Source organism: Sabethes cyaneus, chromosome 3 (assembly GCF_943734655.1).
Source record: "Sabethes cyaneus chromosome 3, idSabCyanKW18_F2, whole genome shotgun sequence".
NCBI classification, from domain to species: Eukaryota; Metazoa; Arthropoda; class Insecta; order Diptera; family Culicidae; genus Sabethes; species Sabethes cyaneus.
Genome location: NC_071355.1, coordinates 119,339,812 through 119,411,900, shown reverse-complemented (window position 1 = coordinate 119,411,900; position 72,089 = coordinate 119,339,812).

Here is a 72,089-nt window from a genome sequence, read left to right as displayed (position 1 = left end):
TCATTTGTCGTGGATTTTGCGGTTCAGCCTTTCAGCTTTTCGAAATTATCGTAAGCAGCGAAATTCTCAATCGTACGAAGAACTATATATCCTTCTACCGTGGACCCCCGTTCGTTTGACCGTTTTTAATCTGAACACTTTTTAATTTGAACCCCGTTGGTTTGCACGACGTGCAAATTAAAAATGGTTCAAACGTCATACTCAATATGACATCATTTGCTTATGCAGACAATGCTCATAAACACGACTTGTTTGTGCTGATCTAGCGTGTTTAATCTGTTTCACATTGCGTTTTCCCAACGATAATGGTAGAAAGCCGATCGGAGAATGAATATTCGTTGCTTGCAACTGCCTACTGTATCAAACCACCAAAACAATAACAAAGAGCAGGGCAGCCAGTTCACACAAGGTCCAGCATATTTAGGGTTACCAGTTGTTCAAATTAAAAACTAACCCCGTTAGTTTGCATGAGGAATCGTTCAAACGAACGGGGGTCCACTGTACCAGCACGGGTTTATGCCTGCGCGATCGGTCTCAACTAACCTACTCGATTTTGCTTCCACGTGCATTGTGCTACTCGAGGAAAAAGCACAAGTGGACGAAGTATACACTGACCTGAAAGCTGCATTTGATCGTATCGACCACCATATCATTCTACGAAAACTTCAGCGACTGGGGGCCTCACATCGGCTATTGTCGTGGATTAGTTCATATTTGAGCAACAGAGTTTTGCAAGTTAAACTAGAATCTGTCGTTTCGTGTGTGTTCATCAATAAATCTGGTGTCCCCCAAGGAAGCAACATGGGACCTTTGCTCTTCATTCTATTTTTCAACGACGTGACTACACTGCTTGAAGCCGGAGGCGCACTTATTTACGCTGACGACCTTAAATTGTTTCTTCCCGTGCGTTCCATCGACGATTGTCTCAAGCTGCAAGAATTACTAGACGTCTTCGTGAACTGGTGCAAGTTGAACTACTTGATTGTAAGCACAGGAAAATGTGAGCATTTCACCGCATCCAGAGTCCAATTATCTTCGACTATAACATAGACGGGAGTACTCTCCGGTGTGTGGATCACGTTAGCGACCTCGGCATTGTACTCGACTCCAAACTTACGTTTACCCTTCACTATTCTGCTATTATTTCGAAAGCATCTCGACAGCTTGGGTTTATTGCCAAAATTGGGAGAGATTTCAAGGATCCTCACTGCCTAAAATCGTTGTACTGTGCGTTCGTCCGTCCTGCGCTTGAAAATGCAAGTATGATCTGGAAGCCCTATCAGCTCACCTGGATTTTAAGAATCGAGCGCATTCAAAGAAGATTCATCCGTATGACCCTAAGGGATTTGCCTTGGAGAGATCCTGATAATCTTCCGCCGTATCAAGAACGATGTCGCCTGCTAGACTTAGACACTTTGGAACGGCGTCGCAAAGTTCAACAGGCAACGCTAGTGGCAAAAATACTTAACCATGACATTGATTCACCGACCTTACTGACTAAACTAAACTTTCGTGCATCGCAAAGACATTTACGCACTACGGCGCTATTGCATACCGAGTTTCATCGAACCACGTTTGGGTACCATGAACCAATGGCTGCATGTATCCGGACATTCACGCAGGCTGAAGGACTGTTCGAGTTTGGTGAATCTACCGGAAAATTTGTGCAAAAATTGAAGAGAACAGACTGGATATAATATTAATTTGTTGATTTGTGCTATATGTTTCATTAAGACTTAGTCAGATGAATATAATTTATAATAAATAAATAAATAATAAATTTGATTTGCGCTAACGTCGATCAACCGGTGCTGGAGATGTTAAGCGAACATAAGCGGAATATATTCTGGATGTGTAATACCTGTGCCGATTTGTTTTCCAACAAGCATTTCAGGACCATTACATTCCGTGAGGGTTCTGAACAGGGGGAATTACCAAGTGCAATGTTGTCAATGCAGGCTGATATAGCTAAATTAAGTTCTACAATTGATACTCTTGCAGCAAAAGTAGAAAACAACTTTCAAGCAGCTCGACCCCTTGCGGTTCCTCCTACACCTTGGCAGAATATAGAACACACTCCCGTTAACACGCCCAAACGCAGACGTATGGATGACTCAAACCCGATCGGCATTATGAGTAGTCGTCAAAACAGCCACTGGATCGATTCAGACGGTTTCCATGCGGGATGATCTTATTTGGATTTATCTCTCCGCTTTCCACCCAAGCACTTCAGAAGATGACGTTAGAGCCTTGGTGTGTGAGTGCTTAGGCCTAAGCGCAGATGTGAATCCGAGGATTGTAAAACTCGTTCCAAAAGGAAAAGATCCATCGTTACTACGTTTTGTTTCATTCAAAATTGGAGTCGCATCTGAACACAAAGACTGCGCACTTTCAAGCGACACTTGGCCTGAAAATATATACTTTCGGGAATTCAAAGACTACCGTTCAAAAAACGTGACGCAGATTGTTGGGATACATATGAGCACAAATGCAGGGATCCAGACCTCAACCTAGGATGGTAAACGGTTGAATAATGCGCTCCAGAACTATCACGAAGTTCCACAGCCTCTTATTTAGCAACTCTACCTCCTCGTGGTACCATCCGGGATACGCTCCTTAGTGGAAATCGGACAACCGGTGGAAACTAGGGTCGTATGCGGACAGAGAAGGGGGCACTCATGCGAAAGCTGAGTGTAAACTCTCCGCCTGCAAATGACGGATCTCGGTAGAAGCATGTTCGATGACCCTGAAAATACCGAGAACCTGAGCAGAGGGTCCAAAGCCCCCAAAGGAGGATAGTTTTAATAGCTATTATCCATGGCTAATAGTAAAAACATGAATGGATAAACCCCTAATCCAAGGTGTCATGCGACCCGTGCCGAGGGATGAATGGTGGGGGGGGGGGGGTTCTATAAATACTCAGCCTCAAACGGAGCCTGTGGAGTACCAGAGCGCCCTCCACAGTTATCAGCCCTTACCGCATCATGAGGGGCTCTGATGTGGCGGACTTTTCTTTCCCCTCAACTCGTGGGATTCTTATGGAAGACAAAATCAAAAATACAACAAGTGTGGATACGGTGGAAAACCCGTTCGCTAGAGGAGGCATCCAGCGTTCTCCACCAAGGGTGGAGAAGAATGCAACTAGGAGCGCTAGTGTGGGTGGCAAAGGCAGCGGTATGCCTACCACGCCGGACACAGCGATGAACGGCCCAGGGCGATGGAGAAAAATAGAGACGCTGTACCTAAAGTGGTAGCAGCGTCACAGCAGCTCGATGTAATAATCGAGTTTACGTCAGGTCGCGGCAATTTCTCCAAGGACCTGAAGCAGAGCTTGCTCATGCTTCGGAGAACCTTGAATGCAGCGACCAAAACGCACAACGACCTCGTGGCGCGTGCAGGAGAGGCTAAGAAGGTGACCGTGAAGGCGTCGAAGGCAGTACAAACGGACGCTTGCCCGTTGACGGAGTGTCGTAACGCGGCCCAGGAGGCTACGGAAAGCGCTACCAGCAGTGGTAAGGCATCCGCCAAGCGCCCGAGACAGTCCCCGGGGGATAGCACCCCTGGCGGACCGAAAAAACGCCTGATCGGTAAAAGCCCTCAGGCTTGCGGGTTGGCAGAGCTAACCGATGAACCAGCGGGAAGCTCCAAGACAGGTGGCCCGTGGACCGAGGTTAGGACCAAGAGAAAGGGCGGAGGAGGCTCCAGTAAAAAAACTGCTCCACCTAAACCGGCAAGAAAGCGAGCGAAGAAGGGCGACGCTCTTATCCTGAAAACCGACGGGTCGAAATACTCGGAGGTTCTGAAGGCCATGAGAGGAGACGCCCTACTCAAGGATCTGGGCGCGGACGTACGGAGCATCCGCCGCTCACGCACGGGCGATATGATCCTCGAGTTAAAGAAAGACGCCACAAAGTTCCGCATACAAGCCCATAGCGGAAGGAGTGCTCGGGGACGGAGTGCAGGTACGTGCTCTCACACCAGAAGTGACTCTCCAGCTTAAGAACCTGGACGAGATCACCGAAGTGCGTGAGGTCGTACAAGCTCTCAAAGAGCAAAGTGGAGTGGTGGTGGCAACCGAGGCGGTTCGCCTACGCAAGGGTCCGGCCGGGACCCAGGTAGCCACCATACGACTTCCGCTGACTGACGGAAACAAAGCCCTGAAAGCTGCTAGGCTAAAAGTGGGGTGGTCGGTATGCCCACTGAGCGTGTCCAAGCAGTCGGAAGCTTGCTTCCGGTGTTTCGAGCACGGACATAAAGCCTGGAACTGCAAGGGGCCAGATAGGAGCCAGTTGTGCAGGAGATGTGGCAGTGCTGGCCATAAAGCAAAGGACTGCGCGGAGCCTCCTAAGTGCCTGATCTGTACCGGTAAACGGGACGCAAAGCACGTAACGGGAGGTCCAAGGTGCCCGGCCGGTGTGCCGGCGACTAAGCCACGTTCATAGTGCAAGTGACACAACTCAACCTGAACCACTACAGCACGGCTCAGCAGCTGTTACACCAAGCAGTTTCTGAGTCAGCAATGGACATTGCCATAGTCTCGGATCCATATCGCGTCCCTGCCGGAAACGGCAACTGGGTCTCGGATAGGTCTGCGACGGCGGCTATATAGACAACAAGCAGGTTCCCGGTTCAGGAGGTTGTGTCAACTGCAGACGAGGGATTTGCGGTTGCCAAAGCGGGTGGAGTGTTCTACTGCAGTTGTTATGCTCCGCCGAGTTGGTCTATCGAGCAGTTTACGCGGATGGTAGACCGAGTATCAGTTGTGCTGACTGGTTTAAGGCCGGTGGTTGTGGCGGGCGACTTTAACGCTTGGGCGGTAGAGTGGGGAAGTCGTCGCACGAACCATAGGGGTCGGATTCTGCTTGAAGCTCTGGCAAAGCTTAACGTAGATCTGGCCAACGTCGGCAACACAAGTACCTTCAGTAGGAACGGTGCGGAGTCTATCATCGACGTGACTTTCGGCAGTCCTGGTCTGATAGGAGACTGGAGGGTAGATAATGGCTACACTCATAGTGACCATCAGGCGGTCCGCTATGGTGTCGGTCAAATAACGAGGCGGCAGGCGGCGAGTAGGGCCAACACTCCAACCACCCGTGGATGGAAGACATCATACTTCGTTCCCGAAGTATTTGTGGAAGCGATCCGGAGAGAGTGCGGTGATCGCGGTATGCCCTATCCGAACGCTGATCATTTGGTTGAGGTACTGTCGCAAGCATGTGACGCTACCATGCCTAGGAAAGGTCGTCCTAGGTATGGCAGGTCACCGGCTTACTGGTGGACAGATGAAATTGCGGAACTCCGCGGAGCGTGCTTTCGTGCGAGGAGAATTATGCAAAGAGCTCGTTCGGATGAAAGCAGGGCTGAATGTCGAGTAGCACTTGTTGCTGCACGCGCAGCGCTTAAGAGCGGGATAAAAGCTAGTAAACGAGACTGCTTTGAAAGGTTATGTGCTAGTGCCAATGCGAACCCGTGGGGTGATGCCTACAGAGTCGTAATGGCAAAGACCAAGGGTGTGATGGCGCCCGCTGGGCAATCGCCAGAGATGCTGGAGCGGATCATAGAGGGCCTCTTTCCGCGCCACGAGCTAAGGCCCTGGCCCCAGGCCGCTGAGTCGTCCCACGGCCGACGTTCCAGTATCTCAGACCATAGCGTAGGATGGTCGGCCTCCCAGCCGAACATCCAAAGTAACGTGGGCGACGGCGGTTTGGAGGTCGTGGAGGAAGTGACGGTTACGAACGAGGAACTCATTGATATCGCTAAATCCCTAAAGGTGAGCAAGGCACCGGGGCCAGACGGTATCCCGAATATGGCCATTAAAGCGGCTATTTTAGAGGCTCCCGAATTATTCGGGGCAGTAATGAATAGATGCCTGGGAGCTGGCCACTTCCCGGACAGATGGAAGCGACAGAACCTGGTCCTATTGCCGAAGCCGGGAAAACCTCCGGGTGTCCCCTCGTCATATAGGCCGATCTGTCTACTCGATACTGCCGGCAAGGTGCTGGAGAAGGTTATCCTTAACAGACTCGTACAGTACACGGAGGGTACAAACGGTCTGTCAAGGAACCAATTCGGCTTCCGAAAAGGCAAATCTACGGTGAATGGCATCTTGCCTGTCACTAAGACAGCCGAGGTGGCAAGCCAGCCCAAGAGGACAGGTATTCGTTATTGCGCAGTTGTCACGCTCGACGTGAGAAATGCGTTTAATAGCGCTAGCTGGGACTCCATAGCCAGCTCGCTTCGGAACGTCCAAGTGCCGGTGTCGCCGTACAGAATTCTAGAAAATTATTTCCAGAATCGTGTGCTATGCTACAACACGGAGGAGGGTCAGAAATGCGTTCCAATCACCTCAGGGGTTCCGCAAGGTTCCATACTGGGCCCGGTGTTGTGGAACGTCATGTATGACGAGGTGTTGAAGCTAAAGTTTCCGGTAGGGGTGGCGATTGTCGGCTTTGCGGACGATATCACCTACTAAGTCTACGGTGAATCTATCAGAGAGGTTGAGTTGACGGCTGCCCACTCTATAAGCATTGTTGAATATTGGATGCGATCCAGGAAACTGGACCTAGCGCATCATAAAACGGAGGTTATCGTGAACAACCGCAAGTCGGTGCAGCAAGCAAATATCAGTGTCGGGGACTGCACTATTTCGTCAACTCGGTAAACTCCTTGGAGTCATGGTCGACGACAAGCTCAAGTTCGGGAGCCACGTCGACTATGCCTGCAAGAAGGCTTCCACAGCTATTTCGGCATTGTCTCGTATGATGTCTAATAGCTCTGCGGTATATGGCAGCAAGCGAAGGCTTTTAGCCAACGTGGTCCAGTCCATACTCAGGTATGGCGGGCCGGTGTGGTCATCGGCGTTAGGTACCAAAAGCTATCTAGCCAAGCTGGAAAGCACCTATCGTCTCATGTGCTTAAGAGTGGCGAGTGCGTACCGCACAGTTTCACATGACGCAATCTGCGTCTTAGCAGGTATGATGCCTATTGGTATCATCATCAGCGAGGACGTAGAGTGCTTCAACCAACGTGGAACTAGAGGCATACGGAGTACCACAAGGTCGGCCTCGATGATCACATGGCAGCGGGCATGGTCTGATTCCACAAAAGGCCGGTGGACACATAGACTTATCCCGGAACTATCCGGATGGGTCAACAGGCGCCATGGCGAAGTCAACTTCCACCTGACACAGATTCTGTCAGGGCATGGTTGTTTTAGACAGTATCTGCACAAATTTGGGCATGCGGAGTCCCCCGAGTGTCCCGAATGCGCGGACGTTGAGGAAACTGCAGAACATGCTTTCTTCATATGCCCTCGTTTCGCGGGCGTGAGAAGCAATATGATGGCAGTTAGCGGACAGGACACTACTCCGGATAACTTAGTCCAAAGGATGTGTTCTAGCTCGGACGTCTGGGGTGCGGTCAATGCGGCTGCTACCCAGATCGTACTTGAGCTACAAAGCCGCTGGAGAGCCGATCAACGGCGAATAAACAGCCTAACTACCATAGTCCAGTAGTTATCTAAGAGCGTGCGTTAAGCACAATAGCCCCTCCCTGAAGTAATACCGATAAGGTGGTTCCAGGGGGGATTGAGGCTGGAGACTCGAGTAGGGTTTTAGTGGGTCTGGATCCTCACGCCACAGTAGGGGGGTCGGGATACCAAACCCCACTCCCTGAGTTGTCTTCTCAGGTGTCTGATAGCAGATTTCCCTACTCGTTAAAAAAAAAAGACCTCAACCTAAATCCGAATTGGTATCCTGACACTGCGGTACCGCTAAGATACAGCCGTCTCAACCCCGATTGTTCAGTTAATGCAATTGTCCAGCCAAATCGTTGTTCTATAAGTCCAGGAAGCATCATTGGGCGTACACCGGGATGCACTGCAGTAGACACTCTGGAAACCCTGGAGCCCCCCACCACAGTCGCGCAGCTGCAGCCAGCGTTCAACAGTCGTCCCGGTCCTGTGTGTGGGAGTGGTAAAGGGGTTCTCCAAGATGCCATGAGTGGCAAGTATGATTATTCGTCAAACCATCAAAGCGTTGATCCTCTCTCCGCTTCTAACCTTCTCTCTGGTCTAGTCAGTGATCTGGATTCCGGCCTATTTAGACCCTCTCAAAGAATCTGTCAGCCAACAGCTCAAGATGACTGTACAGTTGAAGCAACTATGCTGTCATTCCTTCTACCCCAGCCGAGTCGCAGTTATTTAAATCCAGGACGCATCATTGAGGGTACACCGGGACGCACTGCAGTTGGCACTATGGAAACCCCGGAGCCCCCCACCACAGTCGCGCAACTGCAGCCAGCGTTCATCAGTCGTCCCGGCCATGAAATAGAAATTGGTCGAAAAACGCGAAATAGAACCAAGGCCCGGAGGGCCAAGTGTCATATACCAATCGATAGGGTTCGACGAATTGAGCAATGTCTGTATGTGTGTGTGTGTATGTATGTGTGTGCAGCTCATTTTCTATCGCCTGTTTCTCGGAGATGGCTGAACCGATTCATCCGCTATTACTTTTGTTTGAAAGGTATTTATGCCTAGTATATCACCATTTAGTTGTTTCGTGGTACGACGTTTCGTTTAAAAGTTATAGGCAAAAACGTGAAAACTACGTGACACGGTTTTTTCCAGAACTACACAACCAATTTTAATGATCTTAGTACCAAATGAAAGCTCTTGCTATCGCTAAACTTTCTACTAAGTTTCATCGAAAACAAATATGCAGTTTAAAAGTTACGCTTAAAAAACCAGTTTTGACAAGGTCCAAATGATCGCCTGTTTCTCAGAGATGGCTAAACCGATTTATGCGCTATTAGTTTCATTTGAAAGGTAATATAGCCGGATAGATCACTATTGAATTGTTTTCTGATTGGACATTTAGTTTGAAAGTTATGAGCAACCGTATACACCACACCAAAATTAACTATAATTTATAATGATTTTAACCAAGTTAATTTGCCTAATTTCAATTATTTTAATGTCAAACCAGAGGTTTTGACACTACGAATATATATGCAATATTTCACAAGAATTGGTTTTTCCGCTCAAAAGATATTAACCCTCGAACACTCGCGCTAACTTTTGTAACACAGTTATTCGCGCGCACAATAGCCCAAAACCAAAGAAAACGTGCGCGCTAGATTTTTGACTAGGAAAACTTGCTTATAAGTTTATCAAACCTTTGGAAGAGTTTTTTGACATTGAATGCTCTATCGTCTGGTAGCATTTAAATTTTGACTAATCCCCCTAAAAGTAAAATTAAAAAAAAAATTTTCTTCAATTTCAATATAGCACATTGATATGTTCTGCAAAGTTTTAGAGCATATTATTACAAGAAATTTTAATGAAGACAGTAACCTTCTATCTCTTCATCGGAGATAGAGAAATCTTATTTATTGTAAATGCACTTGTGAAATCGGTTTTTCTATTTCGGCTCTTTTTGTAATTGTTGTATGACTTTTTCATGTATTACAAAGTTGTACAAATAGTAAAAATACACAACTTTACTGAATGTAGTATACCTCTATGTCTGCTTGTTTAGGATCTGTAGAACTTTGATTATAAAAAACACCCTAATTTTGACTCCGAATTATTCGACTACCAACAGACGGCTACATTTTAAACATTTTACATTTGCTGATAGTTTTGCTGCATACAGACATCATTTTGTATATGAAGAAACGAGATAAAATGCCAGTTGGGGTCAATTGCGGTACACCTCACATGCTGCTTGCTTCGGTTCTGTGATTTTCTGTCGGTTTATGCTGATCTGTTTTCCTAACAATTTAAAGTATTAATGCATCAAATAATTCTGATATTTTGCTTAACAAGTTTATTGAAGAATATACGTTAGTTAAACTTCAAGAAAACTTTATTGATGTGAACCAAATAGAATGGAATTACAGGAAATTATGCATAGTTCAAAAGCCTATAAACTAGACCTTTACTACGCAATGTATATGTTAAAGAATAATATTTCTTTTTACAACCTTATTTTACTTGCACTTACCTACATTAGTAACAACTTACTCAGCAATTTCATGAGAAAAGGAACTATCAAAATTTATAAGTGCTGCCAAAAGATGAATTATTTTCCGAAGACGTGTCGATTTCTATCTCAAATAGCAAGTAAGACCGTATAACAAAGGTTCCTTGCACCACTAGGTGGATTAAATCAGGTTTTCCTCAAATCATCAAAGCGTTGATCCCTGCTTCGCTTCTAGCCGTCCGCCTGACCTACCCGCTGATCCAGGTTCCGGCCCATCGGGATCTCAATCACTCCCTCGTCAGGTTCCTCAAGCTGCTCTTTCGTTAACAATATACTACCAGAATGTTCGTGGATTAAGAACGAAGACCAAGGACCTTCGCTTGGCTCTCTCCTCCAGCGACTATGACGTCATTGCGCTGACTGAAACCTGGCTTAGCAGCGACGTGTTAAACTCTGAACTTTCGTCTGACTACGAGATCTACCGTCTGGACCGTAATCCTGCTACGTCTCAGCTCCTGCGGGGCGGTGGCGTGCTGATAGGCGTTAAGAAGCACCTGCGATGTAAGTTGGTTCCCTTGGTTAACGCAAACAGTTTGGAGCAAGTCGCAGTGTGCGTATCATTGCCAATGCAGTCTGTATATATATGCTGTGTCTACATTAGACCAAACTCAGACCCACTTGCGTACTCTGACCATGCATCCTGTGTGCAACAACTATGCGATATCGCTAAATCGACTGATGCAGTCATTGCATTGGGTGACTACAACTTGCCTATGCTCTCGTGGGAATTTGACGCCGACATGCATTGTTATATTCCAATTAACGCCTCGTCTGAACAAGAAATAGTCCTGACTCAATCCATTCTAGCATGTGGGTTACAACAGATTCAGGATATTCGTAATGTGAATGACAGACTACTTGACCTGGCTTTCGTTAGCGACACTGACAAAATTGAACTCTTCGAACCGTCCAGTGGAATTTTAAAACTTGACGCTCATCACCTTTTATTGTTAAAATTGACTACATTCGGGCTACTGAAGACTTCGCTACAGTTCGCTATTACTATGACTATGACGCCTGCGATGAAGCTGCAGTTCATACACGGCTTCAATCCTTAGACTGGGCAACAGTTTTAGCAGATTGTGATGTTGACCACGCTGTTCTCCGGTTTTATGATGTGATCTTCGATATCATCCACTATTAGACAAAGACTGCCGCGGGTGCGATTCAGCCAACCTTGGTGGACCCCTGAGTTGCGAAATCTTAGAAACAGATTACGAAAAGTCAGAAAACGGTTTATTAAACTACGATCAGAGGAAAACAAGCGTCTACTTCGCGACATGGAAGAGTTCTACTCCAGCCGGTTAAACACAGTGTTCCATGAGTACGTGTTGCGCAATGAGGCGAACGCAAAACGGGATCCATCGACTTTTTGGACTTTTGTGAAGAAGCTTAGACGTAATGGCGGTATTCCGCACGACGTTTTCTTGAAAGAAGCTCGCACGGACTCCGCGGTAGCTGCTACTTTTGCTAAGTTCTTCAAGAGTGTGTTCTCGAACATTCATCTTTCTCATACGCCGGATGAACATCGGGATTGGCTGACCGGCATAGCGCATTACAACATCTACCTGCCACACTTGATCGTATCCATCGAGGATGTGAACAAGCACTTTCGTCCGTAGATTCCTCAAAAAGTCCTGGTCCAGACAGTCTGCCACCATCGTTCATTAAACAATTTGCCACATCCCTCGCTACACCCGTGTCAATCATCTTCAATCGTTCACTAGATTGTGGTATTTTTCCAACGATGTGGAAAGTCGCGTCCATCACTCCTATACACAAGACTGGAAATGTCCACGACATTGAGAACTATCGCGGAATTTCAATTCTGAGCTGTCTCCCCAAGGTTCTTGAAAAGATGGTCTACGATGTTGTGTATCATGCAGTACACCCAATAATTTCGGAACACCAACACGGTTTTATGAGAAAACGGTCTACAGCCACGAATTTTATGGTATTCGTCAACTCACTGATCACGAGCATTGAAAAAAGAAGACAGGTCGATGCGATATAAATCGACTTCAGCAAGGCATTCGACAAAGTTCCACACGCACTGGCAGTAGAAAAAATGCGGTGTATGGGGTTACCAACCTGGGTAACACAGTGGATCCAATCATACCTTACCAAACGCTCTGCTTTTGTCAGCATCAATGGTACTAATTCGGCTTGTTTCGAGGTGCCATCCGGTGTGCCTCAAGGCAGTCATCTAGGACCCTTGATATTTTTACTTTTTGTTAACGAGCTGTGCAGTCGTTTGAGCTGTTCTAAACTTATGTTCGCAGACGACTTAAAGATATTCCGTGAAATTAAGTCCGCACTTGATGGGTGCGCTCTTCAAGGCGATATTAATTCTCTCTCACGATGGTGCACTCTGAACGGCATGGAAGTTAACGTCACGAAATGTTGCGTCATATCTTTTAGCCGTCTACGCGACCCCCTGCAAAACGATTACACTATCGGGCAAAACCATTTACGTCGAGTACAGGCTATTAAGGATTTGGGCGTTACTATTGATTGTAAAGCCAGGTTCAATGATCACATCTCTACAATAACAGCTAAGGCTTTCGCAATTCTAGGTTTCGTGAAAAGAAACACTAAAGCATTCCAGGATATATACGCACTTAAATCGTTGTACTGTGCACTTGTCCGCAGCATTCTGGAATACGCTGTCGTTGTATGGGCTCCATACCATGCTGTGCATATCAATAGATTAGAGGCTATCCAAAAAAAATTCCTGAGATACGCTCTGCGTTTTCTGCCCTGGGATGATCCTATAAATCTACCAGCCTATTGGGAACGCTGTAAACTGATCAACCTGCATTCGTTAGCTGGGAGACGGAAATTATTGCAAAGACTTTTTGTTTTCGGACTACTAAACGGAGATGTTGATTGCAGCTCTCTTTTAAACCAAGTGAACATTCGTGTCCCCCGAAGGCAACTCCGGAATCATTCCCTTCTGTGGCAGCCTTCTCATCGTACAAACTACGGGTACAACGAACCTTGGGCCATGTGCTGCCGTGTCTTCAATGATACTAGTGAAGTGTACGATTTCAACATTAGCAAAACTATTTATAAGCGTAGGATACAACTATTAGACTAAAACAAATTGTCTGTACAACTCTAAGTTGAAGATAATAATATAAATAAAAAATAAAAAAAGAGGGGAATCCGCGAACTTTAATCTAGAGAAATCAAACACGCACGATCTAGCTCTAGATAACGACTCCCTTTATTGAAACTAAATTTACAAACAGGAAACTTAAGACCAGGTAATAAAAACTGCTGTCGGTAGGCATCGTTGGTAATTCCATGGTTGTGAGTATCGGTCCGCCTATTTTGATGCTTCGTCCAGACGGTGTGAAAACAGGCAAACGTCCTGCCTATGGAATGTTGATATGATGATGATGGGCAAAGCGAGATGGGCGGCTAGTTTTGGCAGACAATAACATATCCCTTTAGTTTATTTGGCGCATAGGTAGCAAGCGCCGTTAAACAAAACAAAACCAAATTAAACCATATGTTGTGAATGGGGGTCTTCCTCGCCAGAAGGCCGATCCTTCAATCAGCTTATTGTAATGCATCTGGGCAATTCATATCACACCGCATATACTTTAAAATAGAGGTAGGCAAATTAAGGAAGAGTGGCGCTGCATCTCTCCCCTCTTATTGAGCTGCAAGACACACGTCTTGCAGTGGTTAGTTGTTTGGTGATATCCATTAATGCCTTCCTGGTGTAGACAAGTCTACATAACTGAATGGAGTATGCTGATATCATATAGCTTGACCAGCGATGTTCGTATATATTGTCGTTTTTCTTATTCGCTTCAGGTTTGTTTTTATTTCGTTAATTTTTTAAACCTTTGATGATGTTCTTTTGATATTGACCTTTTTGTCTGCAGAACCTTCTGCGTTGGATTTTTGATTTCGCCTTTTGAAGCAATATTGTCGCCGCTTATGACATAGTTGATAAAACGTTCTTCTCGGTAAATGGTGTTGGTATCAACTTGATAATTATATTATGTATCTTTTCTTTTGACATTCCTTTTCGCTCGCTATTTTTATTGTCATAGTACTTTGCCATTCGCTACTTCTCCCATTTCCGTTGCCTTTCGCTGCTTCCGGCTGATCTAGCATTCAGCTCGTCGGTGCCTGGGTACGGCACAACATCCTTCCTTTGCGGACTGCAGAGTCGTTTTCTTTATCGCAACGCTTCATTTTATAATTGTACTTATTTTTCTATCACAATATATTAATATTTTTTTGAAACGATGATTCTACAATTGATGAACACTCAAAAAAATATAAATGCTATTGGGATACACTAATAAAATGGTGCAATAGATTATACCCGTTACAATTTATTATATGCTACAGATACAAAGTATTATTTTCTATGCATCAAATTGACAAGACGTTTAACCATGATCCTTATGTGTGCCACACATAACGCAAATATGCTTTACTTTCATTTCGGATTACTTAACATCTCCGTGCATATAAATACAAACAGAATTTAATATTATAAATTATGAATTGCAACGTAATATTCAATGATTAAAATGATAAAATGTAAGTTGATAATTCATTTGCTGTATGTAATATTACATTGGATGTGATATTAAATTATATTAAAAAATAAGAATATAATTTAATAAAATATAATTATTAAATATTATTTTTTTCTTTATTTTTGAGATATTATCAATAAATTAATATATAATTTTATAAAATATAATTATAAACATAATTTATAACAAGGCCACTCCAAAGGTACATATTGGTGGGCTGCAAGCTGGCCACTTTAGCTTTGATGTCCTGTTATCTATTTATTTATTTTTTTTATTTTATTTATTTATTTATTTATTTATTTCGTCAACCGATGTAGACTAGTATAATGCATATACAGTTTCTTATATAGAAGTCTTATAATTAGATGGTGATTAAAAAGTGTTCTTATTCCTTTGTTTCGTTATCTACGCGTTATGATTACGTATTGAATTAAAGTGATGTTTAAGTCTATGCCGAGACATTGTAAAGTCAATGGTTTCGCAGTATTGATTGTACGCTGCCATCATACGATTTAGTGGACCGAATTTTTAGTACGATAATGGCTTATGGCAAATAAATTTCGATTACGAAGTTGCCGGGTAGGTGTATAAAAGTTCAGTTTTGATAAAAGTGTTGCTGAGTCAATACGGTGCGAAACGATATCGTTTACAAATGAGACCATTGCATAAATACGACGCTCTTTTAATGATTGTATATTTATAAGCATGCAGCGTGCTTCGTATGATGGAAGAGGAAATGCTGTCCAACCTAATTTACGAAGAGCATATAAGAGAAATTGTTTTTGTACTGATTCTATTCTTTCTTCGTGCGTGATTGAAAAAGGAGACCATGCAATGCTGCAGTATTCCAGTATTGACCTCACATAAGCAATATATAGTGTTTTGATGGTGTATGGATCTGAAAAATTATAGCTAAAGCGTTTAATAAAACCTAGCATGTTGTTTGCTCTGTGTATTATTGTGTTATAATGGTCTATGAAAGTTAGTTTGGAGTTTAAGATAATTCCTAAATCCCTAACTTTTTCACATTTTTCTACTATTTGATTTCCTAATATGATTGATATTTCCGGTGTAATTCTTTTTCTGCTAAATGATATAAGGTTGCACTTTTTTACATTAAGTTCTAATAAGCTTTTTTTACACCATATGTAGAATATGTGTATTTCGTTCTGGAATACATTGATGTCTTCTTCATTTCTTATTTCCAAAAAGAGCTTCATATCGTCGGCATATATTAGCACTTTAAGTTCCTTGAGAATGAAGGAAATGTCGTTTACATACAAGATAAAAAGAAGAGGTCCCAAATGAGAGCCTTGAGGAACACCAGAAGTGACTTGAATTGGATTCGAGGTCTTTCCGTTAAATTTAATTATTTGTTGGCGATTAGTTAAATACGATTCAAGCCATTTCAGGAGCCCTGGCTCAATTCCAATTTTTTGCAATTTGAAAAGCAGCATTGGTATGTCAATGCGATCAAATGCCTTGCTAAAGTCCGTATAGAGTGCTTCTACATGGTTTCCATTATCCATTGCATTCAATGAGTGGTCTATGAATTCCAGTAAATTTGTCGTAGTCGAACGTCCTTTGAAGAAACCGTGTTGCATTTCTGTAATTCTGTTTTTAATTTGAAGGAATAGTTTTTCATTGATAATAGCTTCAAAAGGTTTTGGGATGCAAGAGATAATGGCAATACCACGATAATTACGTACGTCAGATTTCCGGCCCGATTTAAAGATAGGCACCAGAAATGAGCTTTTCCATATTTTTGGAAAGATTCCGGATTTTAGTGATAAGTTAAAAAGCCAAAACAGAGGAGCAGTGAACTCTATTGCAAGATTTTTTATGAATACTGGAGGGATTCCGTCAGGCCCAGGACCTTTTGAGGCATCCACATTTTTCAAAGCCTGCAAAATATCCTGAGCCTGAAGTTGGTTAACGCCAATATCCATTGAAGAATCCGGAAAAAATGCAAAATAGTCGCGATCGCGATCTTCTTCAGAAAATGTTGTATAGATTTCTTGAAAAAATTTTGCAAAAAGCTTACAAATATTTTCCGAGCTATCCCCAACATTTTCATCAAGATGCATTATGGATGGAAAATTGTCAGATTTTAGTTTAGTTTTCACGTAATTAAAGAAGTTTTTAGGACTGGACTTTATTTCAAGTTCAATTTTTGAATTGTACTCTTCAAACGCATTGCTGATTGCAAAATTTAGCTGATTGCATACGTCCAAATATCTTGCTAAATTTTCAGTACTGGCATGTTTTTTATAATTTTTATGGGCCTTTTGTTTGCGATTTTTCAAGTTCTTAATCTTACTGTTATACCAGACTGGACTTTTTGTATTTTTGTGACGTCTTCTATTCTTTAACGGTATGTTCTGTATCATTACTTCTAATAAAATTTTATAGAATGTGTCTACAGCAACTTCGACATTTTCTTCATTCTTGAGAATAAGTTGCCAATTAACACAGTTTAATCTACGTCTAATGTTTTCATAGTTTGCCTTTTCGTATTCAAAAACTTCTTCGAACTCGCAATCGTTGGGTCTATGGTATTTGTGTATAAATAAAGAATATTCAATTGCTGTGTGAAACGCCTCATTTTTCCATAGTGGATTTAATGATTCAGTCACACAGAAGTCTTCATAAATGTTCGTAAGCAAAAAATCTAGATAGCAATTTTGTTGGTTTTTAATATGGTTAATTTGGTTCAGCCCCAAATTGGCAGTTTTGTCGAAAATAAACTGCAGTGTTTCATTCTCCCCAACGATTGGGAGTAAGATGCATTCATTTTCAGAGTCTGGAATGAAGTCAGCATGGCGTTGATTGAAGTCTCCATAAATGTGAACTTTAACCTCGGGAGGCAGTTGTGATAGAATGTGTTCGGCAATTTGGAAAAATGCTTCATAAGTTGTTTTATGAGCTTGGTCTGGAGGAAAATACACCGAGGCGAATACATGTGTTTCTCCTGCTAAATGTGATTTTACCCAGACATGCTCGAATTCTTTAAATTTTGTTGTCGTTATAATTTCGGAATTGAAATTAGACGACAAGGCTATGAGGACTCCGCCACCCGACTTCTTTTGAGACTCAAGAAAATTTCTGTCGTCTCTGAATACGTTAAAGGCACTTCCAAAAATTTCTTCACTTTTTACGCTTTCATTCCAGCTTGTCTCAGTTGCCAGAATAACAGAAAAGGATGAGCTATGTAAATTTTTATAAATTTCCTTCATTTTGGCTGGACTTTTCATGCGATTGAAATTTTGACAATAAATCAAAATTTCAGTCACATTCTGTTTTAGTGAAGAAGTTGACGGAAGAGGGTCGGTTGAAGAAATACTTAAATTAGTTACCTCTTTCTCATCGAAAGGAGTCGTTACTTCCGAAAATTCTGGTTGGTGCTTCGGACCGGATGGCTAAATTTATCGGCGCTTTCCCTCGCACGTTGCAGGTACTGGATTCTCTGATTGTTGAGATGCCGTCGATAACCTTCCAAGTCGTCAGATGCTGCCTGTTTCGGTACACCAAATTCCTCATGTACCTCGAAAAAGATTTTCTGCAGGTCCTGCGCAGAGACCGGTAGTCCTTCTGAAGCCAAATTCATTTTTATGCTGGTGTTCGTCATACCTTCGTAGCAGAAAGTCGGTTCCTTGTCGTGCATGTATGCCAGGTAAAGACGAATGAGATACATAATTTTCGGATCTCGCAGTCGCGCTTTTAGGAAACGTCCGTCTCCGCCAGCTGATTGTTGCGTTAAGCTGACGATAGGTGGACGCATCGGGTCGGGTGTCCAGGTAGATGTTGAGTGCGATGATGACGTTGACGGTGTTGACGCAGTGCTATTTCCCGCTGGTGGTGATTCAATTCTATTGTGTTTTGTCTGGTGGCCCGTGTGGTAGGGGTTTAGAATTTCACCCTTTTGAAAGTCAATAAACTTTGGCACTGAAAGTCCTGCAATTGGGTGGTCCGTAGTTGATGGTGGACCAGCAAATTGTACTTTCGCTGTGGCCAGTAGCTGTTTGTCCGAAGCATTCGTACGGGTTTGTTTACCGATTCTATGATTGCTATTTATATTGTTCTTAGTTTTGATGCGCTGTTGTTTACTGCGTTTTCTGCTACGTCTGGCTTTTTCCGCAGCTCTTTCCTGAAGCCTACGAGTCCGTTGTTTGGCGTCATACATCGACCAGTTCTGCATCCAGCGCCATTTATTGCCCAAAAATCGCCATCCTGGAGATGAATGGTCAGTCTTAGGTTGTAGATTTTCATTTTTTGCTGATGAAGCTTCTGCTAATTCTTCCTGTAATGTCTTCTGTGGCGGCGAAACAGCTGTTGCATTCGTTTCAACAGCAGACACAGCTGTTGAGACCAATTTTACCTCGTCCAGAATTTCGCGAAGGGTTGACTCGCAATTATATTGAGGTAATGATGTGTCGGCTCTTTCCATCGATAGAGCCATGTCGGTTGTCAGGCTTGATAGCCGTTCGTCCAAATATTTTTTTATTTTTTGTGACATCATTGAGTTTGCTTCGTTGATGCCAGTTATGGTCGTGTGCGCTTGTGAGTCACACGACTGAATGTGCTGACTGACCGCGTTGCACATTTTGTTGTTATTTGTGTTTATTGCTGCCAATGTTACTTTAACGTCGCTGAGCAGGTGTTCGATGCTATCGAAAAGTTCCGATACCAGGCAGAATTTCTTTAAGTCAGCAGCAACACGATGGTTAGCGTCGGTCTGTGAGGTAATGGCCTCTATGAGCTGCTCCTGTTGATGAAGCAGCTTCCTCACGTCGGCCTCCTTCCGTAGTATTTCCTGGCAATCGGCGCACATAGGCACCATGAAAGCCGTGATAAAATATTCACGCTGCCGCTGCACTCCGATGCATGCTGCATGATATTGTTTGTTACAATATTCGCACTTCCATAGGAAGCGGTCGTCACTGATACCACACGATTTAACTCCGCACGGCATGATTGATGATAAAAACGCGCGATTAAAACACAAAATTATTCACTATGTTATTGTTAAAAACGCTTACGCGACGGTTTAAGCGGTAAAATAAAAATTTAAAATTATGAAGAGCGCGCGCAGCAGCGATTCGAAAACGCGTGCGTCCGGTGTGACTGCCACTTGGCGAAAAAAAAGGATCCCAGGGACCTGCTGAAGATTGTGCGGAGAACGTAGTGGGCAACTTTATACGAGATGTGCAGCACGTCTTTGGCGGAAATGATACCATTGCCTTCGATTTTCCCGAAGTATCACCACATAGTTGTGGAGATGTAGCATACATTCCACCATTAAAGTTGTATTATAAGACTGTGTGAGAAAAAAGAGATCAAAATCATATATTTTCCTTCAAGAGATAAAATTACTTACACCGTCCGCCCTGCGAATGGCTGGACTTGGTGCCCAAGCCGCCTGATGATGAAACTTGTGATAGAATTTGCTGCTAAAGTCATTAAACGACGGTTGATTCTTAATTTGTGATGCTACCGTGTTAGATTGGTATACATTCTCCCATTTTCATCATGTACGTGTACTTTTTGGTCCTCTATAGGATGTTTTTTTGTACGTTCGTCAACGTGAAGTGCATTTTTAGTGCGCACACAATCAATTTTGCTGACAAATGTTAAATTTGTTTGGTTAGCACCTGTTAGCACAACGAATTTGTAATTCTATTATCTGCGGTAACGTTCCGGGAGTCCTTCAAATGTCCATGCCTGGATTACATTACTTATCCAGAGCACTAGCACTGAAGAATTGCCTCCAAGAAACATCACTTGAATCCAGAAAATGACAAAAGAATCAACAGCCATTATGCTGAAAGCGGCAAGAACAAACCGGAAAGTCGCAGAGCACCACGAACAAAAAATGAATTTTGATTAGTTATTTTTAAATAATAATTACCTAAATCAACCTACCAGCCCGAATGAGGTTGCTGATTGATACAAGAGATGTTTTACGGACAATCCGAAACCGAAATATTGGCGAGGATGTATTTTATTTACAACGCGGGGAAAAACGGAAAAGCACTGACTGCACTCGCGCTGCGCGGTCTGACTTGACAATAACGTTTTCGGTAACCCTTTGAAAAATGTGGCGACCAAATTCAGTAGAAATGGTACCAAATGAATTGGATTAGTGGCGATAATACATTCCATAGATGCCACACATAAGATCAATGTGTTTTAAACTATTGCACAGATTTGTAATGATTTGCTAATAATAGTTATAAGTTTAGTCAATTAAACTTTATGCCTTCATGTAAAATGCTTTTTAATACCATAGGCATTTAACTAATATGTTTTATGACAATTGATTATTATTTGAACAAAAGAAATAACGGTAATTTGTTTACCAAATGCATTCTATAAAATGAACTATTAACATGTGTTTTATAGTGAAAATAAGTGAATAAGTGAATAAGTGAATAAGTGAATAATAAGAACCGCGCTGAGAAACGCGGACTAACACGCTTTCAGACGAACAGCGTCACACGCAGTACCTTGCAAGTCGTAAGGGCCTGCATAGTGTCGTCGTCCTGAAAGTAAAAAGACGTTAGATTAGAACTTCTCGGTCGGTGGTTTCTACAATAGGTGGAGGAAGAGGCACAATTTGTGTGTCTAAAAATAGACCAACCCATGTCGCGCTATGGTTAATAAGGGGGGTTGTGCAGACTTCTTTTGTCCAGCGCCTCTGTGGTTCAAAGGTACACGGGTACCAGTGAGCGACACGCCCTGGCAGGTGTTGTGGGTTCAAATCCGGTTATAATCTCTGATTACAGCTTGGTTCGACCCATGCACCTTCCAGCATTGGACAAAAGATAGGAGTCACAACGACAACTTGTTAAGCATAGCTACCTATTACCTCCGCCCCCTTCCTTTCCACCCTTCCCCTTCATTCTCGAAAAAATTCTTCTTCATTACTTTCCCTTACCGTCCCTTCATCAATTGTAGAATCATCGTTTCAAAAAAAAAATATTAATATATGCCTGACCACATTTCAAGGTCATGACTAAAGTCACGAGTTTGGTCAATTATCACAATATAGCACTTGTTCTTGAGAATATACATTTTTTGTTTGTTTGAATTTCTAAAAAGTGTCTAAAAGTGGCTGCACGCTTTGCCAAAATATTAATCACTACTGCGAATGGGGAATTTACATTGTCATTAAATCTCTTCTAAATTCATTCCAAAAATATTTTTAATCACTTAACTGTACCTACTCGTTATATTATTTAACGTGAAAGTTAAGCCTATCAACTACTAACGATTTCTTTTTTTATTAAATATAACATGACGTATAAAATGCCATTGAAGTTGTAGTATTGCTACGTAATGTTGCATGTTTCCTAGACAAAGGTTTGCAATATATTATTTAGTATAAACCATAGTAATTTAGTGTTAGCTGTGACAACGTTATAAAGAATTTCATATTATAATATTTTCTTCGCTTTTCCATAATTAATCATCAACAATCATCTCATTTTTTTAATATCTACAATTCAATTTTGCTCTCTCTATGTTCGATAGTCACTGTTATTATTTTACTTTATTTATTATCTTTTCCTATTATAAATACTACTGGTCTTTTGATTTTTTTTTATCAAATTACAAAAATATAGAAGAAAGGGCAAGTTAATTTTGTATACTTTCTAGCTATGCAGTTTTAATGAATAAAAATAGGCAAATGTATTTTAATAACTTGATTGAACATAGGTTCATGAGGAAGTGCCCACCGGCGAAATATTTCTCAAATTTTCCCATATTGTTTATGTATTTAGTCATTTTTGGTTTTTATATATATAGATTATTTTTCATTATAACGTTTTTATAAGAGTATGCATTGAACTTTTGTTTTTACTTTTATTAGTTTAATCATTTGTTCTGTTCAAGTCGTACTAAATTTTTTTAGATTTGTTTCAGATTTTAAGCGGTCTCTGTTACCCGTTAATTTTCTTGTTTCCTTTATCTTCGGTCATTTGCCTTATTTTTTTTTTAGATCTCGTCATTATCCCTCTTCGTCATTATCTTCTCTTCGCGGAATTCATGTATATTATTTATATAGTCGTCAATAACTGTCAATTCTGCTTGCTGCTGAATTCGCTCTTTACGTAATTTATTAAGTCGCTCTTTTCATTTTTTATTATTTGTCCTCGTGTTCCTTCTTTATCCACTTTACATATGCAGGAAATTGCATATCTCCTCCCCTCTCCCTCTGTAGGTGCGTCCACCTATTTTAAGGATTCTGGCAACAGGCTTGGGTAGAACAGTCATACATGCTTACATTCATTCCGGGTGCCGAAACCCGTCCATTTACTCATCACATTCACACACACTCGCTTACTCCAGTTATTCGGCTAACTGGTGTTTGTTTTGCAACAGTCTTCCTAGCCATCTTGCACTAGAAATTCCCTTCAGGAGATTTAACCAACAATCCAATTACTGTCCTTACATCCACCCCCCTTCTTTTACTTATTACTTATAACTCTCTTGTACTCATAAATGCCTCTCTAGGACTTTTGTATCACATATCTTCTTCTATCTGAAAGGAAATAAATTTTATATATAAAAAAACAAATTCCAGATAGCCATCTGTCTGTAAATATGGTTTGCTCCTTTCCCTCCTTTGTTAAATTCACCTGAAAAATAGATGCTTAGTTAATTTTTTTAAACATATGTTATTAATTATTAAATTTTCTTTTCTTTTCTGAAATTCCTTGTTACGAAAGTTCTAACTATCAGTCTTCCCAATATTCTAGCATACAATATAAAAGCAGGACAAATCTCCATCCCTTTCTAGTTGCAATACGCCATATTCTTTATATACCAACTTTCATGCAGTGTCTTTCTTGAATTGTTTTTTATGTCCTTTTATATTTTGAAATATTCCATTATATTCGCGTATGATTTATGTATGTTTTTTGCCTTTCTACTATATAAATATATAGTATAAAGGTATAGAAATCACTTGGAAAACCGGAAATGGAAAGAAGGTCCTGCGGGTCGAATGTTCTATACCATTCGACTCAGTTTCGAAAACTGAGCATTTTCTGTGTGTGTGTGTGTATGTGTGTGTGTGTGTGTGTGTGTGTGTGTGTGTGTGTGTGTGTGTGTGTGTGTGTGTGTGTGTGTGTGTGTGTGTGTGTGTGTGTGTGTGTGTGTGTGTGTGTGTGTGTGTGTGTGTGTGTGTGTGTGTGTGTGTGTGTGTGTGTGTGTGTGTGTGTGTGTGTGTGTGTGTGTGTGTGTGTGTGTGTGTGTGTGTGTGTGTGTGTGTGTGTGTGTGTGTGTGTGTGTGTGTGTGTGTGTGTGTGTGTGTGTGTGTGTGTGTGTGTGTGTGTGTGTGTGTGTGTGTGTGTGTGTGTGTGTGTGTGTGTGTGTGTGTGTGTGTGTGTGTGTGTGTGTGTGTGTGTGTGTGTGTGTGTGTGTGTGTGTGTGTGTGTGTGTGTGTGTGTGTGTGTGTGTGTGTGTGTGTGTGTGTGTGTGTGTGTGTGTGTGTGTGTGTGTGTGTGTGTGTGTGTGTGTGTGTGTGTGTGTGTGTGTGTGTGTGTGTGTGTGTGTGTGTGTGTGTGTGTGTGTGTGTGTGTGTGTGTGTGTGTGTGTGTGTGTGTGTGTGTGTGTGTGTGTGTGTGTGTGTGTGTGTGTATGTAACGCTTTTAATCTCACTCACTTTTCTCGGAGATGGCTGGACCGATTTTAATGTTCTTAGTGTCAAATGAAAGGTCTAGGTGTCCCATTGGTCGCTATTAAATTTCATTTTGATCGGACTTTTAGTTCAAAAGTTATGTATAAAAATACGAAAAATATGGGACTTCATTATCTCATAGATCCCTTAACCGATTTGAACAAAATTGATTGCATATGAAAGAGGAGCCTTACAAACCCTTAACTTCCAAATTTCATGATGATTGGACTTGTAGTTTGAAAGTTACATAAAGAAATGTGAAAAAATAGTGTTTAAAACATATTTTTATAACATTTAAGAATTAATTCAATGAAAAACATCACACATTTTAATATTATTTGAAAATTACTGCTGAGATCTATCAAACGAAACCGAGTTATTTAAAATCGGACGGTTCATTCAAAAGTTATTCAAACTTTAACACTTAAGCACCGTATATTAAACCGTTAAAACGTGTTAAATCAAAACGTATCAATCAAATGTTGGTTGTATTCAATGTGTGCGATGTATGTATGTATGTATGTATGTATGTATGTATGTATGCATGTATGTATGTATGTATGTATGTATGTATGTATGTATGTATGTATGTATGTATGTATGTATGTATGTATGCATGTATGTATGTATGTATGTATGTATGTATGTATGTATGTTTTTTTTTTTTTTTTTTTTTTTTTTTTTTTTTTTTTTAACGAGTAGGGAAATCTGCTATCAGACACCTGAGAAGACAGCTCAGGGTGTGGGGTTTGGTATCTCGTGAAGATCGTGAAGATCCAGACCCACTAAAACCCTACTCGAGTCTCCAGCCTCAATCCCCCCTGGAACCACCTTATCGGTATTACTTCAGGGAGGGGCTATTGTGCTTAACGCACCCTCTTAGATAACTACTGGACTATGGTAGTTAGGCTGTTTATTCGCCGTTGATCGGCTTTCCAGCGGTTTTGTAGCTCAAGTACGATCTGAGTAGCAGCCGCATTGACCGCACCCCAGACGTCCGAGCTAGAACACATCCTTTGGACTAAGTTATCCGGAGTAGTGTCCTGTCCGCTAACTGCCATCATGTTGCTTCTCACGCCCGCGAAACGAGGGCACATGAAGAAAGCATGTTCTGCAGTTTCCTCGACGTCCGCGCATTCCGGACACTCGGGGGACTCCGCATGCCCAAACTTGTGCAGATACTGTCTAAAACAACCATGCCCTGACAGAATCTGTGTCAGGTGGAAGTTGACTTCGCCATGGCGCCTGTTGACCCATCCGGATAGTTCCGGGATAAGTCGATGTGTCCACCGGCCTTTTGTGGAATCAGACCATGCCCGCTGCCATGTGATCATCGAGGCCGATCTCGTGGTACTCCGTATGCCTCTAGTTCCACGTTGGTTGAAGCACTCTACGTCCTCGCTGATGATGATACCAATAGGCATCATACCCGCTAAGACGCAGATTGCGTCATGTGAAACTGTGCGATACGCACTCGCCACTCTTAAGCACATGAGACGATAGGTGCTTTCCAGCTTGGCTAGATAGCTTTTGGTACCTAACGCCGATGACCACACCGGCCCGCCATACCTGAGTATGGACTGGACCACGTTGGCTAAAAGCCTTCGCTTGCTGCCATATACCGCAGAGCTATTAGACATCATACGAGACAATGCCGAAATAGCTGTGGAAGCCTTCTTGCAGGCATAGTCGACGTGGCTCCCGAACTTGAGCTTGTCGTCGACCATGACTCCAAGGAGTTTTAAGGACCGCGTTGACGAAATAGTGCAGTCCCCGACGCTGATATTTGCTTGCTGCACCGACTTGCGGTTGTTCACCACAATAACCTCCATTTTATGATGCGCTAGGTCCAGTTTCCTGGATCGCATCCAATCTTCAACAATGCTTATAGAGTGGGCAGCCGTCAACTCAACCTCTCTGATAGATTCGCCGTAGACTTCCAAGGTGATATCGTCCGCAAAGCCGACAATCACCACCCCTACCGGGAGCTTTAGCCTCAACACCTCGTCATACATGACGTTCCACAACACCGGGCCCAGTATGGAACCTTGCGGAACCCCTGAGGTGATTGGAACGCATTTCTGACCCTCCTCCGTGTTGTAGCATAGCACACGATTCTGGAAATAATTTTCCAGAATTCTGTACAGCGACACCGGCACTTGGACGCTCCGAAGCGAGCTGGCTATGGAGTCCCAGCTAGCGCTATTAAACGCATTTCTCACGTCGAGCGTGACAACTGCGCAATAACGAATACCTGTCCTCTTGGGCTGGATTGCCACCTCAGCTGTCTTAGTGACAGACAAGATGGCATCCACCGTAGATTTGCCTTTTCGGAAGCCGAATTGGTTCCTTGACAGCCCGTTTGTACCCTCCGTGTACTGTACGAGTCTGTTAAGGATAACCCTCTCCAGCACCTTGCCGGCAGTATCGAGTAGACAGATCGGCCTATATGACGAGGGGACACCCGGAGGTTTTCCCGGCTTCGGCAATAGGACCAGGTTCTGTCGCTTCCATCTGTCCGGGAAGTGGCCAGCTTCCAGGCATCTATTCATTACTGCCCCGAATAATTCGGGAGCCTCCAGAATAGCCGCTTTAATGGCCATATTCGGGATACCGTCTGGCCCCGGTGCCTTGCTCACCTTTAGGGATTTAGCGATATCGATGAGTTCCTCGTTCGTAACCGTCACTTCCTCCCCGACTTCCAAACCGCCGTCGCCCACGTTACTTTGGATGTTCGGCTGGGAGGCCGACCATCCTACGCTATGGTCTGAGATACTGGAACGTCGGCCGTGGGACGACTCAGCGGCCTGGGGCCAGGGCCTTGGCTCGTGGCGCGGAAAGAGGCCCTCGATGATTCGCTCCAGCATCTCTGGTGATTGCTCAGCGGGCGCCATCACGCCCTTGGTCTTTGCCATTACGACCCTGTAGGCATCACCCCACGGGTTCGCATTGGCACTAGCACATAACCTTTCAAAGCAGTCTCGTTTACTAGCTTTTATCCCACTCTTAAGCGCTGCGCGTGCAGCAACAAGTGCTACTCGACATTCAACCCTGCCTTCGTCCGAACGAGCTCTTTGCATAATTCTCCTCGCACGAAAGCAGGCTCCGCGGAGTTCCGCAATTTCATCTGTCCACCAGTAAGCCGGTGACCTGCCATACCTAGGTCGACCTTTCCTAGGCATGGTAGCGTCACACGATCGCGACAGTACCTCAACCAAATGATCAGCGTTCGGATCGGGCATACCGCGATCACCGCACTCTCTCCGGATCGCTTCCACAAATACTTCGGGATCGAAGTATGATGTCTTCCATCCACGGGTGGTTGGAGTGTTGGCTCTACTCGCCACCTGCCGCCTCGTTATCTGACCGACACCATAGCGGACCGCCTGATGGTCACTGTGAGTGTAGCCATTATCTACCCTCCAGTCTCCTATCAGACCAGGACTGCCAAATGTCACGTCGATGATAGACTCCGCACCGTTCCTACTGAAGGTACTTGTGGTGCCGACGTTGGCCAAATCTACGTTGAGCTTTGCCAGAGCCTCAAGCAGAATCCGACCCCTATGGTTCGTGCGACGACTTCCCCACTCTACCGCCCAAGCGTTAAAGTCTCCCGCCACAACCACCGGCCTTAGACCAGTCAGCACAACTGATACTCGGTCTACCATCCGCGTAAACTGCTCGATAGACCATCTATGTATGTATGTATGTATGTATGTATGTATGTATGTATGTATGTATGTATGTATGTATGTATGTATGTATGTATGTATGTATGTATGTATGTATGTATGTATGTATGTATGTATGTATGTATGTATGTATGTATGTATGTATGTATGTATGTATGTATGTATGTATGTATGTATGTATGTATGCATGTATGTATGCATGTATGTATGTATGTATGTATGTATGTATGTATGTATGTATGTATGTATGTATGTATGTATGTATGTATGTATGTATGTATGTATGTATGTATGTATGTATGTATGTATGTATGTATGTATGTATGTATGTATGTATGTATGTATGTGTATGTGATGACAATTTGCAATGAAATTCAAGAAAAGTGAGAAACATGTCAAAAGTCAGAAGTTTTTGAAGCCTCTTAGGGGAATACGAACTCTGAAATAAAAGAAAAGAAAAAACTTTTACCGACTAAATTCCACTATTTAATATTTATTCGCGACAGATACGTATACGCTTTGAAAAAAGACACTGATGAAGCCTGCATGTTGTAGGCGAACTACGTATCTGTCGCAAATAAATATTAAATAGCGGGATTCAATTGCAAAGTCTTTTCTTTTCTTTGATTTTAGATTTCAATTGTCATTTTCTTCACTTGCTGTTACTCACAATTGCACGCAAAGCAAAAAGCGGAGAAAAGTATTTGATTCAAGCATAGAGGTATGGTGGTGTGTAGGATTGAAAATACTAATGAGTTGATTTTCCCAAATAAATTTATACCAATTTCAAACAAATTTCGCGCATCAATAGATGCTTTTCCAGTCAATAGGTGCTAGAGCTTAGAAATTTTATATGAAAAAAAAAAAAAGGAACAAAAGGTTACTAATAATTCTGTAAGATTTGTTTTCGCTAGTGACACTTTAAAAGATAATAGTCATGTATCATGTATCATGTTTTAATAAATAAATGAACATGAGTCCACTCATAACAGCAAAAATAACAAGCGCCGGAAATAATATTGATCATATTCCCCATCCTCAAGCATGTTTATGGCGCCGCTTTTGTTTCTTTGATCTCATCGTTTCCTAAAACATCTAACGCATAAACGATACGATCAAGCTAATGACTATATTTTCATTAAAGTTTATTCAAAAGAAGCTCAAGTTTTGATTTGCATACAAAAATAATTATTTGAAGGAGCGCCAGCTAAGAAAAAGTTCAATTTCTCTTTTTCATGCTCTGTTCAGTTATTTTTTCTAATTCAAATATATTGCAAAATTGAAGCCAAGCAAACTAATAGTAAAATTTTAAGATTAATCATTTTGTTGTAGATATCCTTTTTCTTCAAAAACGAAGTATAATAATAATTTTTCTGAACTCTTGTTTTTCAAAGATGCTAACTTTTGAACGCATGGTATTAATATCAAAATATCAAAAAAAAATCTACCCTTTGGGCTAAAACCACTATCAAAAAATATGCTATGAACGCATATTTCATATTGTCAGTTCAAAACAAGTTTCGTATGTGGCTCTGAAACCCAAAAGTTAAGGCCGACCGATTATAAAACTAAATAAGGTGTTCATCAAATAACATAAATGACGCTTACAAGTATTTACGCACCCAAGGAAAGAAAATATAATTATTCTACGCAATACGTTGTGAATTTTACTGGCAAATAAGGATTTTGAGGAATACGGAACGGATATTTACAAATATAGTCAAGATAATTATAGATGTTCCTGAGAAATTAAATAATGATTATTGTGGCAGTAGAAAGGCTAGGTCACGCCGCTAGGTGGATTAATTCGGGTTTTTCTGTATAAATGTGCGTCATGTAGTCAAATAATTATTCATAATCGCTATATTTCCAACTAACTATGTTAAACCGTTAATCCTTTTTTCCTAAAGATCGACATATGACAAAAAAAAGTATAGACACAGTTTTAAAAAATATATGTTTTTTTAATCATAATACCGTTTCAGACGGTTATTATGTACTTTTTCTAACTTGTTTCCGTTTTTAATGACCGTGGTCATTTCACTTGGTAATTCGACCACTTCATATGGTCCCCGCCAGTTATTTTGCAATTTCTGACCCGCACCCGTATGGACGGCCTTTACTAAAACTAAATCTCCCCACATGGGTTGCCAATTATTAGTATTCTTATCGTAAAGCTCTTTTCGTTTCTCTTTGGATAATAATAGATTCCTTCATGCTTTTGCGCGTGTTTCAAAAAATAAACTTTTCAGTTCCTTTGTGTAATCACCGTAACTTAAATCGTCAAAGTTTTGTCGTTTATATATCGATGCCGGGATATTAGCTCTCCGGCCGTACATTAATTCGAACGGCGTGTACCCCGTCGATGAGTTCATTGTTGTGTTGTATTCGAAAGTGAAAAAGGGCAGATGTTGATCCCATGTATGAGGCTTACCGCCAACATACTGCCTTAAATACATTTTTAATTCACGATTCGACTTTTCTACCAAGTTCGCCTGTGGGTGGTATGCACTTGTGGTTATTTTTTTAATTTTCAAAATTTTGCACACATCTTTCATCAATGTGCTAACGAAATTTGTTCCATTGTCGGTGACTAATTTCAGAGGAGCACCATATTTGCAAATTAAATTTTCTACGAAAGTTTGGGCAACCGTCTGGCTCTCCTGATTGACCATCGGCGCAATTGTTAAAAATCTAGTTAAGTCGTCTTACATGACTAAGCCATATTTATTCCCCCAATCGGACTCGGGCAATACGACGCTGTCCATAAATAATTTTTCAAATGGCTCTGATGCGGTTGTCGTTATCCGCATTGGTATTTTATTCATTTTGCAAATTTTATTTTTGTGGCAGGAATCACACTGCCTTACGTAATTTTCAATATCCCGGCGCATATTTGTCCAGGTATACAAAGTTCCAATTTTCTGACGCATTCGCTTAGCGCCTACATGCCCTCCAAGTGGGCTGTCATGAAATTCGTGCAATACCGTTTCAATTTGGTCTGCCGATAAACTAGTTCGCTCTTGATCAGCATTAAACAATATAAATTTTTTTCCGAAAAATCCCGCGAAAAACGTTATTATGTATACAACGTTCTGCTGTTTAATTTTTCTAAATAAGGTGATATTGTCCATCTCCTCTGATTCATACAATCTTTCCCCTATTTGGAAACTTCGCGCAAATTTTTCGAAAAAAATTTCGCACTCTATCATGGAGTTGTTTTTTCCGTTTAAAATCATTCCCCATATTTTCTTATCTGGGATAAATACTACGTCGTCTTTTAAGCAGTCTTACATGCCGTTTGGTAGATCGCATAGCTTTGACAGCTCACTATGGGCTGTACGGCTGTTTAAAATTACGAAATTGGGAGTGTTTGCGTCTTTCCCTACAATTGTACGTGAAAATATTATTTTATCTTCGCAAAGTGGCCTTTGCGTCAAGATTTCTTTATATTCATCAAATGTAATACCTATGTCGTTGGACGCGGTATCCATGTTCTGGCTATCTGAAACATCGATATTTGACAAGTCTTGTGCACCATCGGTATTGTCGTTGCCGCTATCATGCGCATTTTGCGCGGCCTGCTGCCGTCACTGTAGCCTGGTTACGGCTGCAATTTGATTCGGTTTATTTTTCTCGATTGTCTCGAGCTTGTTCAACGGTATACGGGATAAGAAATCTGCGACAACGTTCTCACGCCCGTGTTTATATCTGATGTCACACTCGAGTCCTTGAAGTTTTAAGCGTAGTCTCGTAAGTGTGGGCGAGGTTTCCTTTAACCTCCAAATGGATACTAGTGGTCTATGGTCGGTGTATACGATATATCTCTGTCCAAAAATGTAATGTTTGAAATAATCTACTGCCCATACAATGGCAAGTAGCCCCTTCTCGATTATATGATATCGAGTTTCGGCACCTATAAGTGCACGACTCGCAAAAGCAATTGGTCGATTTGTCGACTTTTCGTTTGATAGGACGGCTCCAATAGTATGTTTGCTAGCGTCCGTAGTGAGCACAAAAGTATCTCCATAATTTGGCCTTATTTACCGTTATGTGTGCAACAGGGTACCCGGGTACCTTTTCAGTTTTAAAATAGTTATAACTCATTCAATTTAAAACATACGTTTTTGAAATTTTGCGACATCGTGAAACTCGTTGATCTTAAGTAATTGAGGTTTTTTTGGTGCATATCCATAAAGGGGATTAGCAATGGGAGGCCCTTGAATTTTTTTATTGCGTAGGAGGGCGACAAGGGTACCCGGGTACCCATGATTTGCTATGTTCATAACTTTGGCTGTTTTGATCCGATTTGGATGAAGCCAGTGGCATTTGATTCGTACATTTATTTAGTTTTGATTAGATAAAGCATTTGGCCATCAAATGACATGTAGTTCCCGGGAATCGGTAATTCCGGAGCAACGTCCGGGAAAACGAGGGAAGCCGCTTGTTTTGAAAGAATATCAGCTTTCAGCAAAGCTATTAGCTTTGAACTTGACATTGTGGACCCTTTTTTCATCTTATTATATAAATTGGTGACTTTAGATCGCATTGGCAATTCCAGAATTGGGTTCCTGTAGGGTTACAGATGGCCAGTTGGGTGCCTAATCCAATATTAGAATTGGTTTGGCGGATCTTTTAGATGTTTTGAAATGATATGGCCAGTTTAGTACTGATTAATAATTTCGGAACTGGTTCCAAATGTATAACGGATGGTTCTACGTTTTAAACTGTTCTGATAATTATAAGCATTATCTTGAATCCTGCGGTGTCATCTGTGACCCCGTAGAAACCATTTTCGAAATAACCAATCAAAATACAACGAAATGTAAAAAATATCACCTACCGAACTAATTCCAAGAACTTTGATACCCATATTGCTAGGTTTTACCTCCAATCCTAGACTGGCCACCCGTGACCCCACAGAAACCTACTCCGGAATGACCAACCTGATTCATCTCATTATATGAAATAGTTCATTGTATGAATTTTTAGAGTTTTTATATCCGCATGACTGATTTTCCTGCAATACAATCAGTTCTCTACCTCACAGCGGACAGTCTGTCGAAATTCCGGATTTTCGGGCCCCGTATGTCTTTTAATGGCCAAACAGCCAAAGAGTTCAGAACTAGATAAATTAACGAATCAAATGACACCTATTTCATCAAAATCGGCTTTAAATTATTGATGTTATAACAATATCAATTTTGGGTACCCGGGTACCCTTGTCGCCCTGCTAAAGGTGTTTTTTTTGTCGCACACATAACGGTTAAGAGAGGTTCTGAAATTAATGCATTTTTCAGTTCTTCGAATGCATGTTGGCATTCTTCACTCCATGCAAATTTTACATTCTTTTTGAGTAGATCGTTTAAAGGTCTACGAATCTCAGCAATGTTGGGTATAAATTTTCCATAAAAGTTCACCGTACCAAGAAAGGACCTAACGCCTTTCACGGTAGTAGGGGGTGTTAGACATTGAATTGCCTTAACATTTGCATCAGTGGGCTTAATGCCGTCTTTATTGACAACATGTCCTAAATACTCGAGCTCGGTTTGCAAAAAATGGCATTTTCCGGGCTCTATTTTTAAATTATGTTTGCGTAAGGCTTCAAGTACCTTGCATAAATTTTGGTTGTGATCCTGTACACTACCTCCAAATATAATTATATCGTCGAGATAAACGAATGCTTTTACTTGTCCGATCTCGAATAAAACTGTGTTCATTAATCTCTGGAATGTTGATGGGCTGTTTTTCAGACCCATCGGCATTCTTGTAAATTCGAAATGCCCCATAGAAGTTGAAAATGCTGTTTTAACAGCGTCTCTCTGGTGAATCGGGACTTGGTAGAAACCTGATTTTAAATCTATGGAGGAAAAATAGTAGGTGTTGCCTACATTATCTAGGATTTCGTTTATTAGCGGGATGGGGTAAACAAATGGTTTTGTTACCTCATTCAAGGCTCTGAAGTCTACCACGATGCGGTATTTCTTGTTACCCTCTGCATCTAGTTTTTTCGGTACACATAGCACCGGTGCATTCCATGGGCTTGTGCTTGGCTTGATAATGCCTTGGACTCTCATTTCCTCGATTTCTTTGTTAATGTGCCTCTTAGTGGCTTCTGGGAATCGGTATTGTCTTTTATTAATCGGAATATTGGAGGAGGTCTCGATCTCATGCACTGCTATATCAGTGATGGTCAGCTTATCTCCCTTAAGAAAAAATAGATCCGCAAAATTTTCTAAAATTGATTTTATTTCTGTGAAATCCTTGTCTGGTAGGTGTGCTAGGTTAATCACCTCCCTCAATTTCTCCACTCGCTCGGCTCCGATTGCTCGGGAAATGTGTTTGTGTTCCAGAAGATCGCAATCCATTCTGGAGTCTATTTCGAAGAATTCAGGGGTTTCTTCCGCCCTCTCACTAATGTCAGCTTTATTGTGCACCGAGTCACTTGAACACATGTTTAGTTCTGATCGCGCGCGCGCCCTTGCGTTAATGCGCCGATCTCTTAGCTCAGTAGATGAGCCCATCGGCTGCATCTTTTCATTTTCTCTATACAATGTGTAATGTGTTTTGGCATATTCTGTTCGCAATAAATTAATCCGAACATTTTGTCCTGCCCTAGACCTATAACCGTCAGGATCTACTTCTCCCGGTTTTGGGCAATAGTTTTGCAACACAATGTAATCAAAATTATTGCTTACATGTGCCGTGTGTTTCCTCAAGAAGCCTGACCCTAAAATCCCCTCTATATTTCCTGGTAGTTTTTCTACTACATAAAATTTTGTTGGGAATATCAGGTCTCCAACAGCTAGATCGAGCCACACTGTCCCCAAGGTATTCAGGTGACCATCTTCAAGCCCTTGAAAGGTTGTGAACTCTTGGATGTTAGGTGTCTCTTCATAAAAATACAGCATGTCCTTTTCGATCAGGTTGTCACATGCTCCTGTGTCTAACAAAACCGTGAATGTCACGTGATAATATTGTTTTGCCGTAAGATCCATTGTAAGTTGTCTATCGGCATTATAATATATGCGTTTTGCTACGCACGCGCTGTAGTCCCAGTTGGGTCCTTGATTTCTGGACACATATGGGAAAAAATTATTTCTCTCCGGTGGGGTTGATTTGCCACCTCCGCAGAAAGTACAATGATTATGTTGTACTTGCCAAGCGGCGAGCACTCTATAGTCTAATTTTCTGGGTCGATTGTGATAGCCTGTGTGTTGCTGCGGCCTTGGTCCCTGGTTATTTTGAGCAAATTGATCCGGTCGGTCACGCCGGAAATTAGGCGCGCTTTGGCCCTATTTCTATAGCCTCCGCCGCTTTCATATTTCGGGCCATTATCGTATCTGTAGCTATTATTCCGATATGCCCTGTTGTTATCGTTATACTTATTGTAATTATTGTTACCCTTCATACGACAAGGTCTCTGCTTATCATTACCTCTACTATAATTAGAATAACTAGGACCGTCGTTTCTTGGCTGATTTTGATTGCATGGGTAACCGTATCCATAATTACGGTTGCGCCCGTCCTGTGTATCCCAGTTCATTTCCCTGGGTATGTTATTCAAAACCTGCATTACCGAGTCCATTCGGTATGGATTGCCTTGATTTCCCGCACCTTGAACCTCCGGTTGTCCGGGTCGGAGCCTGGAAGGACCTGAGTTTGCGAATGCACCTCTTGCTTGATTTTCTATCAACCTTCTTCCCAAAATTTTGGAATCTAAGACTTCGATCTGTTCACACCAGTGTTGCTCTGATTCCAAAAAATCTATAAGCTCTTCCAGTGTGAGCGTCTTTTTTGTCTTTGCCATTTTTTTTAGTTGCGGATTACGCAATCCGCTAATAAAATGTCATTTAAGATTCCTGGCAGTAATCGACTCTCTTATTTCATTCGGGGGGTCAAAAAACTCCATCTGAATTTTAAGTTGCTTTGCCCTATTTGCGAAAGCTGAAAAGGATTCTCCCTCTTCTTGTTCCAGATTATCAACTCTGGCTATCACCTCGTCCATTTTAACCGAGACACCGAAAATTTTCTTTAAATTAGCCTTTATGTTCTCCCAGTTATCGGCTTTTATAATATTAGCTTTTCTCGCCGCATCACTTTTGACGTAGGACTACGTCTTACGGAAAGTTTTGAGATAGGGTGTCATTCCAAAAAATCGAAAAATACGAGCGTCACGAAAAATGAAAGGTTTTGAGCGCTAATAGCTCAGCGGTTTTCCTATCGATTTTCAATATTCTTACACCAATCGATCGGAAAATCTTCTAAGAATTGACCCAAATGAAGAAAAGTATGGAATCTTGATGTTGAACTATTGAAAAATTGAAAGTAATTAACCTATGTTTTACCAGAATTCTCGCTTCGTGATTGGTTGGAAGATTCTTTGCGATGATCTAAACCTATACCAATTTGATATCTGTGCTTGGGAAGTAAGCCAAAACAAGTGACCAAGTTTGCTCATTTCAACAAAATTTCTTAACACCGCGGTTAAAGCTAGACCATTTTGATGTCCTTGCTTGGGAAGTACGCCAGGAAGAGTGACAAAGCCCCCTCGTGCCAACAGATTTATTACGAACGCGATTAAACCTAGTCCAATTTGATGTCTGTGTTAGGGAAGTGTGCCAGAAAAAATGACACAAGTTCGTTGTCCCAACAGATCGCAAATTCTTTACTGCGAGACGATTAAACCTCGGCGAATTTGATATCTCTGTTGGAAAACTATGCTACAGCTGTAGTGTTCGGTTATAATACGACTCTGTATGAAGGTGAAATTAGTCATCATCGATTCTGCCAATTTCAAAAGCAGTTTTTTGTTTGAAAAAAAAAAAAAAAAAAAAAAAAAAAAAAAAATCGGTTTATGAAAATATATTCGTTGTGTTCAGATTGGCAAGAAGAATGCAGTATCTACATTTTTATAAACACAATCCCGCTTTTGGGCCGAAAAGCTGGTTCCGAAATTGGGCTTTCCGACGAAAAGTCAATGACTGCTAGTTTCCCGTGAATACGCATGCTTACCGATTGTTTCTTTAGAAGTGTATTGAAAAGATGTGCTGTTGATAAAATAGGATTGAATTGGTAAAATCCCTTCAACGTGGGGAACCATGGGTAATAAAAACAATCTTTAATTTCAGTAAGGTAGCAGGAAAGCAATAGTTTGTGTTCTTGATTTTGTTAAATTGTTTTCAAATGCACAATCTTTTGAGAATTGCAATGCAATGCGTATGCAATGTTACTACTTTGGTAGCATGTAGCATGTATATAAGTTGCATATAGCATGTATACATGAAGAATCGAAGGGATTACAAGCATGAATACATGCTACTATCACTACAAAGACACTTACGTAGTCCTGCGTCACCTATATATGCGGTCGTGTCTTGTACACAACCCCTCTGATTTTTAGTTTGCCCATTACAATTGTAATGAGCGGGGACTGTGACTCGCCCTCAATATAAAAATAAGAGCAATATAAGCAATAAGAGACGCAAAATAGTCCACTTGTCCGATAAATCCATCAAGCTCCTCCACTTGTCCTGAGTAATCAGGGATAAGCTGGTGGGCTAGAGCTAAGCGAAATGCCATAATTTCTGGTTTATTTTTTTTTTAATGTAATTCAGTTGTGGACCATGGTCTAAAGGTTTTGGTACATACTTTATTCTATCACCAAACCAATGTATTTGAAGCCGATAAAATTCAAACTTTCGTCCGTTGGTATATAATCAACGGCTAGACAAGAAAACGTGACAATAGAGTGAGCTAAAATATGTTTTAAAGGCCGAAATGTCAGGCAGTATAAAAAAAAAAACCGTTTTCGATATAAAAAATGACTGCAAAGCTGCAAATCCACAATACAATATATCTCAGTCAATATCAAGAATATGGCAAATATTATTATTATTATGTTGGTCAAATAATCTTTGACCAACAAACGTACCTTAATCTCTACAAAAATAAAAAAGAAAAAATAAACAAATAAACTTACCCCACAATCATCTTTTTTTTGTGATTAACTCAAAATTCAGCAGCAGGAACAAAAAAAAGTGTCGTTGGACCGATTAAAAATTTTGCTCTGAAAGAATAGACTGACGAGTTCGTCTAATTAACTCAACGTCCGAGTGTTAACCGATTTCAACAACTGTTCTGTCCTAGTTCACTTAAAACGCTATGGCTTATCACTTCGCTGAGGTTCAACTTCGCATGTTATTCTGTACTTTCACTTTTTGATTTATCCACATTTGATAATATCCACATCCATCATATCCAATCAAACGCGATGTAACGACCCGCGCGCGGTATTTTTTACTTTTTTGCTTTTTCGCTGTGGCTGCGTGCCCGAGTGGCAGTCCGCACACCGCTTGTCACCACAAAATGCAGCCCCCGCGTATGGGACTGCCGCGGATCCACCTGGAAGAGGGGAATCCGCGAACTTAAATCTAGAGAAATCAAACACGCACGATCTAGCTCTAGATAACGACTCCCTTTATTGAAACTAAATTTACAAACAGGAAACTTAAGACCAGGTAATAAAAACTGCTGTCGGTAGGCATCGTTGGTAATTCCATGGTTGTGAGTATCGGGCCGCCTATTTTGATGCTTCGTCCAGACGGCGTGAAAACAGGCAAACGTCCTGCCTATGGAATGTTGATATGATGTTGATGGGCAAAGCGAGATGGGCGGCAAGTATTGGCAGACAATAACATATCCCTTTAGTTTATTTGGCGCACAGGTAGCAAGCGCCGTTAAACAAAACAAAACCAAATTAAACCATATGTTGTGAATGGGGGTTTTCCCCGCCAGAAGGCCGATCAATCAGCTTATTGTAATGCATCTGGGGAATTCATATCACACCGCATATATTTTAAAATAAATAAAATAAATTAAGGAAGAGTGGCGCTGCACGCGGCACCCAATTGGATTAGCGGCATGTCAGCCGTTTCAAAAGGAAAAAACGATTTTCGTTTGGTCGTTAATATGCGGGCTGCTAACAAGGCCATCAAGCGTGAATACTTTCGCATGCCGCTCATTGATGAGATGAAAATTAAGCTACACGATTCTAAATTTTTCTCGAAGCTGGATCTGAGCAGCGCTTATTATCATCTCGAGCTCAGTCTAGAATCTCGAGAACTAATCACCTTTTTAGCGGAATGTGCGATGTAACGATTCAAGCGTCTCATGTTCGGGGTCAATTGTGCGCCGGAAGTGTTCCAGCGTGAAATGACGCAAATTTTAAAAGGCATTTAGAATACCATCGTATATATTGATGATATTCTGATTTTTGCAAAGTCGCTAAGAGAGCTGAGGGAAACAGTAGGAAAGGTTCTGCAAATCCTGAACAGGAATAACCTAACTTTGAATGTTTGCAAGTTCGAGTTTGATAAAACCCCCATCGATTTCTTGGGTCACGAACTTGATCAGCATGGATTTTCTGTCGACGAAGAAAAAGTGAGGAGTGCTAAATGCTTTAAAAGCCCCAGTAGTGCATTAGAACTTCGCAGTTTTCTAGGATTGGCCTTATTTATCAGCCCTTATATTACAAATTTCGCGGCGCTAACAGCTTCGCTCAGGTCTGTGGCAACCACGAGAATCTGAAAATGGGGACCGCAACAAGAGAGGGACTTTGAAGCTGTGAAGGATGTAATTGTGCAGTGCGTTCATTCATTGGGTTACTTCTCAATCCTTTATACCGATGCCTTGCCCAGTGCTTTGGGAGGCGTGCTTGTGCAGGAAAGCTGCCAACGGGAACCTCGCGTAATAAGCTTTGCTTCGAAAGCGTTGACTTCTACTGAGAAACGATATGCACTGAACCAACAATAAGCATTGGATGATGGGGAGTTGAGCACTTCTCTTACTTTCTATTAGTACGTCGTTTTGTGTTACGTACGGATGCTCAGGGGGTTGCGTTTATTCTTAATCCTGCCCGTGAAAGCTCAAAAAGGGCGCTAACTAGGGCAGACAGTTGTGCCCTAAGATTGAGTCCATATGACTATGATATAGAATACATCCGAGGACGCGATAATGTTGTGGATCCATCCTCCCGTTTATACACACAAGAACATGATGATCCGTTTGACGAGTTTGGCAAGTTGCAACCGTTAAAGCTAAGGACATTGGAATTTTAACAGAAACTAAAGTACAAGCCACTACTGCTAAGGATAAAACCTTACAACAGGTTATCAAAGCTCTTGAATCGGAAGTTTGGCCCAAACCTCTAAGCAAATTCAAATGTATAGCAGAAGATTTATCGGTTCGTAATGGCATTACGAAAGAGGATGAAAAGAAGATGCGCTGTAATTCCAGAACCTCTACGGAAAAGAACACTTGACATAGCTCACACTGGACACCCCATGGCCGCAAAACTAAAAAGTATCTTGAGCCGCTGCAAATGAAATACAAATTTCCCCATAACTCGAGAGCTAATCAAGCAAATGGAAACAAATTTGGCATGTAAGGGTTTATGGAGGTATGAATTTATTTTATGATGGTTTGAGACCCCTCACCCCTGTGGTAGGTGGATAAGGACTCTCATTCAAATAAAACAGAAATTTTTGCGTATGTGCCATATTTTCTGCTAAGTAACAAGCGGTAAGCTGTGAAAGTAACCTAGTAGAACCTTCTCGGAGCAAAAAACAGTGTATCGAAGCCGTTGACTTTCATGCCTCTTGCCATTCATGTCAAAAGAGAATCACATTCGAATGGCACGTTATTGTTATTTGTAACCAATGGCCCTTTTATAGGCCACAAGCGAGTAAAAGTAAGATTATTGAAACATGTCAAGCTACGCATAATCATGTTTAATACAATAATCTGTTGGCTGGTCAGTCATTACTATTTCAACTTTTATGATACACACAAGATTTTAAAAAGAAATCTATGTCTCAATGGCTGCAGGCGTCCACGTCCCGTCCACGTATTTTCAAAGCCACCGTTGCATTCAATGAAGAATTGAATCTGAATATTTCGCTCTTCTCTTTTAAACAATGGCACTCATAGATTCTTATAAACATATAGTCCTACGTCACCCATTCGTACAACCCTTAGGGCTGTATACCTTGTAGTTTTTAATCTGGTATACTAAGTATTTAGAATTGTTTATAGATGCCTTCTGCAATATAAACAAGTATTAGTTTGCTTGGGAAAGCGCCACAACTACTAACAAAAGCCCTCAAACTGTTAAGTTGAAGAGTGGATTTTACTTACAAATTTTGCTTTCATTTTTGAAGGTTATTCATCACGCTCGTAAAAGTTTCATAGTTTGTGTAATCAAAATCGTCAAAATGGAGGTTAGTAGAATAAATTTTGGTTATAGAAGGAATTCATTTTAACCTCACTCCCAAATACTCGCCCCATAGAAACGACATAGATATTGTCCTTCAAAAAACAGAACTCCAACTTTGATTACTGATTTAAAAACCCGATTTAATCCACCTAGTGGTGAAAGGAACCTTTGTTATAGGTCTTACTTGGTATTTGAGATAGAAATCGACACGTTTTCGGAACATAATTCATATATTGGTCAACGTTGCGTAATGCGTTAATTTACATAAATTTTTTGAAAATTGAATAAGTTTACAAATTTTGAACAAAATGGGAACACTTTTAAATTTTGACAGATCCTTTTTTCATGAAATTGCTGAGTAAGGATAAGTAAGTTGTTATTAATTTGAGTAAGTGCAAATAAAAGTAAGTTGTAAGAGAAAATCCTATTCTTTAACATATACATTGCCTAGTAAAGGTCTAGTTTATAGGCTTTTGAACTATGCATAATTTCCTGTAATGCCATTCTAGTTGATTCACATCAATAGAGTTTTCTTGAATAATTTTCATAAATTTTTATTAACCTTCGGTTACTCACGCTGTTGTATTTTATACAACACGTGTAGGTTTTTTAACGCCATATTGTTATAAAGTTACAAATCGTTGTTTAACTAACGAATATTCTTCAATAAACTTATTCTGAGCAAAATGTCACAATTATTCAATGCATTAATAATTTAAATTGTTGGGAAAATAGATCAGCATAAACCGCCATCACAGAAACGAAGCAATCAGCATGCGAGGTGTACCGCAATTGACCCCAAGTGGAATTTTCTCTCGTTTCTTCATATGGAAAAATGGTGTCTGTATGCAGCAAAACTAGCCAATGTAAAATGTTTAAAATGTATCTACTGGTAGTCGAGTAATTCGTAGTCAAAATTAAGGTATTTTTTACAATCAAAGTTCTACAGTTCCTAAACAAGCAAACATAGAGGTATACTATATTCAGCAAAGTTGTGTATTTTTATCATTTGTACAACTTTGTAATACATGAAAAAGTCATACAACAATTACAAAAAGAGCAAAAATATAAAACCTGATTTTACAAATTCATATACAATAAATAAGATTTTTCTATCTTAGCTGCAGAGATGGAAGGTTACTGTCTTTAGCAAAATTTTGTAGCATGGCTACTATTTTAGGAAATTAGTAATTCAAATTTCATTCACTTACGTTCACTATTCGAGATTGTACCATACTCGCAAGCAAGAAACTTGTATACAAATACTCAGCTACTTTCAAAATTCAGCACAATTCAAAGCCATTTCCTGACGATGTTTCCGTCTCACTAAATGCCGAAGCGGGTAGAGACACGAAAACGCGGATAAAGGACGGAAGGAAGAAGGAGATGAAGTCATGCACGCTTAGCCATAAACAATCGTTTACGAGTCGTTTCACGAAACGTACTTCCGATCACGACTACCGAATATGCTTCACAATCTTTTCTGAGGATTACAGAACTGCTATTCGACCATTTCTGTCTGGATCGTGAAAGCAGGCAGCAGTGTGATTGAGTGTTCGCGTGCGTGAATTGTTGTAAGCTTAGAATGTGAGATTTGCTTGAAGATTTGATTCCAAATTGTATGTTCCATAGGTTGAAAGCTAGTGCGGTCGTGTTAGAGTGCGGTCATTGTTACGTCTACGGACGCTTTTTTGTGTGCAAGTTGTTTAGCGAGAAGGTAAGAGTGAGAGTTGATTGTGTGTGTGACAAATTGCTGAAAACGCCATTCAGCCGGCAGACGGCTTCTCTTTTTGGCTTTGTTTTTGCCTCTTTCTCCGCCAGCCGTATACTAGCACAGCTTTACGTCCCGCACCCACGCTGCTGACACACGACGGATTCGAAGCTATCGACTGTTCCACCGAAAGTCGGTAATTGCGGCAATTTACATTTTGACGCCGATCAGCGCAACGCCATTTTTGCGCGGCCGAGACCACCGTTGTTTGATTGTCCGGCCATTGTTCCACCCCCGGAGCATTGTTCGTCAGCCTCCGGTGCCATTTTGTCGGCGCGAGCACCGCCATCGCTGACAATCCTACTATTCAGCCATCGCGCATAATTGGCGCATCATCGCTATTCTGGACGACATCCACGATACCGGAGCTTTGCAGCAGCTGGCATCTAAAAATAGCCCGCAACGATCTACTTAACCTGCGTGAGTAAAAATAGCTCATTGAGCCGGCCGTAATCACTCACTACACACACACCACACACCTTCTTGCTTTATTGCCACTCGAGAGCTTTTACCGAGTGTGCTTCAGCCGTTCGACCAATGGTGAGCGTGCTTGATCTGACCGCACAGTAGGAGTTAGTAGGGAAGCAAACCACTAGAGAGAGTAAGGAACATAACACGTGACTGAACCAATGTACACCACTAACCCTACCAAGCAATAAATGCAGCTGTAACCGTTAAATAAGATAAAGCGCTTCCCAATCAGATAATCTTGTCCGAAAGAACTTCTCACATTCCGCGTACGTTGTTTAGATTTCCTTTTTTGTCGTTATTGTACTCCGGAGGGTTACCGGTAAATGACCCCTCTGCTGCGCTGAAGCGAGATAGCTAGATTGGTCGAGTACGTTCGACCGGTGATGAGAAAACACTTTTGAGGCGCTGCGAGTTCTCGTGCGTCGGTAAGACGGTTGTGATAATCGCTAAGCGGAGCAGTGGCTCCATCGTACGTCGAACGGAATAATTCTTTCGGCCTTTAAAAGCTCTTCGCACTATACGCCGTTTCGGGACTTTATTCAAAACCTGCCCTGAGATCAGGTTTCAAGCTGGGCAAATTCCATCTGACGAGTGGCCCTCATTAGAGGTGGCGCTAAAGTCACTCGTTTAGCACGTCCTGAAGGCATTTAGAAGACGGAAACACTTAGCGGCCTTCCGGCCAGCTACAAATTGGCGCCCAACGTTAAAACAGGCTTAACACCTCCAAATTTTTTTACTTGGCGCATTGATTAGGGAAAAGCACTTTCGCTTTTTTAGCCCAAATTGTTATATTTGGACTATTTCGGATTTCTGAATTTAATACACAATACATACTATATAATTTATTCTTCAAATATTTTTATTGTTTGTATATAAATCGTTTCTTGCTTGTTATTATAATTAATTATTATTTTAGGTACTACGTAATATTTTATAGTTAAACATTCTTAAACTTCGGTAATTCCAATTTACATTGATATTTGTTTTAAATTACTATACGGGATTATTGAAACTTATAGGGTAGTTAAATTAAAGTACGGTAGTGAACGATAGAAGTGATTGTTAGTACAAATTCTTAAGCATTCTTTATTACTATGGCTCTGAAATATCCCCACGCGGACCATTTGACAAACGAGGAAGTGGACTATGAATTGGTACTGCGTAATCAATTGGAGGAGCGGTATAAAGACATGCCAAGCAAACTTCGATTGTTACGAAGACTGATTCAAGAGGACAAAAAAGAAGGGAAACGGTATCTGTCCCCGTATCAGTTCGAGGCGGAAATCGATATAATTCGAAACCGGGTTGATCAAATTGAACTGCTACTGCAAGAGGGTGCACACCCGAAATTAGTGTCACGATTGAGACACTACTACCTCAGAATTCAGAGAAGTTTGCCTTCGAATGAAGGCAGCGAAAGGGTCCGTCAAGAGATGATAGAAAGAATTGATGCTTTGCTTCAACGAACAACTCATAAGCTTCCCCCGTCCGATGGTGGTAGTGGCACTGACGAAGAAGGAGCAGTTTGTATTACCACCGTGGAAAAAGGCAATGACACCATCGCAAAACACGTAGACAAAACGGCTGATCCATCTGGGAACAAATTGTTAGGTGCAATTCCTAAGGAAAAGCAAGCAACTGCTCCAAAAGCCGAGGTAACTGTAGTTCCACCCTCGTACGAAGAGATGCAAAACCGTATTTTGGAACTCGAACGTCTAATCAAAAACCTACAGAGGTCAGGTACAACAAATACGATCGAGCCTGGAAATGCAGAACCGGGTGAGCCACGAATTAGAAACCACAGTAACGAAGTCCAACACGAAGTGAGGCCTAACACCCGCAGATCTGGCTTTTCTGAATATAGACAACATAGGCGAAGAGTTAGTAGTGACTCAGACGAAGAAAGTAGACCTGACAACAGCAGAGGTTGGCATACATCAGCGTCAAGGCACAGCTCCAGAGTTCATGTAGGTGGAGATAGGCACGAGTCGAGGGAATCTAGCTATAGTCAGCAGAGAGAACGAGAGCCTCGACACTACAGAAGAATCGAACATTGGAAATTGTTCTTCTCGGGGGATACAAAATCGATCTCGGTGGAAAATTTTCTTTACAAATTAAAGAAAATTGCGGTGAGAGAAGGTGTTTCCGGTAACAATTTGTTACGGGATATTCATCTGATCTTGGAAGGGCCGGCTTCAGACTGGTTCTTCACCAATGTCGATGAATTTGCGGACTGGGACGATTTTGAAGATCGAATTCGATACCGGTTTGGAAACCCAAACCAAGATCAAGGTATTCGTCTAAAGATTCAAAACCGGACACAGCAGAGAGGAGAACCATTCATTGCATTCGTGACAGAAATCGAAAGACTCAATAAAATGCTGTCCACCCCACTTTCACGTAGAAGGAAATTCGAGGTAGTATGGGACAATATGCGGCAGCATTACCGTTCCAAAATTGCAACAATCTCCGTCCGGGATTTGGACCATTTGATCCGCTTAAACCGCGGTATCGATGCCGCTGACCCTAATATGCAACAGTTCTCTGAAGCTCGGTTTCAGCGAAACATTCACCAGCTGGAATGCAATCGGTCAGAAAGCGAAGAAGAGGAGCCTGAAGCAATTGACGCAATGAAGGTAAACGCGGAAGGAAATAATAGATGGCCAACAAGAACCAGATTTGCGCAAACAGGTCAGCAAGCAACAGGTCGGCAAGCAACAGAGCAAACGCAGCAGAAAGTATGCTGGAACTGCAAGAGAGCGGGACACAACTGGCGAGACTGCCGAGAACCAAGGAGGATTTTTTGTTACGGGTGTGGAGAATTAGGCCAAACAATCCGATCGTGTAACCGATGTATAGGGAGAGACGGAAGACAATTCCGGCAGAACCAGGGAAACAATTAAAGGGATGTACTACTGGGAACGTGACCATCCCGGAAAACGAATATGTTCCCAACGCCGCAATCTACGACCCAATCAACCGAATACACACGATCAAAATCGAAACCAGGAAATGTCCTTATTTACGCGTTAAAATATTTGACAGTGAAATAACGGCACTGTTAGACTCAGGTGCTGGAATCAGCGTAATCAACTCATTAGAGCTTTCGGACAAATATGGACTGAAGCTTCAACCAACGAGGCTGAGAGTGTGCACCGCGGACAACTCACAGTATAAGTGTTTGGGATACCTTAATATTCCCTACACTTTTAGGCAAATGACGCGCGTTGTACCAACAGTAGTTGTTCCGGAAATCTCAAAACCGATTCTGGGATGCAATTTCTGGAGAAGTTTTGGGATTCAGCCAATGGTGGACCTCGGGAACGGCCCAGAACCAATCGGAGAATTTGACGATGAGAATGAGAGCATTGCGTTCACTTTAGAGCCAGTGGGAATGTTACCAAAACTACCAGTAATGGAGAAAGATGTAACCCTGGATGTACCGACATACGATATTCCGGAAGAGGAGCAGATTCCAACGGAAGACACCATAGAAGTCGAGCACGAGCTGTCTAAGGTAGAGCGGGAACAACTGGTTGAAGTGGTAAAAAAATTTGCGTTTACATCTCTGGGAAAACTAGGTCAGACGAACAAAATCGAACATGAAATTATTTTGAAAGAGGGAGCAAAGCCTAGGAATCAGCCAACGTACCGATGCTCTCCAAGCATCCAAAAAGAAGTTGATGCAGAAATCGAGCGGTTCAAGGAAATGAATGTGATAGAGGAATGCTACAGCGAATGGACCAATCCGCTGGTACCAGTTCGAAAATCAAACGGCAAAATTCGAGTATGCTTGGACTCCCGTAGATTAAATGCGATGACGGTGAAGGATACGTATCCAATCCGGAATATGCTGGAAATCTTCGGTAGACTGGAGCATGCCAAGTTCTTCTCAATAATCGATTTGAAAGATGCTTACTTTCAAATCCCGCTGAAAGAAGAGAGCAGGAATTACACTGCTTTTCGGACATCTAAGGGCCTATTCAGGTTCAAAGTCTGTCCCTTCGGCGTAACAAATGCACCATTCACGATGTGCCGATTGATGGACAAAGTGATTGGGTTCGACTTGATGCCGTCGGTATTTGTCTATTTAGACGATATTGTGATCGCAACAAAGACGTTAGCAGAGCATTTTCGTTTACTCGAAATAGTCGCAGAGAGATTGCGAAATGCAAATCTGACAGTTTCGTTAGAAAAGTCCAAATTCTGCAGAAAACAAATAAAATACCTTGGGTATCTGCTAACGGAACAGGGAGTGGCCATCGACGGATCAAGAATCGCTCCAATTTTAGATTACGCGAGACCAAAAAGCATAAAAGATGTCCGACGGTTATTAGGATTAGCTGGGTTCTACCAAAGGTTTATTAAAAACTACAGCCGGATCACCGTTCCAATTACCGATTTATTAAAGAAAGCAAAAAAGAAGTTTGAGTGGACGGAAGAAGCCGAACAAGCATTCAGTGAGCTGAAATCGGTACTGACTTCCGCGCCGATTCTGGCAAACCCAGACTTTACCAAACCCTTTACAATAGAGTCTGATGCATCTGATACGGCGGTTGGAGCAGCTTTGGTTCAAGAACTTGACGGAGAGACACGAGTGATTGCATATTTCAGCAAAAAGCTTAGCAGAACACAACGGACTTATTCAAGTGTAGAGAAGGAATGCTTAGGAGTACTGCTTGCTATTGAGAATTTTCGTCACTACGTGGAGGGTTCGCATTTCAGAGTCGTCACGGATGCACGCAGCCTACTCTGGCTGTTCACCATCGGAGTTGAGTCCGGAAATTCAAAACTCCTCCGCTGGGCGCTCAAGATACAATCCTACGACATACAGCTGGTTTACAGGAAAGGATCTTGCAATATAACCGCGGATTGTCTCTCCAGGTCAATCAACCTTCTAGAACTCTCGTCTCAGGATAACGATTATGAAGAACTAATCGAAAAGATTAGAGCCAACCCTGCGAAATATAGCGGCTTCCGAATTACAGATGGCGTAATATACCGCTATGTAAAAAGCGAAACCCGAATCGACGATCCGCGTTTCCGATGGAAGATGTATCCCCGAGTAGAAGAACGATTGCCAATAATAAAAGCGGAGCACGAAACAGCACACCTCGGGGCGGAAAAAACGTTACAATCGGTAAAGCGTCGGTATTGCTGGCCAGGAATGGCAGAAGAAGTAAAAAAATATTGCCGCGAATGTTTGAAATGCCAAACCTCGAAAGCTGGAAACATAAACGCCACGCCGCCAATGGGAGCTCAGAAGGAATTTGTGGAGTACCCTTGGCAATTTGTCACACTCGACTATGTTGGTCCATTACCAGCTTCGGGTAAAGGCCGTCACACGTGTCTGCTAGTTGCAACTGACGTTTTCAGTAAATTTGTATTGGTTCAACCATTTAGAGAGGCCAAAGCTAACTCGTTAGTTGAATTCGTCAAAAATATGATATTTCTGCTTTTCGGAGTACCAGAAATAATTTTGACTGATAACGGGACTCAGTTCACATCAAAAGTTTTTCGGGAACTGTTAGCAGAGTTCAACGTGAACCACTGGCTCACCCCAGCGTACCACCCGCAAGTGAATAACACTGAACGGGTCAACCGGGTAATAACTACAGCCATTCGCGCGACAATAAAACAACACAAAGACTGGGCAGATGATTTACAAACTATAGCATGCGCGATTAGAAGTGCCGTGCATGAGTCGACCAAGTACACGCCGTACTTCGTGGTTTTTGGTAGAGAGATGATATCTGACGGTCAGGAATACACAAGGATACGGGAACAAGCGGAAACGGATAAGTCGCGTGATGAACCGGTGAGGGGTAAGAGGCAAAAGTTGTTCGATGAGATCAAAGATCAGTTGGCAAAAGCGTATGATCGACACAAAAAGCAGTACAACCTGAGATCGAACCCAGATTGCCCGACTTACACGACTGGGGAGACGGTTTTGAAACGAAACTTTGAGCTGTCGGACAAAGCGAAAGGTTTCTGTTCGAAACTAGCGCCAAAATTTGAACTCGCCGTAGTCAGGAAAATACTAGGGAAACACTGCTACGAGCTTGAGGACCAAAATGGCAAACGACTTGGCGTGTTTTACGGCAATCACCTGAAAAAGGTGCATTTATCGAAGTAAAATTAATTTTTTCAGCTATGTAGCCCTTCGGGGTAACGAAAGTTACGAATTCGCAACTAATGAAACCTCTTCGGAGCGCCCAAAAATACAAATTACTCCCCGGCTATGAACTTCTTCGGAACAACAAAGTACTGTAATTCAGCAAAAATACCTCCAAGGTCGTGATTGTGTTTTGCCAAAAGCGACCGCTTGAAATTTTTAAGCTATGTATCCACCTGGTGAGGGACCAACTTCAAGAAAAACACTTGCAGGAAAACGGTCATTGATTTTTAGCGGAACCGACTATGAGCCAACAAGAGTAGTATAAGGAAGGCGACCGGCCTTAAGGGTGATTTAATCGTGAAGCATCAGAAGGAGCTTGGGCTATGACCTGAATTAAGTAGTGCAACAGCACGAATTGAAGCGAGCTCATAGGCAATGACTTCGATTTAAATCAGTAGCAATTGATTACCCTTCTTTATCGACTTTCTTATTATAGCTCGAAAGTTGGAATCAAGTCGTCAACTGAAAACCAATTCCCAACCTCACGTTGGAAATTTGGATGGACGATTACTTTACGAGCTATGTATCTTCTACAAAGAACAACTAAGTGTCTTCGATGAACGAATTCCACCAAAAACACCTTAATGGGAAAAACGAAAAGCACAAACAAGGTTGAAGATTCACTTCCCTTGTAAAAACCTGTGTAAATATTGTAAATATTAGTTATTAGTACGCGCCTGTCGTCTAACTTAATTTTAGTGTTAGTATTAGGAATAGATTAGATTGATTCATTCAAAAACTCACGATTTTCTATTTATAGTTTCTACGTTAGATTAAGCTTGTAGTTAAAATTCTTCTGTTAGCTCCTTTGTACAGATTTTCCCATCTTCATACATCATTTAGTTTTGGTATAAATAGTTTTAGTGTTCTTCCCATCGTCATCCAGTAGATATAATTTTCGTAATAAGCAACTCCAATCACCCTAAAAATAGAAACCATAGCCAAAATTAGCTTTTTTACCAAAGCTTTCCGTTCCGTTGTTTTCAGCCGTGTTGACGCAAACAAAATCCACCGTTTCTGTAAAGAAAAAGAACCAATCAACTCAACAATGATATGATACATATTGTATTCACACTTCCCTTCAATTTTATTCCACAAGAACAGTCGAGCGCCGGTAGAAATCCACTAATTTTGTTAAATTTCGCCGAGCAGCATTCCACGAGCCATCTTGGCTATCAAAGCTTTTTCCACTTTTGACGTTTGTCATTTGTTCGCAGCAGGGATGCCAGGTGATTTTTGGAAAAGTCTTCACGAATCAAGAAAAAATGTCTTCATTTGTCTTCTTCCGGCATTCTAGAATTTTTTGCCCATTTGAATTGCATGGTGAAGACATGTCTTCAAGTGAAGACATTTCAAAATAAAAGTCTTCTTTGTAACAAAAATGTCTTCAAAATGAAGACATGTCTTCACTTCTGGCATCTCTGGTTCGCAGTCCGGTCAGTTGACACGCAGGATTAGGTGAGTGAGTTACTTCTCACTAGTGTGTGGGACGGCTCACTCGTGTTGAGGGGCACGTCGATGTAAATTTTATTGTATGCGCAGATAAATATTTCGCGGAAATATTTATGATTTTAGTTTAGTTTAGCTTATGTAAAACAGTGCTTCGGACATAATTCTGGAGGGTTTTCATAAGTCAAAACGGATGTTATTGTGGAAAGAGAATACGATCAGAACCTCGGAATTCATTCTGTGGGGATCGATATTCAGGATTCGCAGATTAAGAGATATTTTAATGTGGAGAACGTACATGGTCGTGTTTTCGGAATTCATTCTGGAGTTGATCATGCTTCTAGGATCCACAAGTGTTTGATCATTTACGGGTTGTTTGTTCAGTTTTCGGCAAAGTTGCTGGAGTAGAAAAACACCTAGCTAGTTAGAGATGTTGCGCAAAATTTTTGTTAAATTAGTTGGAAGAGAGATGCGTGTCACTGATATTTTCGGATATTCATAGTTCATATATTTCCATAGTCATTTAGAGTTCCATAGTTCCATAACAGAGATAAATTTAGCGAAACATAACCCTACAAAAATTTGATTAAAATTTTTTCAAAATTTTAATCAAATTTTTGTACAACTAGTAAGGGATGATGTAGCATGGCTACTATTTTAGGAAATTAGTAATTCAAATTTCATTCACTTACGTTCACTATTCGAGATTGTACCATACTCGCAAGCAAGAAACTTGTATACAAATACTCAGCTACTTTCAAAATTCAGCACAATTCAAAGCCATTTCCTGACGATGTTTCCGTCTCACTAAATGCCGAAGCGGGTAGAGACACGAAAACGCGGATAAAGGACGGAAGGAAGAAGGAGATGAAGTCATGCACGCTTAGCCATAAACAATCGTTTACGAGTCGTTTCACGAAACGTACTTCCGATCACGACTACCGAATATGCTTCACAATCTTTTCTGAGGATTACAGAACTGCTATTCGACCATTTCTGTCTGGATCGTGAAAGCAGGCAGCAGTGTGATTGAGTGTTCGCGTGCGTGAATTGTTGTAAGCTTAGAATGTGAGATTTGCTTGAAGATTTGATTCCAAATTGTATGTTCCATAGGTTGAAAGCTAGTGCGGTCGTGTTAGAGTGCGGTCATTGTTACGTCTACGGACGCTTTTTTGTGTGCAAGTTGTTTAGCGAGAAGGTAAGAGTGAGAGTTGATTGTGTGTGTGACAAATTGCTGAAAACGCCATTCAGCCGGCAGACGGCTTCTCTTTTTGGCTTTGTTTTTGCCTCTTTCTCCGCCAGCCGTATACTAGCACAGCTTTACGTCCCGCACCCACGCTGCTGACACACGACGGATTCGAAGCTATCGACTGTTCCACCGAAAGTCGGTAATTGCGGCAATTTACATTTTGACGCCGATCAGCGCAACGCCATTTTTGCGCGGCCGAGACCACCGTTGTTTGATTGTCCGGCCATTGTTCCACCCCCGGAGCATTGTTCGTCAGCCTCCGGTGCCATTTTGTCGGCGCGAGCACCGCCATCGCTGACAATCCTACTATTCAGCCATCGCGCATAATTGGCGCATCATCGCTATTCTGGACGACATCCACGATACCGGAGCTTTGCAGCAGCTGGCATCTAAAAATAGCCCGCAACGATCTACTTAACCTGCGTGAGTAAAAATAGCTCATTGAGCCGGCCGTAATCACTCACTACACACACACCACACACCTTCTTGCTTTATTGCCACTCGAGAGCTTTTACCGAGTGTGCTTCAGCCGTTCGACCAATGGTGAGCGTGCTTGATCTGACCGCACAGTAGGAGTTAGTAGGGAAGCAAACCACTAGAGAGAGTAAGGAACATAACACGTGACTGAACCAATGTACACCACTAACCCTACCAAGCAATAAATGCAGCTGTAACCGTTAAATAAGATAAAGCGCTTCCCAATCAGATAATCTTGTCCGAAAGAACTTCTCACATTCCGCGTACGTTGTTTAGATTTCCTTTTTTGTCGTTATTGTACTCCGGAGGGTTACCGGTAAATGACCCCTCTGCTGCGCTGAAGCGAGATAGCTAGATTGGTCGAGTACGTTCGACCGGTGATGAGAAAACACTTTTGAGGCGCTGCGAGTTCTCGTGCGTCGGTAAGACGGTTGTGATAATCGCTAAGCGGAGCAGTGGCTCCATCGTACGTCGAACGGAATAATTCTTTCGGCCTTTAAAAGCTCTTCGCACTATACGCCGTTTCGGGACTTTATTCAAAACCTGCCCTGAGATCAGGTTTCAAGCTGGGCAAATTCCATCTGACGAGTGGCCCTCATTAGAGGTGGCGCTAAAGTCACTCGTTTAGCACGTCCTGAAGGCATTTAGAAGACGGAAACACTTAGCGGCCTTCCGGCCAGCTACAATTTCTTGTAATAATATGCTCTATAACTTTGCAGAACACATCAATGTGTTATATTGACACTGAAGAAAAATAATTTTTTTTATTTCGCTTTTAGGGGGATTTTTTTTTTTTTGTATGCCAGAAGGGCATTGGGTTAAAAGGCCACTGCGACAGTCTTAATGATCGTCTTTTGTGGCAGGCCCCGATTGCTGTACACAGTTTACGGATCGCTCATACCCATTGATGGAGTTGAGCGGAATAGTTGTAATCCTGTGCCCCAATTCGGTACTACATGGTTTATAAAGCCAATGACCGTTTTGGGATTTAGGCTCCATACCTGATATGGAGTAAGAAGGAAACTTCCTAAGAAGTTGTGCCTTGATAATGCAAGAGCTCCGCAATAGCAGAGCAGATGCGCTGAACTTTCAGGTTCAGAGTTACAAAAGCGGCAGGTGTCAGATGATACCTTGCCGATATTCTTTAAATGATAAAGAGCGGGGCTGTGTCCTGTTAGGAGTCCCGTGATCGTGCGTAGTTCACTTCGAGTTAAATGGAGTAGTTTTTTAGCTACTGCAGGGTTTGGGTAGATAAACTGTTTAGCTTGTCTACAACCCTGTGTTTGATTCCAACGGGATGCTATTTCTAGCATTTCCCATGTCATCAGTTCGCCTTTCACGGCGGATGTGGAGGTGCCCAGAAACGGTTCAGGACCAATAAATTGCTGAGCTGATCCTTGTCTTGCTAGGTTGTCAGCAAATTCATTGCCCTCGATTCCGCAGTGACCGGGCACCCAAAGTAATAAAACTTTGTTTTGGCGGGAGAGTTCCCTCAATGCTGTGCTGCACTCCCAAACTAATTTGGACACGCATTTGGCGGACTTGAGAGCCAGTAGTGCTGCTTGGCTGTCCGTGACGATACCGATTTTCGCATGCCTGTACTTTCGTTTCAAGCATATTGTCGCACAGATGTATATGGCATATACTTCTGCTTGAAAAACGGTGGGCCACTTTCCTAATGAGATAGTTTCCCTGATGCCGGGTCCGTAGACTCCGGAGCCTGTGCAGGCCCCCATTTTTGAACCATCTGTAAAAAAACAGATAGTTCCAGATGGAAGATCTGGCCCTCCATTATTCCACATTGAGCGATCTGTTTCAATCACCTCATATGGAACGTCCATATTGGGCCTGGCTTCCATGCAGTCAGAGACTGAAGTTACTAAGGGTGTCAGATTGAATTCCCGAAGTATGCGAAGATGACCGATTTGGTCACCTTCGAGTATGGTTTTACTCCTTTGCAACCGTAGTGCGCCGAGCTCTGCTTCCTTCTTCACATGAAGATGCAAAGGCAGTAAGCATAGCATTGCCTCCATGGCTGCAGTAGGTGTTGTACGCATGGCACTGGTAACTGTAAGACAGGCCAGGCGCTGAACTTTGTTTAGTTTGGCTTGGGCTGTCACCTCATTCACCTTTGGCCACCATACGACTGCAGCATAGGTTATCCTAGGCCGTGCAATAGTAGTATATGACCAGAAGGCTAGTTGAGGTTTCAATCCCCAGGTTTTGCCAAACAGTGACCTGCATGCCCAGATAGCCGAAGTTGCTTTCTTAACAGCATAATCTAGGTGGGCAGCCCAGTTCAGTTTTTTATCGAGAATTATTCCGAGGTGTTTGACTTCATTACTGAAGCCCAGTCTGACACCATTCAGTATAGGCGGAGTAATGGTATGTTTCCTTCGCCTAGTGAATGGTATAACGACTGTTTTGGTGGGATTTACATTAAGTCCCTCTTGTGAGCACCATAACATGGTGGTGTTTAGAGCTCCTTGCAAGCGACTTGACAGTACTGCGTCAAACTTTCCTCTGACGATAAGTACAACATCGTCGGCGTAAGCAATGGTCTCATAACCAAGCTGTGACAGCTTGTGAAGGAGTGCGTCGGCCACCAGTGACCAGAGCAGGGGGGAGAGAACTCCTCCCTGTGGACATCCTTTGATCACCGAAATCGTGACCGACGTATCTCCCAATGATGCTGTAATTTGTCTGCTCGAGAGCATTGCTTGAATCCAGCTCATTGTAGTGTGGTCGATTCTCTTTTGACAGAGAGCCGTATTAATTGACGCAAAGGACGTGTTATCGAAAGCGCCTTCAATATCAAGAAAAGCACAAAGTGCCGTCTCTTGATATTTGAGCGATTTCTCAATTAACGTCACTAAGCAGTGCAGTGCGGTTTCCGTAGATTTACCGTGTTGGTATGCATGTTGATTTACATGTAACGGAGAGTTTTTTAAAAACTCATTGCGGATATAGTTATCCGTGATTTTCTCCATCAGCTTAAGAAGCGTTGAAGTCAGACTTATCGGTCTGAAAGCCTTAGGCATGGTTTTGTCTTTTTTGCCAGCCTTAGGTATGAACACAACCCTTACTTTCCGCCAATTCTCTGGGATATACCCCAAAGTGAAACTGGCTCGAAAGAGGTTGATGAGCTCGGACATTATAACACCGTCCGTTTTTTGTAAGAAAATGGGTAGAATACCATCCGGACCTGGAGATTTCACTGGTTCAAAAGAGCTGAGTGCCCAATTGATCGAGACCTCCGTAAACAATCGGCGTGCAAGTAGAACCGAATCATTTGGCACATTGTGTAATGACCCATTCCACTGTTGCCCGCCTATGTTTTGCCCAGTGGTCACTGTCGAACCAGGGAAGTGCGTGTTCATCAGAACTTCCAGAGTTTCCCTGGTGGTAACAGTGAGACTCCCATCCTCTTTTTTCAATTGCCCTAGACCATTGCAATGGTCCTTGGACATCGCTTTCTGCAGACGCGTAGCCTCTGGCAGAGTTTGAATGCTTTCGCAAAATTTAACTCGAGATTTCCTTTTGGCTTTGCGTAGCTCAGCGTTGTATTTGGTGAGGGAAGCTCTGTAGTCTTCCCAGTTAGACGTGATTTTGGCCCTGTTGAACATACGCCTTGCCTTCCGACGGAGATTGCTAAGCGTCTCATTCCACCAGGGCACATCACGGCAAACTGTTCGCGTGTTTACGGGACAGTTTGTGTTATACGCGTCTGTGATCCTACATTGCAGGTCACTAGCGGCGATATCCAGCTCAACTGGAGTTCGTATATTATTGTGACAGGAATTACGTGAGGCAATCAGATGATCCCTAAAGGAACTCCAATTGGTTTTCCTCGGATTCCTGAATTGTTCTCTCTTTAGAGGATTAGCCTCGATGTCGAAAATGATATGTCTGTGGTCTGATAAACTTGGTTCATCAGAGACATGCCAATTTTTGACTTTCTCAGCTATAGAGGCGCTACATAGAGTAAGGTCTAGGACCTCTTGTCTGATAGCGTTTATAAAGGTGGGGTCATTCCCTACATTGATTACATTGACATCGTTAGAAGTAAGATATTCAAGTAGGTACTCACCCCTGTTGTTTGTGTCCGAGCTGCCCCATATCGTGTGGTGCGCATTTGCGTCGCAGCCTATCACGTACGGCTTGTTGACTGCTCTGCAGTACCGCACAAGTTCAGCAACCTCGGGCGGTGGTATTTCGTCCTTGTCCCCTGGAAAGTAGGCGGACGCAACGACTATCTCCTGCTTCCCTCTAGTCGTCGGGACTACCACCGTAATGGCAACGACGTCGCGTTGGATGAATTCTGTAATTGGAGAAAATGTTATTCTCTTATTTAACAGAATGGCAGTCCTAGGCTTGGACTGTGTATTACAATAGATCAATTTACCATTAGCGCCGGATAGACCGAGGATCGTGGTATCGTTGATCCATGCCTCCTGAATCAGAGCAGCACTCAGCTGCTCTTTGGTGAACCTCCGGCATAGGACACTAGACGCGCCCTTGGCATGGTGGAGGTTCACCTGAATGCAGCGAAAGCTGCTCATTTGGAGGCAGGATTGCCGTTTTCAGCTTGATCCAGTACTGGATCGAGCCTTGGCGAACGGGTACCAGCAGCGTTTTCGCTGAGTTGAGCGGCTGGGTCGCTCACACCGGCAGGCTTCGGTTGCCGCAGGCGACAGGCCACAGATGTCCGACCCGCACTTAACGGCGGATCGAGCCTCTGAGGTCTGCTATCGACTGGTGATTGCTGCGTACGCCTCTTGCGAGGTTTTCGCGGCGCTCGCCTAGTCTTCGCAGGATTGCATTGTTTAGGTGGCGGCGGGGCACTTCCAGTGGGAAGTTCCGCACTTTCCACCCTCAACGTTGCAGGATTGCATTGTCTTGGTGGTGGCGGGGCGCTCCCAGAAGGGAGTTCCGCTCGTACCTTCCTCGACTTTGCAGCAGAGACTGTTGCGCCTGTGTTGATCAGACCTCTACCAACCTGTCGCATGCGTGCTTTGCCAAACATAAAATTTAGCGTAAAGCGCTGCTCAGTGATCTGACTTGCCGACTTTTGGTCAACCTCCATTAACAGTTCCACGGTATTTCCACGCACAATGCGACGGCGTATCTGCCACGCTTGCGTTGAAAAGCCGTCGTTCTGATTCTGGAGGAATCTCAGGATTTTCTCGTCCGTGGTACCGACACTGTCCTGGAAGTACCCTATGAAGGTGTGAGCCTTCGGCAGGTCCTTCGTGTCGTAGGCCCGTAGTTGTGCTCCTTCCCACGGGACGAGAGTAGATGCCGTTTGCTCCAGCCATTTGACCGTGTTCTGGTCAGAGCAAGCCAGTATCAAGTAGCCGTTCTTGAACTGGCAGCTCCTGAACTTGGGTCTAATGGCTGGAGTCTCCTGGTCAGCTATTTGATCCAGAAGAACGGCGCGGACAGTCTGGAGCTGATCCGTAGTGAGCAGGAAAACGGGATAATCAGCCGTAGTTATGGCTACACTGAAAGCATCCACCATTTCCCTGTAGGTGCACCCCGAGGATGGTTTTGGTGCCGAAGGACCCGCGCAGGCTCGACTGCGTGGTCTCTTTTTAGTGGGACCTTTGCTGCGGATGTTCGGCGACGCCGTATCAGCGGATCGTTGCCTTTTGGTAACGACAAGGTCCCGCTGGCTAGGCTGGCCGGCCGGCAGAAGGGCAAGTTCCTCCGCTTCGTCCTTTGAGTAGCCCTTGCTCCGATACCACTTCTGCCGTCGCCGTTGCGCTTTGGAGAGACGCTTGGCTACAACTCCGGAAGTCCCAGGTTGCCCCTTGACTTCAGGTAGCGTCACCGGATCGGGAAGGTTATCCGCGTCGCTCTCCGCATTCCCTGATGGTGAATTCAGGATCAGAGATGAAGCCGAGAGTCCTCCTTCCAGCGACATGCTGTCGAGGTTAAAGTCCTCTTCCATCCCTGTATCCATTACTTCGCCAGTATTGTCCGTGCCGATCGGACTGCGCACTTCCGGTCTACCGTCGTGCGCCACCTCTACACCTACTCCGGTGTTTATTACCAACTCTTGGGGGTCGTTGGTTGCCCCATCAATTATTGTTTCAAGGTTATCCATGGCGATGGTTGTACTCTGCTGGGGAGAAAATCAACGGTTCTTTACCAGTTTGGAACAGAGGGAGCAATATACTGCACAGGGTGCTCTGGTACCATGCAGGCTCCGTTCGACCTTGGGAAACTTTATTAGACCCCCCCAAGCATTCATCCCTAGGCACGGGTCGCGTTACACCGAGGATTGGGGTCCTCCTCCGCACTTTGCTCAGAATGTAGCATGCTCCTTGACTACTTGCTACATTGAGAGCAAAAGATTTTTACAAGATTTGCCGCGGAAGAGACTCGATGTGCAGTTCCGGATGGATCCACCATAAACTTACCATGGAGCCATCCGGAGCTGCACACCGAGCGACAAATCTCAACACTCCTCCTTTATCCTGGCTTGTGACAGACAGCTCGGGTCCCGATCCAATTTCCCCATCACTTGTTCACTCTTTTTAGGGAGCCACCCGTGGCGGTTCATCAGCGAAGGTCCGTCACTGGCGGAGTTAAATTAGGGGGATTAATCAAAATTTAGATTCCACCAGACGATAGAGCTTTTAATTTTAAGGAACTATTCTAAAGGTTCGATAAACCTAAAACCAAGTTTTCCCAGTCAAAACTCTAGTGCGCACGTTTTCTTTGGTTTGTGGTTTTAGTGTGCGCGAGTAACTGTGTTACAAAAGTTGGCGCGAGTGTTCGAGGGTTAATATCTTTTGACCGCTACAACCAATTCTTGTGAAATTTTATATATATATTCGTAGTGTCAAAACCTCTCGTTTGATATTAAAATAATTGAAATTAGGTAAATTATCTTGGTTAAAATCATTATAAATTATTGTTAATTTTGGTGTGGTGTATACGGTTGCTCATAACTTTCAAATTAAACGTCCAATCAAAAAATCATTCAATAGTGATCTATTAGGATACATTATCTTTCAAATGAGACTAATAGCGCATAAATCGGTTTGGCCATCTCTAAGAAACAGGCGATAATCATTACCTTGTCAAAACAGGTTTTTTAAGCATAACTTTCAAACTACTAGTTTGTTTTCATTTAAAAATTGCTGAATAATTTAGTTTTAATAAGGGCTTTCATTTGATACTAAGATCGTTGAAATCGGTCATGTAGCTCTAGAGAAACCCGTGTCACGTATTTTTCACAATTTTACCTTTGTTATACTATATAACAAAGGTTTAGAAATTGGTCGAAAAACGCGAAATAGAACCAAGGCCCGGAGGGCCAAGTGTCATATACCAATCGATAGGGTTCGACGAATTGAGCAATGTCTGCATGTGTGTGTGTGTGTGTGTATGTATGTGTGTGCAGCTCATTTTCTATCGCCTGTTTCTCGGAGATGGCTGAACCGATTCATCCGCTATTACTTTTGTTTGAAAGGTATTTATGCCTAGTATATCACCATTCAGTTGTTTCGTGGTACGACGTTTCGTTTAAAAGTTATAGGCAAAAACGTGAAAACTACGTGACACGGTTTTTTCCAGAACTACACAACCAATTTTAATGATCTTAGTACCAAATGAAAGCTCTTGCTATCGCTAAACTTTCTACTAAGTTTCATCGAAAACAAATATGCAGTTTAAAAGTTACGCTTAAAAAACCAGTTTTGACAAGGTCCAAATGATCGCCTGTTTCTCAGAGATGGCTAAACCGATTTATGCGCTATTAGTTTCATTTGAAAGGTAATATAGCCGGATAGATCACTATTGAATTGTTTTCTGATTGGACATGTAGTTTGAAAGTTATGAGCAACCGTATACACCACACCAAAATTAACTATAATTTATAATGATTTTAACCAAGTTAATTTGCCTGATTTCAATTATTTTAATGTCAAACCAGAGGTTTTGACACTACGAATATATATGCAATATTTCACAAGAATTGGTTTTTCCGGTCAAAAGATATTAACCCTCGAACACTCGCGCTAACTTTTGTAACACAGTTATTCGCGCGCACAATAGCCCAAAACCAAAGAAAACGTGCGCGCTAGATTTTTGACTAGGAAAACTTGCTTATAAGTTTATCAAACCTTTGGAAGAGTTTTTTGACATTGAATGCTCTATCGTCTGGTAGCATTTAAATTTTGACTAATCCCCCTAAAAGTAAAATAAAAAAAAAAAAATTTCTTCAATTTCAATATAGCACATTGATATGTTCTGCAAAGTTTTAGAGCATATTATTACAAGAAATTTTAATGAAGACAGTAACCTTCTATCTCTTCATCGGAGATAGAAAAATCTTATTTATTGTAAATGCACTTGTGAAATCGGTTTTTCTATTTCGGCTCTTTTTGTAATTGTTGTATGACTTTTTCATGTATTACAAAGTTGTACAAATAGTAAAAATACACAACTTTACTGAATGTAGTATACCTCTATGTATGCTTGTTTAGGATCTGTAGAACTTTGATTAAAAAAAACACCCTAATTTTGACTACGAATTATTCGACTACGACTACGAATTGTTCGACGGCTACATTTTAAACATTTTACATTTGCTGATAGTTTTGCTGCATACAGACATCATTTTGTATATGAAGAAACGAGATAAAATGCCAGTTGGGGTCAATTGCGGTACACCTCACATGCTGCTTGCTTCGGTTCTGTGATTTTCTTTTGGTTTATGCTGATCTGTTTTCCTAACAATTTAAAGTATTAATGCATCAAATAATTCTGATATTTTGCTTAACAAGTTTATTGAAGAATATACGTTAGTTAAACAATGATTTGTAACTATATAACAATATGGCATTCAAAAACCTACACATGTTGTACAAAATACAGCAGCGTGAGTAACCGAAGGTTAATAAAAATTGATGAAATTTATTCAAGAAAACTTTATTGATGTGAACCAAATAGAATGGAATTACAGGAAATTATGCATAGTTCAAAAGCCTATAAACTAGACCTTTACTACGCAATGTATATGTTAAAGAATAATTTTTCTTTTTACAACTTAATTTTACTTGCACTTACCTACATTAGTAACAACTTACTCAGCAATTTCATGAGAAAAGGAACTATCAAAATTTATAAGTGCTGCCAATAGATGAATTATTTTCCGAAGACGTGTCGATTTCTATCTCAAATAGCAAGTAAGACCGCATAACAAAGGTTCCTTGCACCACTAGGTGGATTAAATCAGGTTTTGCTTATAACTTTTAAACGAAACGTCGTGTCACGAAGCAATTCAATAGTGATCTACTAGACAATACAAACAAAAGTAATAGCGAACGATTCGGTTTAGCCATCTCTGAGAAACAGGCGATAGAAAAAATCATTACATACATACACCCACACACACACACACAGACATTGCTCAAATCGTCGAATCCTATCGATTGGTATATGTGGCTTGCCCCTTCGGGCCTCGGATCAATTTCGTGTTTTTCGACCAATTTTTAAACCTTTGTTATAGTATAACAAAGGTAAAAATGTTCCACCGACTTCCAAGCAAAAATATACACAGAATAATTGCACAAAGTGTCCTCTACAAGATCGAACAGGTTTTTGTTGCAATTACCTGCTACTCTGCAAGATATTTCAATATTTGTAGATCAACGTCAAGCACTGATAAACCTAAAAATAAAAATAAGAAAACTTATCCAATTTAATTCTACTATGTGTATTTTATTCACGACAGACGTTCGAAAACAGACACTGAGGAAGCCTGCAAGTCGTAGGCGAAATACGTATCTGTCGTGAATAAAATACACATAGTAGAATTAAATTGGATAAGTTTTCTTATTTTTATTTTTAGGTTTCGTATTCTACTAAGACGCTCCAAAAACTTCAGTCGACTGATAAACCGTCAGATTTCCGTTGATTCTACTATATTATGTTATCCCTGTTAAAAGAAACCACTGTTTATGAAGCTTAGTGCTATTACTGTTCAAAATTAAACTCAAAGCGATTTTATTTCATATAGCGAGTAAATATTTCTTTAAAAAAATCAGAGAGGTTGTGTACAAGACACGACCGCATATATAGGTGACGCAGGACTACGTAAGTCTCTTTGTAGGTGGCATGTATTCATGCTTGTAATCATTCGATTCTTCATATATACGTGCTATATGCAACATATATACATGCTACATGCGTTGTATGTAACATTTATCAAAGTAGTAACATTGCATACGTTCAATTCTCAAAAGATTGTGCATTTGCAAACAATTTAACAAAATCAAGAACACAAACTATTGCTTTCCTGCTACCTTACTGAAATTAAAGATTGTTTTTATTACCCATGGTTCCCCACGTTGAAGGGATTTCACCAATTCAATCCTATTTTATCAACAGCACATCTTTTCACTACACTTCTAATGAAACGGCAAGCATGCGTATTCATACAGAGTCGTATTATAACTGAACACTATAGCTGTAGCACATTTTTCCAACTCAGATATCAAATTCGCCTAGGTTTAATCGTCTCGCAGTAAAGAATTTGCGATCTGTTGGGACGACGAATTTATGTCTTTTTTTCTGGCACACTTCCCTTACACAGACATCAGATTGGACTAGGTTTAATCGCGTTCGTAAGAAATCTGTTGGCACGAGGGGGCTTTGTCACTCTCTCTGGCGTACTTCCCAAGCAAGGACATCAAAATGGTCTAGGTTGAACCGCGGTGTTAAGAAATCTTGTTGAAATGAGGAAACTTTGTCACTTGTTTTGGCTTACTTCCCAAGCACAGATATCAAATTGGTATAGGTTTAGATCATCGTAAAGAATCTTCCAACCAATCACGAAGCGAGAATTCTAGTAAAACATAGGTTTATTATAATTTTTCAATAGTTCAACATCAAGAATCCATACTTTTCTTCATTTGGTTCAATTCTTAGAAGATTTTCCGATCGATTGGGGTAAGAATATTGAAAATCGATCGGAAAACCGCTGAGCTATTAGCGCTCAAAACCTTTCATTTTTCGTGACGCTCGCATTTTTCGATATTTTGGAATGACACCCTATCTCGAAACTTGCCGTAAGACGTAGTCCTACGTCAAAAAATTAATAAACTTAATACCGGCTGCCATTTTTCCCATTTCTCGGGTTGATAATAATGACGAACAATCAATGATAACGGTTTTCCTGCTCGTTTCGTGGATCTAATTAAAAGGTTTTAAAAATTGCCCAACAAAAACAGAACGTCGAGCTGTAGATTTTGTCTCAAATTATGCCACGGAAAGTTATCATTTACTTTTCCGTTACGGCTTAGAATGGTAAAAACCCGAATTAATCCACCTAGCGGTGTGACCTAGCCTTTCTACTGCCGCAATAATTATTTTTCAATTTTTCAGGAACATCTATAATTAACTAAATTATATTTTTAAATATCCGTTCCTTATTTTTTAAAATCCTTATCCAAAAAAGTTAATATCTGAATTTGGAAAAATAACTGAGTAGAGCATTAGATATGAAAAACGAAAAAGAGAAATTGGACTTTTTCTTAGTTGGCGCTCTTTTAGTTAATTATTTTTGCACGAAAATCAAAACTTGAGCTTCTTTTAAATAAACTTTAATGAAAAAATAGTCATTAGCTTGATCGTATCGTTTATACGATATTGCCTGTTAGATGTTTTAGGAAACGATGAGATCAAAGAAACAAAAGCAGCGCCATAAACATGCTTGAGGATGGCCATATGATCGATATATTTTTCGGCGCTTGTTATTTTTGCTGGTATGAGTGGACCCATATTTATTTATTTGTTAAAACATGATACATAACATACGATATTATCTTTTAAAGTGTCACTAGCGAAAACAAATCTTACAGAATTATCAGTAATCTTTCTTCCTCTTTTTCATATAAAATTTCTAAGCTCTAGCATCTATTGATTGGAAAAGCATCTATTGATGCGCAAAATTTGTTTGAAATTGGTATATTTGGGAAAATCAACTCATTAGTATTTTCAATACTATACACCACTATACCTATATGATTGATATAGTGAATACATTCACTATATGATTAAATTAAATACTTTTCTTCGCTTTTTGCTTTGCTCGTCCGATTGCGAGTAACAGCAAGTAAAGAAAATGACAATTGAAATGTTTCTCACTCTTCTTGTATTTCTATGCAAATTTTAATATTGCAAATCGCGTATACATACATACACACATACATACATACATACATACATACATACATACATACATACATACACACACATACATACATACATACATACGTACATACATACATACATACGTACATACACACATACATACATACATACATACATACATACATACATACATACATACATACACACATACATACATACATACATACATACATACATACATACATACATACATACGTACATATATACATACATACACACATACACGCATGCATACATACATACACATACATAACACATACATTGAATACAATCGACCCTTGATTAATTTATTTCGATTTTATACATTTTAACGGTTTAATATACGGCGCTGAAGCGTTAAAGTTTGAATAACTTTTGAATCAATCGACCGATTTTCAGTAACTTGGTTTCGTTTTATAGATCTCAACAGTAACTTTCAAATGATAATAAATTGTAGGATGTTTCCTATTGAATTAATGTTTATATGCAACAAAAAGCAGTTTTAAATACATTTTTTTCACATTTCTTTATGTAACTTTCAAACCACAAGCCCATTCGTCATGAAATCTTGAAGTTAAGGTTTTAAAAGACTCCCCTTTCATATGCAATCAATTTTATTCAAATCGGTTAAGGGACCTATGAGATAATGAAGTCCCATATTTTTCATATTTTTATACATAACTTTTGAAATAAAAATCCGATCAGTATGAAATTAAATAGCGAACAATGGGACACCTAGGCCTTTCATTTGACACTAAGATCATTAAAATCGGTCCAGCCATCTCCGAGAAATGTTGGCTCAATCAAAAGCGTTCCACACACACACACACACACACACACACACACACACACACACACACACACACACACACACACACACACACACACACACACACACACACACACACACACACACACACACACACACACACACACACACACACACACACACACACACACACACACACACACACACACACACACACACACACACACACACACACACACACACACACACACACACACACACACACACACACACACACACACACACACACACACACACACACACACACACACACACACACACACACACACACACACACACACACACACACACACACACACACACACACACACACACACACACACACATACACACACACACAGAAAATGCTCAATTTTCGAAACTGAGTCGAATGGTATATGGCATTCGTCCCACTAGGCTTTCTTTCGATTTTCGGTTTTTCGAGTGATTCCTATACCTTTATACTATATTTTCATATAGTAGAAAGGCAAAAAGCTTAAGTATTACTTAAACACTAGCTCTGTTCACAGATATAGATTTGTTAGTGCGAAAGTATATTTAATGGCCTTCGACTTGGAAATTTTATTCGATGCGAGAGAGTTGGATGATATGGCTAGCATATTTTGTGATACTATTCACGTGTGGCTCCGGTCTAATTTACCATTCGTTAAAAACCCCGAATTAATCCACCTAGCGGTGTGACCTAGCCTTTCTACTGCCGCAATAATTATTTTTTTATTTCTCAGGAACATCTATAATTTACTTGACTATATTTTTAAATAATAGTTCTTTATTTTTCAAACTCCATATAAAAAAAACTGAATTTGAAAAAATAACTGAGTAGAGCATTAGATATGAAAAACGAAAAAGAGAAATTGGACTTTTTCTTAGTTGGTGCTCTTTCAGTTAATTATTTTTGTATGCAAATCAAAACTTGAGCTTCTTTTGAATAAACTTTAATGAAAATATAGTCATTAGCTTGATCGTATCGTTTATGCGTTAGATGTTTTAGGAAACGATGAGATCAAAGAAACAAAAGCGGCGCCATAAACATGCTTGAGGATGGGGAATATGATCAATATTATTTCCGGCGCTTGTTATTTTTGCTGTTATGAGTGGACTCATGTTCATTTATTTATTAAAACATGATACATGATACATGACTATTATCTTTTAAAGTGTCACTAGCGAAAACAAATCTTACAGAATTATTAGTAACCTTTTGTTCCTTTTTTTCATATAAAATTTCTAAGCTCTAGCACCTATTGATTGGAAAAGCATCTATTGATGCGCGAAATTTGTTTGAAATTGGTATAAATTTATTTGGGAAAATCAACTCATTAGTATTTTCAATCCTACACACCACCATACCTCTATGCTTGAATCAAATACTTTTCTTCTCTTTTTGCTTTGCTCGTCCGATTGCGAGTAACAGCAAGTAAAGAAAATGACAATTGAAATGTTTCTCACTCTTTTTGTATTTCTATGCAAATTTTAAAATTGCAAATCGCATATACATACATACACGCAGGGATGGTTCGATCACTTTGACTCAATTTTGATTCATTTGACATTACCGTCTCAGCCGAGCAAAATTTGACAAAGTTATGTATGAGACATTTGTAGAACTCGTTATTATCTACAATTTTGCTGTATGAAGTGTTGCTATAACTTTTGTAGTTACGGCGCTACAATGCTAGTACCTCTTTAGTAACTAAATGAACGTTCATTTAGTAACTAATGATGTACTAGCAATGTAGCACTGTAACTACAAAAGATAGAGTAACACTTTATTCAGCAAAATTGTAGATCCAGTTATTATCTACAAATGTCTCATACATCAATTTGTCGAATTTTGCTCGGCTAAGACGGTACTGTCAAATGAATCAAAATTGAGTCAAAGTGATCGAACCATCCCTGCATACACGCATACATACATACATACATACATACATACATACATACATACATACATACATACATACATACACGCATGCATGCATACATACACATACATAACACATACATTGAATACAATCGACCCTTGATTAATTTATTTCGATTTTATACATTTGAACGATTTAATATACGGCGCTTAAGTGTTAAAGTTTGAATAACTTTTGAATAAATCGTTCGATTTTCAGTAACTTGGTTTCGTTTGACAGATCTCAATAGTAACTTTCAAATGATAATAAATTGTAGGATGTTTCCCTTTTACTTAATGCTTATATGTAACAAAAAGCAGTTTTAAATACATTTTTCCACATTTCTTTATGTAACTTTCAAACCACAAACCCATTCGTCATGAAATCTTGAATTTAAGGTTCTGAAAGACTCCCCTTTCATATGCAATCAATTTTGTTCAAATCGGTTAAGGGACCTATGAGAGAATGAAGTCCCATATTTTTCGTATTTTTATACATAACTTTTGAACTAAAAGTCCGATCAGTATGAAATTAAATAGCGAACAATGAGACACCTAGACCTTTCATTTGACACTAAGATCATTAAAATCGGTCCAGCCATCTCCAAGAAATGTTGGCTCAATCAAAAGCGTTCACACACACACACACACACACACACACACACACACACACACACACACACACACACACACACACACACACACACACACACACACACACACACACACACACACACACACACACACACACACACACACACACACACACACACACACACACACACACACACACACACACACACACACACACACACACACACACACACACACACACACACACACACACATACACACAGAAAATGCTCAGTTTTCGAAACTGAGTCGAATGGTATATGGCACTCGTCCCGCTAGGCTTTCTTTCGATTTTCGGTTTTTCGAGTGATTCCTATACCTTTATACTATATTTTCATATAGTAGAAAGGCAAAACGTTGCATACCGCCATGGAGTACTGGTCGCTTACGTACATTGAAACGTGCTCGCAACGCACATTTACGTAAACATCGTCGCCGTAGAACCGCCGAATCAAAACGTGAATTCAAGCGTACTAGTGAGCAGTGTTGCCACATGTACAGATTTATCTGTAAAAGTACAGATTTTTCCGATTTTTTTGGTACAGATTCTGTACGGTACAGATTACAGATTTTTGTCATAAAGTACAGATGGGTACAGATTTTTTTGGGTGTCAAAAACTATTTTTTTTTATTTCAGTTTTGTTACTGGAAATCAATAGAGGAGCACCTCTTGACATGAACGCAAACAAAACAAAACGTGTCTGTCCTTAAGGTTAGCAAGAATATGTACAAATATCATCATAGAAATCAGAAATTTGCGATTTTTATATTTTTTAAAGTAAATAAACCAGGTTTTCCAATGTAACAAACAAACTTTGTGGTACAGATTTTGGTACAGATTTTTGAAAGCAAAAGTACAGATGAAAAAGGTTTTTTTACCTTCCAGTACAGATGAACATGTGGCAACACTGCTAGTGAGGAGTATCGTCAGCTTAATGCTTCTATGTACAAGTCGTATGTTCTCCGTGTACGTGTACAAACCGATCTGCGAAGAAACCCGAAAGGTTTTTGGAGTTTTGCCAACTCAAAACGGAAATGCACCACGCAACCACAAACCTCGCAAACTCTAGAAAAGCGTCTGCAACAGCATCAAAATTCAATTCGAACCAAATCATCAATGACCGGTCTCACACAGCATACAGTTGAATCCGGGCATGTGTTCAAGTTTCCCGACACTGCTATACTAGAAAGAGAGAGCAATGAGAGCAAACGACTAAACGCAGAGACACTACACATCAAGCTACGCGAAGGCAATACAGTAAACCTCCAACGGGATGCTCTAAGTTTCTCCAACACATACGACGGCGCCCTGTGCAAGCTCAGAAGGTTTGAACAGAGCAAAAGGGAACGACGCGGACGGACTTAACGTCGTAGATGAAACTACAGTGGACGACAAAAGTTTTGTTTTAGTTAGCGATAAGATTATTTCCTTGTAAGTTTTGTCATTTTGTTTGTTAAAATAGGTAAATTAAAATTTGTTTTATTTCTGTTGACAATAGTATCTGATGATGGCTGAATAAAAGACAGTAGGCCGAAACGTAATCAAATGAGTTTTGATATTTCACCGATCGTGATCAATTTGAATACATTCACAAAATCCTTGTATGTGTACGTGGACGCTAAGAATCGAACGCATCCAGAGAAGGTTCATTCGTATGGCACTTAGGGATTTGCCTTGGCGATATCCTAACAATCTTCCAACGTATCCTGCACGTTGTCATTTACTAGGCCTGGATACTCTGGAACGGCGTCGCAAAGTTCAGCAGGCAACGCTAGTGGCAAAAATTTTAAACAACAGCATCGATTCACCGACGTTACTTGCCAAAGTCAATTTCCGTGCTTCATAAAGACCTTTACGCACTACATCGTTGCTGCATGCCATTTTTCATCGCACTACATTTGGATTCCACGAGCCGATGACTGCATGTGTCCGGACTTTCACTCTTGTTGAAGAACTCTTCGAGCTTGGAGAGCCAAGTGGAAAATTCACGCAGCGACTATGGAGGACAGATTTAATATAATTTTTAATTTTGGACCTATAAATTCATTAAGACATTGTCAGATGGATATATTAAATAAATAAATAAATATTTTGATTAGAAATGCTTAAATGTCTTCCATAAACATAGCTTTCCAAGCTTTTATGCACTGAAGAAAAACTTTTCACTTACCGAAATTGCAGCCAAGGTTCGAGTGCTGCTTAATCTAGCACTAGATGACATTGCTGAATTTACCAAAGTATTTCTAGTACAAATTCCGCTTTCACAAACAACTTTGGTAGTCATATACCTGACGGCAACCCATATAATGATGAAAAACTTTGCAATGCTTACGTAAAAATTTGGCGTTTGGGACATTTTTGCCATTATGTAAATATTTTGAAACATTTAAGCAAATACAAGCTTCGATTACCACAAACTACTTTTTTCTTTACACTGGCTTGATAAAATGTCTAAAGCAGTTTCTAGCAGTTTTGATTTTTGTCCCGAAGGTCCCAACGTGCACTGCACTGCACCGTTTCGACGCAAGTGTACAGACTGATCAGCCTACCTTAATTTTGCCAGACGCCAACATTTTGTTGGCGATGACACGTTTAAGGTTGCGGTTTGCATATCGCCGTATGCCTTCCGCAACCGGATGTCTGCGGATGCCACATCAACATTAAGGTGATCTCGCAGAGCATCCTTCAGGTCAACTGCCGTCGTAATCTCGTCGGATAGATGCCTTTGGATTGTGGGCTGTGCCCACTGCAATCGTGTCAGCAGTTCTTGTACAGCCGTTTTCCGAAGCGAACTTGGGCTGTGCACGAAAATGAAATTCAAACTCGAGCTTAAGCAGGACGCAGTACCAGCATTCCGCCCCAAACGCCCCGTGGCGTACGCCATGTATAGTGCTGTGGATGACGAGTTGGACAGGTTGAAGCACGCCAAGATCATTACACCGATTGATTTTTCGAACTGGGTGGCCCCGATCGTAGTCATCCGCAAGGCCAACGGTAACGTCCGAATTTGTGGGGACTATTCTACCGGCCACAATGATGCCCTGCAACCACACCGGTACCCTTTCCCGTTTGCCGGAAGACATTTTCGCCAAGCTAGGCAACTGCACCGTCTTCAGTCAGATCGACCTGCCTGACGCCTTCCTCCAGGTGGAAATCGACGAAGATAGCCGTGACCTTCTCTCCATTAATACTCATCGAGGATTGTACCGTTACAACCGCCTACCGCCAGGAGTCAAAACCGCCCCAGGGGCATTTCAGCAGCTAATAGACACCATGCTGGCTGGTCTCCCGGGAACTTCTGGTTATCTTGATGATGTGGTTGTTAGGGGAAAAGACGTTCAAGAGCATTGAACCAACCTTCGTGCCGTGCTGAGCGGATTCAAGAATTTGTCTTCACCATCCGTCCTGAGAAGTGCACATTCGCTCAACCGCAGATAAAATACTTGGGCTACCTGCTCTACGGCCACGACCTACGACCGGATCCAGCGAAGTTCCAAGCTATCACTGACATGGCTCCTCCAGCCGATGTTTCCGGTGTTCGCTCTTTTCTCGGAGCGGTTAAATACTACGGGAGATTCGTCCCCGGAATAAGAATTCTTCGGTACCCGTTGGAAGAACTGCTCAAGACTGACACCAAATTCCGTTGGCCAACAGAAT